General features: G+C 61.3%; 10 protein-coding genes across 13 annotated transcripts in view; 1 reads left to right on the forward strand and 9 right to left on the reverse strand.

Moving 5' to 3' along the window:
• Positions 1-5,604: 5,604 nt before the first annotated feature.
• Positions 5,605-9,793, reverse strand: DHX58 (DExH-box helicase 58). The gene is made up of 12 exons (XM_058858246.1): positions 9,589-9,793; positions 9,311-9,512; positions 9,021-9,211; positions 8,697-8,813; positions 8,348-8,474; positions 8,085-8,267; positions 7,748-8,004; positions 7,483-7,632; positions 7,133-7,294; positions 6,687-6,877; positions 6,398-6,494; positions 5,605-6,159 (listed from the first exon to the last, which is right to left on the reverse strand). Exons 1-12 carry the CDS (start codon positions 9,754-9,756, stop codon positions 5,980-5,982), a joined length of 2,025 nt encoding a protein of 674 aa, XP_058714229.1. The 5' UTR covers positions 9,757-9,793; the 3' UTR covers positions 5,605-5,979.
• A 564-nt stretch (positions 9,794-10,357) lies between these two features.
• Positions 10,358-17,131, reverse strand: KAT2A (lysine acetyltransferase 2A). The gene is made up of 18 exons (XM_058858240.1): positions 16,913-17,131; positions 16,211-16,334; positions 15,657-15,802; positions 15,201-15,290; positions 14,872-15,053; positions 14,432-14,623; positions 14,236-14,342; positions 13,989-14,096; positions 13,766-13,902; positions 13,421-13,629; positions 13,224-13,350; positions 12,866-12,976; positions 12,633-12,776; positions 12,272-12,386; positions 12,144-12,180; positions 11,946-12,009; positions 11,655-11,739; positions 10,358-11,418 (listed from the first exon to the last, which is right to left on the reverse strand). The coding sequence occupies exons 1-18, from the start codon at positions 17,129-17,131 to the stop codon at positions 11,225-11,227; spliced, it is 2,391 nt and encodes a 796-aa protein (XP_058714223.1). The 3' UTR covers positions 10,358-11,224.
• Positions 17,132-18,022: 891 nt separating this feature from the next.
• LOC131589108 (heat shock protein 30C-like) lies at positions 18,023-18,875 on the reverse strand. The gene has a single exon (XM_058858258.1). The coding sequence runs from the start codon at positions 18,782-18,784 to the stop codon at positions 18,176-18,178; it is 609 nt and encodes a 202-aa protein (XP_058714241.1). The 5' UTR covers positions 18,785-18,875; the 3' UTR covers positions 18,023-18,175.
• An 866-nt stretch (positions 18,876-19,741) lies between these two features.
• Positions 19,742-20,565, forward strand: LOC131589109 (heat shock protein beta-11-like). Its single transcript, XM_058858259.1, has one exon. It carries the CDS (start codon positions 19,833-19,835, stop codon positions 20,415-20,417), a length of 585 nt encoding a protein of 194 aa, XP_058714242.1. The 5' UTR covers positions 19,742-19,832; the 3' UTR covers positions 20,418-20,565.
• Positions 20,566-22,479: 1,914 nt separating this feature from the next.
• RAB5C (RAB5C, member RAS oncogene family) lies at positions 22,480-34,927 on the reverse strand. Its single transcript, XM_058858257.1, has 6 exons — positions 34,802-34,927; positions 26,273-26,517; positions 25,083-25,234; positions 24,675-24,797; positions 23,850-23,943; positions 22,480-23,499 (listed from the first exon to the last, which is right to left on the reverse strand). Exons 2-6 carry the CDS (start codon positions 26,436-26,438, stop codon positions 23,384-23,386), a joined length of 651 nt encoding a protein of 216 aa, XP_058714240.1. The 5' UTR covers positions 26,439-26,517; positions 34,802-34,927; the 3' UTR covers positions 22,480-23,383.
• Positions 34,928-35,823: 896 nt separating this feature from the next.
• KCNH4 (potassium voltage-gated channel subfamily H member 4) lies at positions 35,824-44,847 on the reverse strand. The gene is made up of 15 exons (XM_058858239.1): positions 44,675-44,847; positions 41,973-42,206; positions 41,706-41,837; positions 41,422-41,564; positions 40,264-40,507; positions 39,913-40,070; positions 39,395-39,602; positions 39,080-39,274; positions 38,703-38,902; positions 38,112-38,361; positions 37,793-38,007; positions 36,869-36,916; positions 36,420-36,787; positions 36,046-36,312; positions 35,824-35,960 (listed from the first exon to the last, which is right to left on the reverse strand). The coding sequence occupies exons 1-14, from the start codon at positions 44,748-44,750 to the stop codon at positions 36,093-36,095; spliced, it is 2,691 nt and encodes an 896-aa protein (XP_058714222.1). The 5' UTR covers positions 44,751-44,847; the 3' UTR covers positions 35,824-35,960; positions 36,046-36,092.
• A 463-nt stretch (positions 44,848-45,310) lies between these two features.
• HCRT (hypocretin neuropeptide precursor) lies at positions 45,311-45,867 on the reverse strand. The gene has a single exon (XM_058858262.1). The coding sequence runs from the start codon at positions 45,806-45,808 to the stop codon at positions 45,491-45,493; it is 318 nt and encodes a 105-aa protein (XP_058714245.1). The 5' UTR covers positions 45,809-45,867; the 3' UTR covers positions 45,311-45,490.
• A 1,256-nt stretch (positions 45,868-47,123) lies between these two features.
• LOC131589096 (inactive phospholipase C-like protein 2) lies at positions 47,124-57,430 on the reverse strand. 2 transcript variants are annotated; one of them, XM_058858236.1, is made up of 6 exons: positions 57,231-57,430; positions 50,587-53,076; positions 50,192-50,395; positions 49,512-49,587; positions 47,973-48,082; positions 47,124-47,883 (listed from the first exon to the last, which is right to left on the reverse strand). In XM_058858236.1, exons 1-6 carry the CDS (start codon positions 57,408-57,410, stop codon positions 47,698-47,700), a joined length of 3,246 nt encoding a protein of 1,081 aa, XP_058714219.1. In that variant the 5' UTR covers positions 57,411-57,430; the 3' UTR covers positions 47,124-47,697. The 2 variants fall into 2 exon arrangements, with proteins under 2 accessions (XP_058714219.1, XP_058714220.1); XM_058858237.1 differs by lacking the exon at positions 57,231-57,430 and adding an exon at positions 53,821-53,858.
• A 1,751-nt stretch (positions 57,431-59,181) lies between these two features.
• On the reverse strand, positions 59,182-61,985 carry GHDC (GH3 domain containing). The gene is made up of 8 exons (XM_058858251.1): positions 61,392-61,985; positions 61,177-61,310; positions 60,526-61,102; positions 60,092-60,275; positions 59,931-60,002; positions 59,702-59,835; positions 59,484-59,572; positions 59,182-59,382 (listed from the first exon to the last, which is right to left on the reverse strand). Exons 1-8 carry the CDS (start codon positions 61,606-61,608, stop codon positions 59,182-59,184), a joined length of 1,608 nt encoding a protein of 535 aa, XP_058714234.1. The 5' UTR covers positions 61,609-61,985.
• A 151-nt stretch (positions 61,986-62,136) lies between these two features.
• LOC131589099 (signal transducer and activator of transcription 5B) overlaps positions 62,137-64,586 on the reverse strand; it is a 15,382-nt gene continuing 12,932 nt past the window's right edge. For all 3 annotated transcript variants that reach the window (XM_058858241.1, XM_058858242.1, XM_058858243.1), the window contains 5 exons: positions 64,478-64,586; positions 63,649-63,819; positions 63,392-63,443; positions 63,070-63,177; positions 62,137-63,002 (listed from right to left, as the gene is read on the reverse strand). The exon at positions 64,478-64,586 is cut by the window's right edge and continues 22 nt beyond it. In XM_058858241.1, the coding sequence (XP_058714224.1) occupies positions 62,876-63,002; positions 63,070-63,177; positions 63,392-63,443; positions 63,649-63,819; positions 64,478-64,586 (567 nt within the window). In that variant the 3' untranslated portion in view covers positions 62,137-62,875. The remainder of the gene's footprint in view (positions 63,003-63,069; positions 63,178-63,391; positions 63,444-63,648; positions 63,820-64,477) is intronic.

Genomic DNA, 64,586 nt, shown 5'->3' on the forward strand with positions numbered 1-64,586 from the left:
TGGTGCCGGGGTTGGGGTCAGCCTTTAATGCAGCCAGAGTGGAAGAGGAGAAATTTGAAAGCTGTGTGGAAAAACAGCCAGGGAGGACAAATAAAAATGATTGAAATTGTTCAGCCCCAGTCACTTGTGAAGGAGCCCAGATGAGGTTCCAGGCAGGATCCAGCATCCTGAGCAGCCACCACTGAGGTGGGATATCACCCCTGAGGTGTGAGCCTGTGCCCACACTCCTGGCCAGCCCCAGGATCTACTTCATGCCATCAAAATCTGGGATACAGCAGCTTTCCAGGGCCATGAACGCATTTGTCTGATTTCTTTCTGATGCCTGAGACAGAATTCCTGTCAGGAAGGACATCCCTGTCACAGAGAACATCCTGGCCAGGGCAGAGCATCCCAGCCAAGGAGAACATCCCAGCCAAGGAAAATATCCCAGCCAGGGAGAACATCCCAGCCAGGGAGAACATCCTTGCCAGGTGCACACATGACCCACCAGCGAGGGCTGAACAGGCAGAGCTGGGTGCAGTTGGCCCAGGAATTTTAGCAGGGTCACCTTTGGTATCGCAGCGCTGCACAGTCCTCGTTCTGCAACGGGAGCAGTATCTCATTTCTTCCTCAATTAGCTCCTGATTATCAGTGTCCCAGGGCCCCTTTCCAGTCTCTGTTTAATGCACCATTAATAATTCATTTCTCAGATAGCAGGAACGCAGCGCGAGGTTGGGGCTTTGTGACTAATACGTACCAGAGCAACTCTCATCTCCAAGGGACAAATGAAGGCAACAAAAATAAAGTGGAAGAATCAAAGATAATATGTTTTGTGGCCTTTAATCAAACACTGCATAACGAGTTTGATTACTCAGGTGAAGAACACACGCGTATGCTGGGCTCTCATGCCTCGCCAGCATCGTCCCCATCCCACTGCCTTCCCTGGCACAGAGGGAAATTGAGGCACCTCGAGTTAAAACCAGGGCTGTCCTCCTCCCAGGGTTAGAGATTTAGGTATGAACTAGACCTTTCCTCAAGCTGGAAAATCCCAGGACCAGATTTGCCGGTGCCCAGCAGAGGCAGCGCAGTCGCTGAGGAGTTGCACGCATGCTGGCAGCTGCACATTAAGTGTGACGGGTTTCTGACAGATCCAATTATAAAGCCAGGTCTCAGCAGAATTGCAGCCCTAAGATTTAGTGCATGAAATTTTGTTTGGGAGTTTTCAGATATCGCAGCTCGTGCCAGGGGTCCCGGCAGGCCCCAGAGTGTGGCAGCACCTGCCAGCTGTCCCTGCTCTTACCCCACCGTGCTGCATCCCCCCTGCCACATCCTGCCAATGCCCAGCCCAAACACAGTCACCTAAAAATGGCAAGAAAGGAGAGTGGCCACCACCAGCAGCGCTGAGGAAGGCAGGACCTGCAGCCCCTCTGCTCTTCTGCCCCACAGAGACGTGCCCTGGCCCAGGGACTGTCCCTGCCCCTGCACAGTGGCTGGGATCAGGGACAGGGCTGTAAATCACTTGACTCCCAGTAGCTGAGGATTGGCCCAGGCCCTTCCACACAGCCCTAGAATGGTATTTTTAGCCCTTTCCTAGAAAAACAAGGTGGGCATGTGTCATGGTCCTGTTCTCAGCTGACCAGGGACTTGGCTGCCCTGGGGATGCTCCTCAGAGGAAAGCAGCCAAGAGACCTCCAGGGAACAAAATATCTGGGCCAGCGAGGCCATAGGGATGTGAGCCCAGCTGCTCCCACAGTGCACTGGTCTGAAGAGAGGTCAAGTCTCCTTGCCAGGCACAGGGCTGTTGTGCCCCAGCCAGTGCTGCACGAGCTTGTTCCATCAAAACCCCAGGATTAGGGGGTTTGTTTTACTTTTTCTAAGCAGCTGAGAGCACAGGGTTGTGCCCCGGTGCTGACAGGGGACCCTGGGACCCAGGTGGGCACAAAGCTTGGGATGAAAGCTGCACTGCTGCCATCAGATCAGAGCAGCATCACCATTCCCTGTCTCAGGAACCCAGGAGCTGTTGGGAAAAGAGATTTGCCTTTACATCCCTGAGGCTGTTCCATCCTCTGCCATCCACAGCTGAGCCCAGGCTGGCAGGAGCAGCCAGAAGGACGGTGCTGGGGGGCTCGGTGACTGTGGGGGACTGGAGTCTCCCCAGTGCTGGCTTTTGTACCCTCCTGGGGACAGCCAGCGAAGGGTGCAGCCCTTTCCCCAAGCTGGGACAGCTCCTCTGCACTGGCACCTCGTGGTTGGGCTGGTGGGATCCACACGGGGCACAGGCTTCAGCAGGCACCCGAGTGCCACCCGAGTGCCACCCGAGTGCCACCCGAGTGCCACGCAGCAGGGACACCTCCCTGATCCCCCTGGCACAAGCAGCCCTGGTGGTGCCAGCCTCATCCCGGTGCTCCCACCCTGGCCTGGGCAGGTGCCTGGCGGTGCCACCGGCCCGGCTGGAATCTCACACTGCGTGCCGGGGAGCTGTTTGAACCTAAGCAGAATAAACCTGCAGTGATTATATTTCCTGCCTCCTGCTCGGGGCGCCAGGGAAATTGTTTGATGCTAATCCCCTTGTTTAATCCAGCAGCATCCTGACATGCGAACAGTCAGGATTAACTCCCGGCGGGGCCGGGCGGGACAGGGAACCCCCGCACGCTTTGTGGGCTCCCGTGAGCTCCCGGCAGTGGAGCAGAGGGGATGCAGGAACAAAATGGGGAGAGGGCTTCTGGGTTTGGGCATCCAATTCCTCCACTGCAAGCACTTTTCTGAAGGATGGAATTTCCCCTGGTACAGAGAGGGAAAATCCAGCTGTCCCGGGAAAGGTCACCTCGGGGTCTGATGTGCTCCCAGGCTCTGGAAGAGATACTGTGCAATAGCCAGATTTTCAAATGTGCCTGGGAAGCAAAATTCAGTTCCCATCCCCCTCACCCAGGATGCCACCGGACTCCTGCTGCTCATCCTGCTGCTGCCTGAGCCAAAACCATGAAGCAGGATGGAGCCACGCACAGGGCAGGACCCCCAGCACCAGGCATCTCTTTGAGAAAGGTGCCTGGGGTCCTGCTTTGTGCCCTCCTTGCTGCAGACCTGCCCTGGATTTCAAATTTCAATCTGCCTGACTTTATCTTTCAGCCCCAGTTCTCATTATTCCTCTCTCTGCCAAGTTAAAGAGCCCTTTAATACCCAGCAGTTTTCTCCCCAGGAAGATGCTTGCATGCTGTAATCAAATCACATCTCAGGCTCCTTCCCGATAAGTTGAACAGGCTGAGCACTAAGTCCCGCTAAACACCAGCCTGGGGAAAGGGCTGACCTGAGGCACTGCCAGGTGGAGGAGCCGGAGGTTTTCCAGCTGGTGCCTTGGGAGGGGAATCGGTGCTTTCTGACGCACTGATGACAAATGAAATGAGCTGTGAAGAATAAATTGCTGCATTGCCCTGACTCTGTGAGCACACCCGGCTGCCGGGGGCACGGGAGTGCTGGGGCAGGAGGCCACAGGCGTTCCTGGGGCTGCTCCCGTGCTGGCAGCCTGTGGGCCAGGGGCAAACCACGCTGCTTGTGCCAGCAGAACTCGCTGCAGCAGCTGTTTGCTGCGGGGCTAATGCTGCCCATCTCTGCTTACAGACAGCCAGGCGTGATGGCCGGAACGTAAGGGCTCTGGGGAGCTGAGATAAGCAAAGGTGCTTCGAGCCACAGACTTCTTCCAGCCTGGGGATTTGGCCACAGGAGGCTGGCTCTGAAGGATGCCAGTCCTGAAGGATGCTGGCTCAGAAGGATGCAGGCTCTGAGGGATGCCAGCCCTGAAGGACACTGACCAAGGTCGCAGCACTGATCACTGCAGCTCGGCTGCTCCCTGCCGCCAGGCCCAAGGTGACCGAGCCCCTGGGAAGGAGAAATCCGATGTGGCTGATGTTAAACCAGGGACACAGAAGGAAGAACAAGCAGAGGCTGGATACAGACCCACTTGCAAAACCCACAGAGACTCACAGTGCTGTCCTGGCCCCGTATCCCATGGAGTCAGCTGCACCCCCTCAAAAAGGGGGAAGTTTTGTTACAGAAATTCTGGTTTGGGGCACCCAAGCTGATACACAGATCTACCAGGGCTGGTGAGGGGTTGCAGCACCCAGTGCTGTGGGCACCCACTGAACTAACTCACCACCTCAATTCTCCAAGCACAAATCAGGGCAATTTGAGCTGAGCAAAACGGTCTGGGGTCCCTGGGGAGGGATCCTGCCTAGGGAGCGGGAGGAGAGGCCATCCCATCCCACAAGGAGCTACAAATAACTCAAATGGCCTCATTACCCAGTTTCCGATGAACAGGAGCTTGGTTTCCCCAGGGCCATCTCCACCTGAAGGCAGGCTGTGTGTGCCTGACACTGCGGGAGCCTCTGGTACCAAAGTCAGGCAGGAGCAGGACTCTGTTCCCTGCTCGTGTCCTCGCCCTTCTGCAGCTCCTCCCCACCGGGACCTGCCGAGCACCGGCGATGCTTACCGGGGGCCGGGGGGGGTTCCCCGGGCCAGCACCAGAGAGTGTGGCAGGATCCCGGGGGGAAGGGACACGCGTGGAGCGGCAGCTGCAGCCCCCTGTACCCACCGGAGCATCCCCCGGCCCCCGCCCGATCATCTCCCGGTGCCCCAGGCATGCCCCGGTTCCCCGAACACTCCCGGTTCCCCCGGGATCGTTTCTCGGTTCCCCGAACACTCCCGGTTCCCCCGGGATCGTTTCCCGGTTCTCCGAACATCCCCCGGTCCCCCGGGATCGTTTCCCGGTTCTCCGAACATCCCCCGGTCCCCCGGGATCGTTTCCCGGTTCCCCGAACATCCCCTGGTCCCCCGGGATCATTTCCCGTTCCCCCGGGATCTTTTCCCGGTTCCCCGAACACTCCCGGTTCCCCCGGGATCGTTTCCCGTTCCCCCGCGACCTTTTCCCGGTTCCCCGAACATCCCCCGGTTCCCCCGGGATCGTTTCCCGGTTCCCCGAACACTCCCGGTTCCCCCGGGATCGTTTCCCGGTTCCCCGAACATCCCCCGGTTCCCCCGGGATCGTTTCCCGGTTCCCCGAACACTCCCGGTTCCCCCGGGATCGTTTCCCGGTTCCCCGAACACTCCCGGTTCCCCCGGGATCGTTTCCCGGTTCCCCCGGGATCGTTTCCCGGTTCCCCCGGGATCGTTTCCCATTCCCCGCTCTCCCCAGCCCGGCCCGGGGCTCCCTCCAGCGGCCGCGGCCGGGGCAGCGCGGGCGCTCCCGGTACCGAATCCCGAAGCCGGCCCGGTCCTGCGCCCCAGCCCGGTCCCGGTCCCGGTCCCGAGTCCCCCCGCAAGCCCCGCGGCTCCCCCGAAGCTCAGACACAAAACCCAGGGCGCTCCCAGGTGAGCCCGAGGGGACCCCAGGGGCTGCCCCAGAGGGGTTTAGGCTCGTTCTGCACCCCGGGAAGGTTCAGCCGTGGCTGGGTGGGTGGGACGGGTCCCTCAGGCCGCTGTCTGCGGGTGGGACAGAGCCGGGACAGCCTCACAGACCCCACTGTCCCCTGGAGACCCCTGCTCTGCTGGCACAGGGTACAGGGGCTTCTGGCTCTAGGGCCACGTCCCCCCTCGCAGCCTCAGCCCAGCCAGCTCTTGCCACGAGTGATGCGGCCACCCTGCCCCTTCAGTCCAGCATTTGTGTTTTTAATGGAGACCCATCAAATTCTTAAATCAGGGTGGAGAAGCACTGTCCTGGACCCACAGAAACAGATGGTTCTCCTGGCAGGGTTGAGAAGGCAGCAGCATGGGGAGCAAGGAAGGGTTTGGATGATTTTCCATCCCAGCATCTCATCCTTTCTACATGGGTGCAGCAAAGCTCCTTCAGCAGCCATGGGCTACAGCTAGGGACACACTGCTGGGGCTCAGAGCAGCGAGAAGGAGAGGAGCGAGCTGTGGATCTCTGTCCAAGGGTCCAGGAAGCCTCCCCTGTTCATGTAGCACCCTGGAAGTGTCCTGTGAATATTCCTGTTCTGAACAGAGCCTGTACTAGAAGGACAGGCTGCAGGTGTCAGAGCAGTACTCCAGGTAGTCAAACGCCTTGATGGGGAACGTCACAGAGCCCCACTTCTTGTACCTCCTCTTCTCTTCTGGTGTCTCCACCACGAAGTTTTTGATGCAGAGGATAGGCAGCTTCACCTGCCGGTACAGCATCTCCATCCCCCAGTCCTGTGTGGGCAGGGAGGGGACAGTTACACACACACAGCGTCCCCAGGGCCACGCACACAGGGATGGGACAGCTCGTGCTCCCAAGGCATGTCCTTCCTCTGGAGACAGTCCGTGTCCATGTCCCACAGCACACACATGACACATGCATGTGCAGCTGGGAACTGGGGCACAAGGCACAGCCCTTCCTGTCCCTCCTGCTCTGACTGGGCTGCAGACACAGGGGAATTGTGGAGCTCACCTGGCTGCAGGCTTTGCAGGAGATACAGCAGCCGGGCTCCCAGTCCTTGAAAGTCCGCTGGAACTGTATTTTCCCAGAGGAAACTCTGTAATACGACCTGGAAGGAAATGGTCACCAGCCACTAAGGATGATGGTCCAGGGGACACAAACAGGGCAGCACAGGTGCTCCCATAGTCCAACAAAGTTCCTGCAATCTCCCTGTACCAAGGTCCCTGAGAAAGAGCTGGCAGCAGGCTGGCACTACCCTCGCCCATCTGCCTGCTCACCGCTGCCCATGTGAGACTCCTACCCGAATTTGGGGTTGATGTTGACGTGGTGCATGCCCTCCACGGTGCGGATGTCGCTGCCGCGGCACACGGCCGTGTTGCAGTTGACACAGTACAGGCGAACGGCGTCCGGGTCGTGCAGCTGCCGCCGCTTGCTGATCCTGGCCTCCTTCATCAGCCAGCTGGCCACGGCCACCCGCTGCAGCTCCCGGATCTGGGGGGGACAGGGACAGGACTGCAGGCAGGGACAGATGGCAGACAGGGCAAATCCACGGCTACCGAGGGATGTGTCATCCCAGGAGCATAAGCCACAGGGCAGGATGGGCACACGCTGCCCCGTGCCCCTCACACAACCCCATGCCAGGATCTGGTGCTTCCCTGAGACAGAGCAGGCAGCCAAATGCAGGGTGCAGAGGGGAGCAAGAGCTGCCTGGCCCTGCCAGTGCCCACAGCAGCACCCAGTACCCACCTTTTGGCAGTACTCCTGCTCAGGCATGGCTTGCACTGCCCGAATCGCCCTCTTCATGAGCTCCACCAGGTCCTCATTGAGCAGCTCTCGGGTCACTTCTCTGCTGTTGGCTTTGGCAAGGACCGAGTAGACGCTGTTCTCAGCACGGGCACGGCCCCGCGCCTGCAGGGCAAGGTCCAAATGTTGCAGTCAGTAGAAGAGGGACACAGCCAAGCCTTCTGTGCTACCCTGTGAGGATGGAGCCACCTCCACCCTCCCCTGTGCCTTGCCAAGGAGATGTTCTGCTGGGCTCATCCCCAGGGAGCAGCTTTGGGGGATCCTGGCAGGGCCAGAGGGAGCCGGGGCAGCACCTGCATCATGGCGATCTCATTGGTCATCAGCCCATAGCGGACCACAATGTTGCACTCGGGGATGTCCAGGCCCTCCTCGGCCACACTGGTGGAGAAGAGAAGGTTGAGGGCTCCCTCACGGAATTTCTTGATCACATCCTGCTGCTCATTCTGGGTAGACAGAGGGGTGATGCTTCAGCAGCTGTGTAGGGTTCTGAGAGCTGGGCAGCACCCGCAGCACCCCAAAATGTGCCGTGGGGTCAGCCCAGTTCCTTCCTCCACTCACCTGCGTCATGTGCCTGGTCTGGTTGCTGTAGCCGGCACCGGTGAGGACGGCAGCTCTGATGTGTTGCCTGTGGAGCGTGGCCGTGGTCTGCAGCCAGCTGAACAGGCTGTGGGCACTCTGCCTTGTCTGGGTGAAGACGATGCCACGAGAAGTTCCCGGGGGCTGAAAGTGCTCACACAGGATCTCCTCCAGCTTGCCCAGCCTGGGGTTCTCATAGCGGTGGTCCCCGGCAAGTGCCTGCAGGCTCGCCCTGTTCTCTGCACAGGTGAGCAGGGTGTCAGGGACACCCTGTTCCCAAAATGCAGCCAGTATCACCCCCCCCAGGCCCCTCTGTTACCCTCAAACATGGCAGTGAGGAACTGTTCAGTGGGGCCCTTCTTCTCCATCTCAGTGCTGTAGAACTGCTGGAGGCACTGGAAGGCATCCACCATCCGCACGGTGTCATTGATCAGCAAAGCGTCGTTGTACTTGCGCAGGTGCAGGGCGCACACCCGCGTCTTGCGACAAAACATCTCTGCAGCTGGAGGGGCCAGGGGACACCGCAGTCACAGCCTGTCCCCGCGGCTCAGCCCTGCCACACCCACACTGCCACACCCTCACCTCTCTTCTCCAGCTCCACAATGCGCTGCTCGTAAATCTGCGTGCCAAAGTTCTGCGGGAGATCCGGCTTCTCCATGAACTGCTGGATCTGCACCATCACCTTCTTCAGCTGCTCACCAAAGGGGTCCTGGGAGCAGGGAGGGGCTCAGGACCCCGGAATTGTGGCTGCTTGCATGGCAGGACCCAGACAGTTGCAGGATCCCCCAGCACCAAAGCTCTGGGTTAACTGATTTTTCACACTGGCCTGAGTGAAGCGGATGAAGGGACACAGGCCCTCACCCAGCAGGGTTTGGGGTTCTCATCTCCCACCCAGTGAGCAGCCCCATGGCTCTGAGCAGCCGTCCCTCACCTGCTCTCTGTCCTGGCACAGGTCATACTGCTTCCTGGGTTGGGGGACATGGCTCTGCAGGTGCTGCACCTCGTCCTGCACTGATGTGATCTTCTCAGTGTCCAGGTTGGCACAGATCTGAGAGGGAAAGACTCTGCTTCCACCCTGAGCCCAGCTGCCCAGGACAGTGCTGTGCGTGGTGCTCGCTGGCAACCTGGTGAGTTTGGGGACAACACCTTTGGGTTGCCCAGCACCCACACACCCAGGCATTCCCCCCATCCCAAGGGACACCCTGCTGCACCCCAGGGCGAGCTGTGCTGAAGCAGGACGGGGCACAGGACACACCTGCAGGATGTGCTCTACGGCCCCCTCAAAGGATGTTGCCCCCCCAGTGCCAGGGGATGCCGTCAGCCCCAGGACCTGTGGCAGGTCCTGCTCCCCGCTGAGCTTGCGCTGAAGGTATCTCAGCATGATCTTGTTGTAGACGGCGTCCTTGTGCGTGTGGTGGCACTCGTCTATCACCAGCAGTGAGAAATCTGCTCCGGGCCAGGGAGGGGAGCGGGGTGAGATGGTTGCTCAGTCTGGGGGCTCAGCCACAGCCGTGGGGCCAGCAGTACATGTGGTGTGGTGCCTACCTGTCAGCTCCACCTGCATGTCCTCCTCCGTGCTGACCAGGGCGTTCTGCAGAATCTGGGCTGTGCAGATGACAACATCGCTCTTCTTCACCAGCTGGGCAAAGAAGGTTTTGTGGCTGGTGTCCCCACTAATGGACACCACCTTAAAGGTGTCCTGCAGTGCATGGAACTCCTTCTCGCTGTGCTGGTCCACCAGGTGCACCTGCGCCCACAGGAGCACCCTCAGCAGCGGCCGGGATCCCCGCCGAGGCTCCCGCGGTGCTGGGGCAGGGCAGTACCTTGTTGACAAGCACGGCCACCTTTCCGCCCCGCCGGCTCTCCAGGTGCCGCCGGCACACGTGGACGGCCACGCGGGTCTTCCCGGCGCCCGTGGGCAGACAAACGATGCTGTTGCGGCCGAGCAGGGCCGGGGCCGCCGCCTCCCGCTGGTACCCCCGGAGCTCCATTCCCCGCAGCCGGGACCGCTCGGGAATCGAAACTGGAGGCGGCGCATCCGCCCGGTCCCGGCGGGGCGGGGCAGGGGGAGGGCCCGGCAAGGGGGGGGACACGCCGAGCCGAACCGAACCGAGCCGAACCGAGCCGAGCCGAGCCGAGCCGAGCCGAGCCGAGCCGAGCCAAACCGAACCGAGCCGAACCCTGCCGAGCCGAGCCGAACCGAACCCTGCCCAGCCCAGCCGAACCGAACCCAGCCCAGCCGAACCTAACTGAGCAGAGCCAAACTGAACCGAACCGAGCCGCCCGCCCGGCCCGGGGAGCCCCCCTGGAGCCCCGGCTGCAAACTGGAGCCGAAACCAAAACCCAGTGGAGCTCCCGCAGAACCCCCCCGCCCCTGCACCCCGGCCTGTCCGGGACCCCAGCGCAGCACCGTGCACCCCAACCAACCCCTGCACCCCAGTTCTGCCCACGGCACCCCAGCCCATCCACCGTGATCTTCACACTCTCCCCATCCTGAGCTGTTCCTGCTCCCCTCCCCAGCGCCCTCTGGAGCATCCCAGGTTGTCCCCCCGCCTACCATGTTGGGGTGAGCCCCAAGAATGGAGCTGGGGCTGCACAAGGACATTTATTAAAAAAAAAACAACAAAACAAACAAACCAACGAAAACACCAGTCAAGTGGAAATGGGGGAGTAGAGGGCAGGGAAAGGGGTGGGGGGCACAAGGAGGTGGGAGCAAGGGGGGAGACGAGCAGAGGTGGCTGCCAGCCAGAGCAGAGCAGGGAGCAGAGGCCAGCACAGCACCGGGCAGCCACCTTCCCTGGCACTCAGAGGGGCAGGACTGGGGCTGGCAGCCTCCCACACCCCAGCTGGCAGCAGGGGCAGGCAGGGAGGATGTACCGGCAGGGAAGGCAGACCTGCCCCGGGGGGAGGGAAGAGCTGACAGAGGCAGCAGGAGCTGGGTGTGCAGGGCAGAGCCCCCTGCCCAGCAGGACCCTGGCCCAGGAGCAGCACCGCTGCGGGCAGCACAGGGCTGACCCCGCCGTACATTCAGTGTGAGGGGTAGGGGCTGCCTGTACGTGGACGGAGCAGAAACCAAAGCACTTGTGTACCCCTGCCCTGTCACAGGGAGTCAGGGCAGAAGGCACGATCCCAGGTAAAGGGATGCACAGGGGTCAGGGGGCTTCCCCTCCCCAGGCAGAGGCAGGAGCTCAGTGCTGTCCCTGCCCAGGGCAGGTTCTGATGAGGCAGCTCCAGCCTCACCCCTATTCCCTGGGAGAGGCAGCCAGAGCACCTCAGGGATAAAAGCACCGGCCCCCCAGCCCCTGTGGCTCCCCGAGAACGAAAGCCCTGCTCCCAAGGCTGCTCAGCAGCACCAATCCCTCCAGCAGCTCCCACCAACAGAGTGGGGCTAGATCCCACAGGAGCCCTGTCCCTCCCATGGGAGGGCCAGTGGCCACAGCAGGTCTAGGCCAGCCCCCGCTACTTGTCAATGAGCCCCCCCTCCTTGAGCTTGAAGTAGAAGAACTTCTCGAGGGTGTTGGCACACTTGCAGTAGTCGCTGTCGGGCGGGTTGTACTCGCGGCAGTTGGTGATGATGCGCTGCAGGTCGGCGATGAACAGCTTCTTGGTGACGTAGTAGCGGTTCTTCAGGCGCTCCGTCATGGTCTTCAGGTCTGTGGGTGGGGAAGGGTCAGACCCCTCCCTCCCCAGGCCTCTGCAACCCCCAGCCACTGAGCTGGACACCAACCATGTGTCCCAACTCATTGCTCTGTCATTGCTCTGGGGTGGAATAGCCCGAGGCTCCCACCACCCCAAACACGAGTCCCCAGCACAGATCCCACTATTAATGTGGGGTTCTCAGCCCCCTCTTCTGCAATCCTGTCCTGGGAGGCTGGACACAGCAACCTACCAATGGGGAAGCGGATGATTTCATAGTAGTCTGGTGCCTCTGACTTCTTCACCGGCTCCATGAAGGGCCACGCACTGGGGTGGGTCTGGGGAGAAGTGGGGGGCAGTTGGAGCAGTGAACACACAACCCTTGCTTGCCCCAGCACCCAGGGGTCCTGCTCCCCCCACACCTCAGTCCCCCAGCAGTGCCCCAGAACAAAGCCCTGTACAGCCCATCCCAAGGGAGGCAGCTCTGAGCTCTGCCTGTCAGGCAGACAGGCACCCCAGAGTGAGGGTCCTTTCCTGCCCACACCTTGATCTGGGCCAGGAGGTTCTTCAGCATGTTGTAGAGCTGGTCTGGGTCCTTCAGCTCCTTCCTGCATGACAAAGCCAGTGCCCATCAGCCTCTCTCCATTCCAGGGCCAGGAAAATGCCAAGACTGAGGCACAGCCTGAGCTGAGCCCCCAGCCCTGCTGCTGCAGGCCTACCCCCACCCCCATGCAGCACTCACCCCTTCTCCTTCCCCAGTGGTTTCCATCCTGTTTCTCCTGGAAGACAAATGTCAGTGTCAGCATGTCTGCACTGCAGCCATGAGAGGGAGGACAGCACCGTCCTGCCAGACCCCCTGCCAGGACTCACGGATGCCAGGGACGCTCTCGATGGGGATCTGCCTCACGCCCTCCTTGAAGCAGGTCAGGCCTGGGTAGACTTTGCGGATCTGGGCCTGTTTCCTTTCTATCAACTTCTTGATGATCTGCAGGGAATGGGGGTTAGAAAGGAGCAGGTAAATGGGGGGCTGCAGGATGCTCCCGTGATGTGGGACCCCACAAACCCACCATGCAGGGCCAGAAACAACCCTGGACAGTGTCAATGCCACCAGTGCCCCCCTTGCTGCCCTGCAACTCTGCTCTCAGGGCCATCACAGCCCCACACCTCTCCCCTGCCTTCAGGGGGTAGCTGGCAGCACCCACCTATCCTCCTGCCCACCCCTGGGCTGTACCTCCTTCTGCTTCTTGATGATGTGTGAAAGCTCAGTGTAGGGGATGCGGGGGTTCAGCTCACACTCCATCAGGGTCGCCCCCTCGTAGTCCTTGATGTATCCCAGGTAGCGGCTCTTGGGGACCTTGATGTCCTTAGAAAAGCCCTAGGAGAGAGGAGCAGGTGGGAGGGGGTAGGTGGAAGGGGGCAGGTGTGCAGCAGAGCTGGGGGCAGCTCCTAGGGAAAGGAGCCCACCTGCTTTTTGAAGTAGCCAATGGCGTACTCATCTGCATAGGTGAGGAAGTAGAGGATGTTGTGCTTGATGTGGTACTCCTTCAGGTGATTCATCAGGTGCGTCCCATAGCCCTTGGGGAAGTACCGTGAGACAGGGACCCCCCCCAGGCAGCCCCAGTTGGGATAAACAACCCCCTCCCACCCATGGAAATGGCAGCTGGAAGATGTCCTGCAGCAACCACCACTGCTTGGGGTTGGCCAATGCTGAGCAGGTCTGGCTGCCCAAGGGGCTGGGACAGCCCTACCCAAGCTGCAGAGACCATCCTGCCCACACCAAGCTTTGGGGGACACACGTGTGTGCCCATCTCCCTGCTCTCACCTTCACTTGCTCATTGGAGGTGACAGCACAGAACACAATCTCCGTGAAACCTTGGGTAGGGAACATGCGGAAGCAGATGCCCCCGATCACTCGTCCGTCCTTGATCAGTGCCAGGGTCTTGTGCTTCCTGCGGGCAGCACGGCCGAGGATGAGGGGAGCCCCCCACACCGGCCCCCCCGCATCCCCCAGCCACGCACGGGTCAAAGACGAGGCGAGTGATGTACTCCTTGGGCATGCGGGGCAGCTGGTGTGAGAAGACATTCTGCAGCCCCACCAGCCACATCAGGATCTTCTTGTTGGATTTCTGTGAGAGCGAGTTGCCGATGACGTGGAACTCGATGATGCCGCGGCGCTCCTCCAGCCGCGCCGTCTCATCCCGCGCCGCGTTGGCCGACAGCAGGCTGGTCTGGGGGCACAGGAGGGGGGGTCACTGACCTTGCACACCCTCTGTTGTGCAGCCCCACTCCACCCTGGCACACTGGGGAAGCAGCTCTGTGGGCCCTGGAGAGGACCAGAGCCACCCCAGCATCCGCAGCCCATACCTCGGGGCCCAGCATGGCAGCAGGGTCTGTGATGGTCAGCATGACCTCGTTCACCAGCTCCATGGGGATGTCTCCCATGACACGGATCCGCTTGGCATCCTCCAGCGTCAGGCTCTCAGGTAGCTTCCGCTTCTCTCCTGGGATGGGAGCAGAGCGGCACATCCAGCGCTGGGAGGAACCACGGACAGTTCCAGCTCTCTGGCGTGGGCTCATGGGACCTTACCTGGCAGGGGCTCGGGGGTGCTGGAGTCCAGGCTGGCAGCCGAGCTGCTGCTGCTGAGCTTCTTGCTGAAGAGAGGAGTGGTGGGCACGGCAACGGTGCTCACCACAGCTGCAACAGACCCATGGTGCCCATGACTGCTGGAAAATGCCTCATCACGCCATGGCAGCCCAGCCACCGCCACTGCTCAGCCACACCTTGACCCTTTATCCCACAGCCCCCAAACACCGGGAGCTGCTTCCTAAAATACCTGGGCGAGACACCAGCTGGGCACCCTCTGCAGCTGGCACTGTGAAATCAGCCTCCCAGATTGGAGAGTTCTCACCGTAGATCTCCTCCTCCAGCATGGAGAGGAACCTGGAAGGGAGTGACACATCAGCATGCAAGCACCTCAAAAGAGGAGTCCCCTCAGTGTTCCAGCTGCCATCTCCACACTGGGCACCTACTTGGGGAAGTGGGTGAGGATCAGTGTCCGCTTCTCTGGCACAAGCTTGTCCTTCTCCACCCGGAACTTCTCCAGCAGCTGCCGGCGGGTCACCGTGAAGATGGACTTGAGGAGGCTGCGCCCAAAGACGTGGGTGGTCTCATAGCGGGGCAGGCTGTCACAGCTCTGTGGCACATGGCAGTAGCACAGCCACCTGTGGGACAGGAAGGGGCTCTGGTGACAGGGCCAGAACCAGACCCCAGAGCAACCATATCCCTGCTGGGCCAATGCTGCTGGGAGCAGGGGCAAGAAGAGCAGGTGGACAAAGGGCACAGCTGACAATTAGAAGCATTGACCCCACTGGGTGCCTGCTCTCCTACTGGACTGACCATCTGGGAGAGCTGGGGAGAGTCCTGGGAGTTAGACCCCAGGGGGGCTGGCTCAGTGGCCCCCTGCCCTCACCTGGTGTAGTTGACCTTGTAGGTGGCCACGTCGTCGTTCTGGGAGCGCTGACGGAACTGGGACGGTGTCTCCAGCTTCCAGTAGTTGAGGCACAGCAGGAACATCTTGGAGAGCTCATACATGGTCTGGCGCTCCTTGGGTGGCAAGTGGCTGAACTTGTACTGCACAAAATTCAGGACTCCCTGGGGAGAGGATGGGACAGTGGGAGGGTGTCAGGGGCTGCTCTGGGCTCTTCCATGCTGCCTCCCAGACAGGGAGGGAACTGTGCAAGAGCAGCACAATGCAGGACAAGTCACCAGGGCAGGGCACGAGCCTGACAGCAGCCTCACCTGCTCAATGTTCGGTTTCTCAAAGGGGGGGCTCCCCAGGGACCCCTCAACCACAGGCTGGCTCATCTGCAGGATGCACTTCCGCAGCAGCTACAAAGACACCGTCACACATGGTCAAAAGAGTCCCAGGAACTGCATGCTCCAGGAATGGTGGGGGTGGCTGAATGCTGCCATGGGGCTGCTCCAATTTCTGCAGCCAGGAAGGCACCAGTGCTGCCCTTGGAGCACACCCATTCATCCCCTAGAAACTGCCCCCCTAGGGAATTCAAGGCCAGGAGAGCAGTCACTCCGGAAGAGGGTTGGGATTCCACAGCTGGGCTGTGGATGGTTCACAGCCCCACCTTCAGCACCAGCTCCAGCAGAGCACGAATAGTGGGACAGCCCCTGCTCCCCCACAATGACCAGACAAATCCCCCCATGAGTGGGGCAGTGAGACATGCAAAGCCCCAGACACACCTTGAACAGGTAGAAATACACCTGCTTGGTGTCCGTGTCCTCCTCCTTGTGCACTGACATGAACAGGTTCTCCACATCCACCACCATGCCCAGCAGACGGTTGATCTCTTCCTCTGAGACGTTCTCCAGGTGGGACACATGATCCGCTGTGCCAGAGAGAAAAGCACCGTGAGACCGAGGGATCAGCACCCTGAGGCCGAGGGATCAGCACCCTGAGACCGAGGGATCTGCACTGTGAGACTGAGGGATCAGCACTGTGAGACCGAGGGATCAGCACCCTGAGACCGAGGGATCAGCACCCTGAGGCCGAGGGATCAGCACTGTGAGACCGAGGGATCAGCACTGTGAGACCGAGGGATCAGCACCCTGAGGCCGAGGGATCAGCACTGTGAGACCGAGGGATCAGCACTGTGAGACCGAGGGATCAGCACCCTGAGGCCGAGGGATCAGCACCCTGAGGCCGAGGGATCAGCACTGTGAGACCGAGGGATCAGCACTGTGAGACCGAGGGATCAGCACCACTCGCCCTGCCCAGGAGGTCCCCCAGGAGTTACCCAGGGCATGGCCACAGCTCCGGCACGCTTCGCTCAGGTTGGTCACCGGCTGCTGCAGGTCCATTCGAGGGGCTGTGGGGGGGTTTGGGTTCTTCCAGCCATTGCATTTGCAGGCATCGTTGGCCTGGGATGAGGGACAGGAGTGGTGGTTGCAGTGTCCCACACACTGCCACAGGCTGAGGCTGCCGCCTTCTGTGGCCAAAGGATTTCCCTGGCTCCCACCGACCCCTTTTCACCCAGCTCAGCCCTCACCCTGCATCAGCCACCATCCCAACACTCCTCCATGCAGCCCCAGGACTCTGCAGCCCCTGCCCAGTGACATCCCTGCACCTCTCTTGGATAACTCAGCACTCTCTTCCTGCACCCCCTGCCCGCACACAGCACAGCAGCCCCGTCCAGCACCCCATGTACATCCCAGCACCCAACCCCGCATCCTTTGTCCACGTATTCCTTGCACTCACCCTCCTGCACCCCCTAAATTTCCCTCCTACACGCACAAACGTCCTTGCAACTCCCTCCTGCACCCCCCGCTCAGGTCAGCACCCTCGTCCTTCATCCCCCACCCATGCACAGCACTGAACCTCCACTCCTCTATGCCCTGCACCCCGTCCTGCACCGCCCACCCATGCCCGTCCTTGCATGTCCCGTTCCTGCCCAGCCTGGAGCCCCACCCGCTGCCCCCCCGGTGCCGCTGTCCCGCACCTTGCAGGCCGAGAAGACCCCCAGCTTCTCCAGCTTCTTCCCGCGGGGGAACCCCCGCACCTGCGCCTTGCGCTGACTCGCCCGCTGCTGCTGGCTCAGCCCGGGCCGTGCCGGGTCGCTGGATCCCGCTCCTCCGGCCGTTCCCCCGCTCGCCCCCGCCGTTCCCGTCCCCGGGCCCGGCGGGGGCCGCCCGGGCTGCGAGGCCTCCGGCTCCGCCATGCCGGGCCCGGCGTGCGCCCCGCGCTCAGTGCGCCTGCGCGCCGGGAACGCCGGGATCTGTAGTCCGCCGCGGCGGGGGAGGAGGGGCCGGTGCTCCCGGGACGGCGCTCCCGAGCCCGGTTCACATCCCCCGCTGTCCCGAACGGGAGCGGAGCTCGCACTCGGGACTGCGGCTGCCGTGAGCCGTCCGGAGAGGATCGAGGTCCGGTCATGACGACCCACCGCGACAGCCCCTCACGGGGCGAGGCCGAGCCGTCGGTGCCCGGAGGAGCCCTCCCACCTCTCCGGTAACCGGTACCGCGCTCGGTCCCGCGGCGCGCTCCGCACTCCGCGGACTCCCGCAAATATGGAGCGTGGCCACGCCCTGGTCTCCAAATGCGGTGTGCGAGCCTCCCTCCGCCCTCTCGCAGCCGGCACGGGGGGCGGCCGAGCGCCCGGCGGGGAGCGTGGCCGCGCCTCCCGCCCGGTACCAGCGAACCGGCTCCGCCCGCACGGCCATTCAGGAGAAACCGCGCCTCCTTCACCGTGCGGGGCGCGGTTTAGCGCGGGGCTGGTGCGCGGAGCTGCGGGCAGCGCCTGGAAGGTGCCAGCACCCGGCACGGGGGATGCGGGCACCGCACGGGAGTGTTCCAGCACCATCCCGAAGATGGGAGTCAGTTGTCCGAAGGCGACCCAGGGGGATGCTCAGGACTTCCCGGGGATTCTCAGTGCTGCACATGGCCTGGAGCCCCTCGCCCAACTTCCTCTGCCAGGGCAGAGCTGGGGAGAGGTGCCAGGGACGTGCCCGGTGCCAGCACAGCCCCGTTCCCCACCCTCCCATCCCACTGCGTGGGCACAGACAGGAGCGCTGCAAAGCACAGGGCTGGGCAAGAAACACAGAAACCGCACAAATAAAAGTTAGGAATATTTATTACATATCAAAAAATGCCGCATGGTTTGGGCAGACGCCACCCCCCGGGGCACCGCGCAGTCCTAGCGCGGTCCCGCTCTGCGGCCAGCAGCTGCCCCCGTAGCCAGGCTCAGCCTGGCCCCCGTTGCTCCTCTTCACGCCTTGGCTCGCTCGGCTCCCTCCTCAGTGCTGCCAGCTGGCTGTGCCACCGCCGGCCCCATCTGGATGGGCACGTTCCTCTCGGGAGCGGCCGGCAGCGCCAGCTTGGGGGCCTCGATGCGGAGCTGCCCTTCCTTGGACAGGGAGCAGGTCAGCGCTTCGGCATCCACCTCCTCGGGCACGTCCCACTCCCGCTTCAGCACCTCGTACTTGTAGGAGAAGGAGCCCTTCTCGTCTGTGCTCTGAGTCTCCTTCTGCCCCACCAGCACCACTTTCCTGCCCACCACCTTCACCGACAGCTGCTCGGGCGCAAAGTCCTTCACATCCTGGCAGACAGAGAAGCCGTCCCCAGAGCCCTGGGTCAGGGCTGCGCTGGTGCTCGAGGTGCGCTCTGCGGTGATGCCGAGCCGCCCGGGGCTGCTCCCACCGCTCAGGTACTGCTCCACGCTGCTCATGAACTCCCGAGCCCTCTCCATCTCCAGCCGCATCTCCCGCTCCAGCTCGGCGAAGAGGGTCCCTGGATGTGGCCAGAGGGTGCGGACGGGTCCCAGCCACGGGAACAGCGAGCTGGACATGGGTGGCATGAAGTGAAGGCGGCAAAGCATCTCTGCTCCAAACGAGTGCTCCAGGTTGTGCTGCAGCTCTGCTCGGTGCAGTGGCCGGAGCCGTGCTGGGTTGGGGCAGGGGAACAGCGGATTTTATTCTCCCCTGCCCAGGGGTGTGTCCCTTCCAGAACGCTCTCTCCCCACGCACCCTCCTGGAGCCATCGCCTATTTTTGAGAGGCTGATTATCCACCAGCCAAAATAGCAGCGCCTGTTTCTGGGGACGTCACATGCCACAAATAGGGAGCCGCAGTCACTGCTGGGAGCTCAGGTTTCTGCAGAGCCATCGTGATGCAGCAGAGCCCATGGGGCCATGGCCGGGGGGCTACACAGCCCTTCCCTGGCCCCCCACCGGGGGCTTGGTGGAGCCAGGCTCCATTCTGCCAGGAGCTCATCACTTCTGCCAGTACAGGGACTCGTCCCACCCAAAAAGTACATGTCCCATGTCATCTCCTGCCAGGCACTTCCTGCACTTTCTGAGACCCCTCTCTCTGTTGGCCACCCCCATCCTGTCCTGACCCCTCAGCACCCCACTGTGCACCCCACCTGGGCATGGGCCCACGGACCGACTTCTGGTCTCAGCTGAGGGGACCCCCGTGGGCACAGATGGGGGAAATGGACCACGGCTGAGGGTGGGGGGAGGCTGGGAGGAGACCAACCCACACGCACTCCATGCCTGGGAAATGCAAAGGGCACAGATTTTTGGCAAGGGTGGCTCAGGCATCCCGCTCGGAGGCTGAGGTGATGCTGCTAATTATAAGCCAGGAGAGCAGAGCTGTAAGAGTCAGGGCGAAGGTATGCCGGGCACGATGTCAGCGGTGCCTCTCCTCACGGGTGAGTAACAAGAATGAGCTGGAACGGGCTGGAAAGTGCTGAGCTCTTCTCCCGAGGGTGACGTAATGTGCAGGACACGGCCACGCCTCCAGGGAACGGCTTTAAAAACCTGCGGCGGCTGCAGCGGGGCAGAACGCTTCCAACCCACTGGAAAACGGGACAGAAGCAGCAGCAGCAGCCGCAGCAGCAGCAGCAGCAGCAGCAACAGCAGCAGAGATGCTTTGCCGGATGCACCTCGCACCATTCGCCTCCAGCTCCCTGGCCAGCCGGCTGGGCACAGTGAGGACCCTCTGGCCACACGCAGAGACCATCTTCACCGAGCTGCAGCAGGAGATGGAGAAAGCTCGGGAGTTCATGAGCAGCTTCGAGCAACTCCTGAGCAACCACGGAGCCATCGCCGCAGAGCGCACCCCGAGCACCAGCATGACCCTGACCCAGGGCTCTGGGGACGGCTTCTCTGTCTGCCAGGACGTCAAGAACTTCGCTCCCGAGCAGCTGTCGGTGAAGGTGGTGGGCAGGAAAGTGGTGCTGGTGGGGCAGAAGGAGACGCAGAACGTCGATGAGAAGGGCTCCTTCTCCTACAAGTACGAGGTGCTGAAGCGGGAGTGGGATGTGCCCGAGGAGGTGGATGCCGAAGCGCTGACCTGCTCCCTGTCCAAGGAAGGGCAGCTCCGCATCGAGGCCCCCAAGCTGGCACTGCCGGCCGCTCCTGAGAGGAGCGTGCCCATCCAGGTCAGCCCTGCTGCCCCACAGACCGGACCAGCTTCTGAGGATGGAGCCAGCAAGAAAGCCCAGGTGTAACAGGACGGGACCCGATGGCCACGGCAGGACCGGAGCAGACAGGAGCGAGTCTCGGGTTTAAGCCCAGACAAGTTTCATTGGCAATGATGTCATTTTTTTCACTATACTGGAATGTTTTTGTATCCAATAAAAATACTTTTGCATTGAATCTTCTTGTGTTCTCTGGGTGTTGACTGGTAGGGAGGCTGCGCCCTACTCTTGGTGCCAAGGGAATGGGATGCTCAGAGAGGGAAGAACTTCTTTTGCTTCTCAGGGCAGCACAAAATGGGGCCAGAGAGCAGACCCAGAGGGTTCTGTGAGGGAGGGGATCTGGGAGCACTGTGCTGCCAAGGGAGGGAGGCAGGCAGGAAGGACCATCCCACTCACCTGTACAGGAGCAGCAGGGGTACCCTCACCCCTCCCTCCCACTGCTGTCAACATCATCTCCAGCTCCACAGCCTCAGCCAGTACCCATCCCCACAGAACAGAGAAGGAACCACATTAGCTGGGTGTGATGTGGGGCTGTTGTACTCACACTTTCCCCTTCCCAGCTTGGCAAGGGCTTGCTGGGGTCCACCCTGAGCTCCCAGCAGCAGGGAGGGAAAAGCCCAACCCCGGGCATGCTGCGTAACCACCACAAACACCCGCGCTCAGGCCCAGGCAAGCAGCAGGTGTGTGGGCAGGCAGCAGGAATGCGGGCAGGCAGCAGGCAGGAACGCCTGTTTGTGCTAAAGCCGCCCTGAGATCAGACAGCCCATTGCCCACACACACCAGGAACAGCAGCAGGTCCCCAGCCTCGATACTGAGCCCCTGAGCACCTGCTCTGGCAAGCAGCAACACCCTCCTTAGGGTATCACAGATACCTTCACAGAGACCCCCAGTCTAGGAAGGAACCAGGCACTCACGGAGAGGAGCCAGCAGATGGCAACAGCACTGCACACAGTGCCCACTGGAATATTCTGAGTGGGATCAGGGATGCTCTTCTCCAAAACTGGTCCATCTCTGGCTGCCTGGGGAAACCACCAGCATCAGTCCACCCCACACTGTAAGCACTGGGTGGTCCCAGCAGCTCAGCAGTCCAAGCACAAACAGCACCACACAAATGAGGTGTACTGGGGGCCACTGCAGCCCACACCCCACAGGCAGCCCAGGCTCGAGCATGAGTCCAGGCACTCCATCACTAAATCACTCCACAGACCCTTCCTGCTTCCAAGATTTTAAGGAAATCCAACATGAGGAAGAGGCACCGAGACCTTGGGTAGCAGATGAAGGGCACATAAGCCAAGGCTGTTCAAACAACTCTATTCACAGCTCTCCTGTGACTGAGCCTCTTGCAGCTCCTCAGCTGAGGGGACAACAGGTTTCAAACACAGCACATCTCCATCCTCAGCCTCTCCCAAGCATGAATGGTGCTGTCAGAAGCACACATGGTAGGGATAGAGCTGCAAGGGGCTGCTCCTTCTTCCATATTGACTCCAGGTCCCAGGGTGTTGGGGTCTCACAGTCCATGCAGCAGTGACAGGAGAGCAGCATCTTCCAAGGCCATCGTGCTCCAGGGACAGAGGCATTGTGTTCATGAGTTCTGGTGCACCATCCCAGGCTGTCCCACTGCAGAGCAGAGCTCCTCCACACACTGATCCCCCACCTCTTCCCAACTGCATTGTAGTTTCCCCAGAAATATCAAGCAAGGAATAATTCCCACAGTTTCCCTCAAGCTCCCTTGAGCACACTGGAGCCCAGTGAAGACCAGCACCATCACTGTGAGGAGAGCAGATGTGCAGGAGCAGCTGCACAGCCCAAGCTCAGGAGCCCCACTTCTCAGGAAGGAAGGGCCCCATTTCCCTACCACGGTGTGGGACATATCAGGAGCCCAGCACATCTCAGCCTCCACCAGAACTGCTGGGCTCAGGTCCAGTCCCTGCTGCATTAAGAAACATAAACATTGTGGTTATGATAGGTTTATAAAAATTTTGTTTTAATCACACAAAACTGAAGTTTGTGATGAAGACTAAGTCAACAGTTCCTCTTAAATACCAGGATGCATAAGACACTGCATTAGGCACTAGGCAGCAGCCAACATCAGTTAGAGTCTGGCAACAGAAGCCATTTAATACCTCCCTTCATTCTTTGTGGAATTACAGGCTTTTGCAATACACGTCATTCTCACCGACAGGTTACCCAAGGTTTCCCCCACCCCACCTCTGTACATCAGTAAACCTTGTGTATTCCCACCAGAGCAGGGTTAACAATATTAGTGGCATCACAACCATCAAGAAAAGGACAAATTTCTATACAAGATTTTTTGCAAAAGTTGCAACAGGATTAGTGCATTACGACAGAACCGAGAGAAAAGAAGAGTTGGCATGCTGGAGTCCAACACAAAGAAAGACAACAGGCAGCTCGTTGGATGTACTATATTGACAAGATACTGATTGGTTACATGGAGAAACATACAATACAAAATACAGAAGAAACCAGTTTTGCTTCCCTCTGCCCCACCCCAAATACTCATCATTGATTTGGTCAATAAGTGGCCCAAGAGCCGGAGTTTGTCTCTAATGCTACAGTTTAGTGGTTGTTCTGGGCGCATCATACGGGATCAGCCTCAGCTCTTACAGACAGGGAACTTAAAACACGTGTCCCAATATCCCTTTGTTTCCCATAGTGAACTACAGTGCTGTGGGACCTGGCTGCTGCTGGCCTCACCCGCGGGACGGCCACGCTGGCTGGGCAGACACCAGCTCCTGCATCCACCACCACCAGGAAGAGGGAAGAGCAGAAGTTCATATATTAAAAAAGTGACTTAAGACTTAGAATTGAATTAGTATTTGTACAGAAAGGTGCAGGTGGAAGAACTCCCTCCAGCCTATGATCAGAAAGGGATGGAGAATCACGGCGGCGCCGGCAGCAGCCGCCCTACGGTAAGTGCGATCGTTAGCGTGGGTTCCAGTCACGTCCTCCAAGGGCTCGCGGGCCGGAGCAGCTGCTCAGTTGCTGCAGCACTGGCTTCTGCTCGGCTGGCTGCTCTCCTGAAGGTCCACCACCCGATTCCTGCCTGGGCCACCAGGAGCATTCTGGGGTTCATTTTTTGGCAGTTTCTTGGCTGGAAAGAAACAGGATGTTAGCGGGGTCCTCCGGAGAGGCCAACCTCCTCCCAGGGCACACCCCAGGCTGGGTTCAGCCTGCTCCCACCTGAGCCCTCACTGCCAACAGAGGTTGGGACAGGATGGACATGCAGATGCACCCCATCCTCAGCTGTGGCTGGCATCAGACCTGCTCCCATCTCCATCACCCCAGACACAGGGACAGGGAACCAGCTTTGCAATGCTAAGGCTCCACACACTCGGGGAAAGACCAGCCACAGTAAAAGCCACCAGCCCTGGCTGACACAGGACCCTCCTGGACTGCAGTGCTGGTGCTCAGAGCTACCCCAGCCCTACGCACAGGCTGTACCTATTGCCATGAAGATTTCATTCACATTCATCGCTGTCTTCGCTGATGTCTCCATGAACAGCAAGCTGTTGTCATCTGCATATGTTTGTGCATCCTACAAACAATCACATCAGAGTGCTAAAGGCAGCCTGCCAGGAGCCCCAAGCAGACTTCATGCACTTGTCAATGCACTAACTGCTGGAGAAACACTATGTACTACCTTGGGCCAGAAATTGCCTCCCCTGTTCCGGCCCCCACCTGGCCTGGACAAACCAGGGACATGCTCCACCAGCAGCCCTGCACAGCCAGTGTCCCTCAGCTGAGCTGGGGCACAGCCTGACTGAGCCACATGCACACACAGTGCCTGGGTCAGCTGGGAGTGTGTCACACATTGCAAGTGCACCACAAGCACCACTGTGTGAGGGCTGGGTAAGAACCTCTCCTGAGCACTTGCCTCAGATGAGGAAAGAGCTGTGAAGAGCAGAGACCAAGCTAGGAATGATTCCTCATGTGTCTCATACCCAGAAGATGCTGTTTCACACCCTGCAGACATCCCCACGTGAGTAAGGCAGCGAAGGAGGCTGAGGACAGAAGCTTGTGCTCTGTGGACCTCCTCCTCCACATTCACCAGGACTTTCACCAGTCAGGGCCACATGTGCTATGACAGAAGCAAAGGCAGGGCACAGATCCTGCTCAGTGGCATCCTGCAGTCCTCAGCACAAAACCTCACTTTCATTCTCCATCAAAGTGTATTTTACATAGCTGCCATCTCCCTCACTTAGGCAAAAATCAAAAATATGCTTTCCTGACCTGCTGGGGTAACAACTTCTCTGGATTCCCACTCACCTGGAAGTCCACAGCTCTCTTGTTAGCAAGGTCTGCCTTGTTTCCTGCTAGTGCAATTACAATATTGGGACTAGCCTGCCTCTGCAACTCTTTCACCCAGTTCTTGGCTCGTACAAATGTGTCCTGGAAGCAAACAGGAGGCAGCAGTCAGGAAGGGCAGCCGTGTAGGAATCCACAGGGCAGATATGATTAGAACAAGGTTTTCCTGTGAGGAATGTTCTGCCTCTGCAGCACTTGGCAGCAGGATCCTTTATCAGCTCACAGCCTTGGCCAGAGCTGAGGAAAAGGCCATGAGCAGTTTTCAAGAACTTGGCACCCACAGCCAGGTACCTGCAGGGCTCTGACCCACACACGCTCCCAGGGGCACCAGGAGCCTCCTGGCAGCCCCCCAGCCCTGCCCACACTCACTGTGTTTGTGATGTCGTAGACCACGATGGCTGCCTGAGCCCCCCGGTAGTACATGGGGGCCAGGCTGTGGTACCGCTCCTGCCCCGCCGTGTCCCAGATCTCAAACTTCACTGTTGTGTCATCCAGACACACTGTCTGTGTTAGGAAGGCAGCTGCAAGAGAAGGGGGTTTGCCTCAGCTCCAGCAGGACAGGGCCCAGAGGCAGCACAGGAGCTCAGAGCAGCTCTGCTGCCGCAGGGGAGCGAGCTGAGCCCTGGAGAGGCCAGTGCCACTCGCTGTGGCAGCTGCAGCTCTGCTGTGCCACACTCCCTGCTCTCAGCAACCAAGAACCCTCACACAGTGACAGGAAGGTGGTCTGGAGGGCCCAGGCAGCAGCTGGCCCCTGGAACATCCAGACTGCCAGACCCTCTGACAGAGATCATGCAGTGCAGTTGTGGCAGCACCCTGATCAGACCTGGGGAGCACCAGTAACACCACCCAACTCAGCCCACTTACACCACACTCCCCAGTTTAATAACGGGTTGTTTTCTTGTCACAGTGAGTCTAGGACCATGTGTTACACCCAGCACAAAGGCACAGGTCTCAGATACAGACTGAGGCAGAGCACAGCACTCCACAGAGGAGCATTAGGCCCTGCTTGCCAGTTAGCCACGCTTTCAGCTGTGCTTACTTCCTGCACAGGTCACAGAAGGACAACTCAAGCCTTTCCTCAGGACACCCCCCAGTATTGCTGCTCAGAGACCCACGTGCCAACCAGCCTTTGTTTGACTGGTTACACCGTGCTAATGATTTCAAGCTAATAAACTACTAGACCTGAAAGCACTGTGGAAGTAGTTAACAGTGTCAGGCTAGAAACAGCCCCAAAATCCCAGGTCGTGGTCTGAAAAGATAATTAAGGGGTATAAACCAAGCTGAAGGCCTCAGTTCCAATTAGAAGCTGAAACTGAGGCACTGGAAACAAAGCCTCCTCAGAGGCAAAATGCAGGGTTGCCATAGCGTTATTCTCTGCTGTGCTGATCATTACACCAACAAATAAATTGTGAACCAAGAGTTAAAGCATTAACTGTTTGGCTCTATTTATAGCAAAAATCCCAGACCAGACCAAAATAGCCAGTCTTGCTTCTGACACCCCAGACTGCCCCAGCAAGGTCAGCACCTCCTGGCCACTGGCATCTGGAGCTGGCACTCACCTCCAATTGTGCTCTCCTGGTACTCGTGGAACTGCCCCTTCACAAAGCGCAGCACCAGGCTGGACTTCCCCACCGCTGACTCGCCCAAGAGAACAAGTTTAAACTGGCAGATTTTGTTCCCAGCAGCTGGTCCATTCGGTCGGGCAGCTCCACCTCGACCTGCCATTGTGGTCTAAGTGCAGGAGTGCCGAGAGTTAAGGATGCTGCAGGTTCTGCACTGGGATCCACCTGTAGGCAGGTTGCAACTGGAAGAGGAGGTCAGAGTTAGTGACATGCTCAGGGACCAGCTGTACCAGTTCTAGAGGGTGATCTGCAGTCACCATCAGCACAGACTGGTGGTGGCTCTTTCCCACAGTGGAAAGTTATTGGCTGTGAGCACCACAGAGCAGTTCCTGCTAGGCAGCAGCCTCTGCAGCAGGATCTGGGTTTGCAGAGCCTCCCTGGAAAAGAGGTAATGGTAATACAAGCTCTCCTCCCCATCAGTGGGCCCTCCAACACTTCCACTCTGTATGGATGTGACACAGGCCTTGCCAGCACACAGCACACAATGGGTGTTATTAGAGCTTTGTCTATTCAAACAGCAATCACTCAGTTCACAGAGGGAATTGGGGTTGACCTTTAGCTCCCTCCTCCTTTCCTGAGTTCACAAGGAAGCAACTTCAGACTATCAGCACTCTACAGAGCCATCCCAGTGCCACGAGGCAGCTCTGCAGGCTATGAGGCTTTTGGACAAAAGGAGTTTCTAGAGCTGTCTGTTCGTCCTAAGGCACTTAAACCACAGCATTCTGCACCCCTCAGTGGGCCCAAGGATGGCCCTGGAGCCAGGAAGGTTGTCTGCTTCATGGGAGGCACCTGAGGAGGTGCTCACCTCAGAAAGGCACCTGACAGAAGCTCTCTGGGCACAGGATGTCCCCTCCAAAGCTGACAGCAGCTCCCCCTCCCATTCCTGCTGCACACCAGGGATCACCACCCAACCTGATCCAAACAGAGGCAGCACCTAATGCTTCCCACACCCATCCTGCTGCCTCAGCACCCTTACCCCACAGCATTCCAGGTCATCAGGCTACTGGCCACGTTCCTCACATGGACTGTTCAAAGCCAGCATGGACAGACAGCATCCCCTGGGATCAGCACTGCCAACCAGTCCCCAGCACCAATCTCCCGAGTGGTGCAGAAGCACAAAACCATGGCAGGAACAGCAGGAAAAGCTGATTTACATCCAGAGTCACCCACAAGTGAATCCCAGGGCCTCCCTAAGCACTAAGCTCTGCTGCCTGCAGAGAACAGGAATGCTTTCCAAGTACACAGTTACAGATTTAGGCACATTTCCTGTACCCTTCACAACTCCCACTTCCCTGTGGATGATAAATGCTACAGCTGATTGCATCTGCTCTGGATCATCACTTTCCCTTCTACTCTCCTAACGCAGGCTGTTGGTTGAAAGAAAATGCCCCAAAAGCCAATTTCTCTTTGTCCTGAGAGTATCCCCAAAGAAAGTCTGTGTACATCCTGCATTTTCCCAGCAAATATTAGATATCCATGAATAAGAAGTTTAAAACAGGTCAAACTGGAGCAGAGTGTCCTGTGAACAAGGCTCAAGCCTATTCAGCACAGAGGAGAGTTTCAAACAGCTGCTTTCCAGGGCAAGGCCTGTCCAGCTGTGACTGCTTGAGGTTACTTTACATATGCTTCAAGTTTAAACAATCCACACAGACAGGGAACCTCCAGCCAGTTCAGAGCTCCTCTGGAGCCTGTGAGTGCCAGCATCTTACACAACACAAAGCACTTGAGCACACGTTGACCTAGAGACATCTCACCTCAAATTGCTCTGACCAGGAAGCAGTCAGACACAGCTGTTAGGCTGGTACCAGTCACCAGAGCTGGCAGGTAGGACAGAAACTGAGGAGTAAAACTTCTGAGTACTGTGGGATGTTTCAGGAGCCAGAGCTGTGAAGCCATTGCTCTGAGTCCAGTCTTGGGTTAAGCAGGAAAAAATATTGTAATTCAGAGCTGGATCCTTGCAAGTAGCATGGTCAGCACTACCCTCCCTCTTCTGGGGAAGGGCAAACACTGACAGGATGAGAAAGCTTGATATGAAACAAACAAACAACTGGGCTTTGCTGGACGGTGAGGGAGCAGAGTTGCTTTCTCTGGCCAGGAACAGCTTGGTCACCACCAGGTTCAAGAGGCTCAGCAGCAGCTCACCATTTCTACCAGCCTGAAGAGGCTTCCATCTTTTAGAGTTTCCTCTTTAAACAGAGCTTACAAGGGAACAGCTTTGGTTTAACCTTGTATTTATAACTCCCTGGGCAGTCTATCAGCTCCACTGCTGCTCCAGACCAACATTCTGCACAAACACCATGTGAATCACAGTGTGTCTGAGTTATGGCCTCCCGAAATCTGATAGCGGTGATTCCCAGAGCAAAACAAGGAAATGAGCTTGTTGACATCCTCAAGTCTTAGCCTGACCTATATTTCACAGATCTTGATGCATTTTGCCATCTGGTTGTGCTACATGAACTCCAAAGGAATTAGATGAGCACATCTATGTTGAGCTCACTGTGGACAGCCACTGGTCAGTGCAGGCAGGGCAGCAGCCAGAGCCTCGACTGCTCCAATTATGGAGAAGTGGATCATCATCTAAGGGTGGCTTGAGGCTTGGATACAAGTTTATATGGCTTCATGTTCACATGAGAAGTTGCCATACCTTCCAGATGTTTGAGTGGAATTTAGAGACCCTAACTGGTCACTGATGGCCCTGGGCTAAGGACATACCCAAGACCTGGATGACCAGCTGATGGCCACAGGAAGAAGCAAATAACTGAAGGAAGTGGCCACCAGTGCTGCAGACAGCAGCTCTGTGACAGGACAGGTATAGCCTGGGGTGGTGGTGGAGTGCTGAGACCCCTGCACCTCTCAGCTGCTACAGTGAATTCAGCTTTACCCTTTCAAAAGGCTGAGTGAAATTCAGCTCTTCAGCAACACAGAGGAAAGAGAGATGGAGCTTTGTATCTGATCTCTTTGGAGGCTTTAATTCAGCTCTTTGCCCCAAGAAATCTCTGTATGAATGCTACTGGCCTTACAGAAATCTGACCTTTTATCTCCTGCAGGTCAGGGCGTGTTAAAGGGAACAACCAACCAATAAGAAATAGAATTAACATGAACTGAAAAGGATGCTGGCCAGGTGGCTTTTTGCTTCACCACACCTGGAAGGTGGCCAGCTAAGGTTTCTCACTTAAGGAGCATGGCAAACTGTATCCTAAATAGTTTCTTCCCTCCAAGGAAGGACGGTGTATTGCTGGCTGGCTCACTGTCCCCCACAGACAGGCACTCTGCCAATGCCAACATGTTTGAGGATTCCAGTCAGACAGAACTCGGCTCTGCAGAGGGAACAAACAGCTGAACTACACAGCCTGAACCTGTGCTAGATCAGCCTACACCCACTAGTGGACACTGACTTGAGGAACAGGGACTGCTTCCTGCTCTATGAAGTCATTTGTGGTGCTTGGGGAGCTGTTCATGCTCCCATCTCTTCCAGCAGAGAATTGGGCATTCACCCCTCCCTGCTCCCCACGAGAACCCCAGCACTGACACTCGAGCCATGGGTCAGGCAGACCAAAATAACCACAGCAATAGCACACAGACAAGGGAAAGCAGCTGAAGTCCCAGCCAGCCATGCTAATTCAAGCTGTCAAGGCCATGAAAAGGAAGGGCATGGTGGGGTACTCATGTAATCAAGATTAACAAGCATTAATTTTCCTACTAGTTTCTTTTAACTAGTGAAACCCAGAACTTGGGAGATCACAAGACCCATGAGATGGCTCTTGCTGGTTTGTTTACCTGCCCAACCCACCTCCTGCTCACTGAAGCACACACAGGAGCTCTGCATCCCACAGCAAAAGCACTCATTTTTTTATTGTGAACTCTTAACATAGTTTGTTGTTTGCTTTGAGATCAAAGTCAAGTACCAATTCCTGATGCTGTCCCACAAGTGAGAGCTCCAGGTCTATCACCTCTGCATTTGTGCTCTTCCAACCCCTCTGCTTTCCAGGGTTAGCTGGAGGGGGCTGTACACAGCCAGGAATATTAAATTCAAGAATCTGAATGCCCTAAATGAGAAAGCACATGCCATGGCTGCTGCACTCCCTGCCTGCCCAAGTGCAAGACCATTCTCCAGAGCTCTCAGGATGCTGGGGAATAGCACGAGAGCCCATTGGAAACAAACCTACCCAGGATAAGAACACAAATCTCCACAGGGGAATTACTGTCAGACCCCCATGTTAACCCCTGCAGGAGACCCCACCACAGGGAGGCTGCTCATTGAGGGTGTCAGAAGTTAGAGAATCTGATATTTTTGCCATCTTCACCCAGTAGCAAGGACTACTCTGAAAGCTGAGGATATTTAGAAACCCAATCCTGAAGACTCTGGTTACCCAAAGGACTGCTGCTGCTCTCAGCTATGCAAGGAGTTGCTTCACTGGGGATTTGTTGGCTTAGAACCAAAATACTCAAGACAAAAGCCCCAGTGAAGTATTTATCTCGTTAAATAGCTGACAGCGTTACATGAATTCCTTGGCAAAGGAAGCTCTGAAGTTACCCAGAGGTTTTGGTTCACCTCACACTGCACAGGCAGCTGGCCCAGGGCTCCACAGGCAGCTTCAGGACATGGAGTCAGGAGCAACTTCCATGAGCAGGACCAGCAGAAAGTGTGGATCCCACCAGAACCACACACTGACCACACCAGCCCAGGCTAGCACAGCATGGAATGTCAACCTAATATTCCAACTTAACAATATGACTTAATAAGAACAATAACAAGAACCTGAGCCTGACTGCAGGAGGGTCCAGGCTGCTGATAAAGAGGAACAGATCCCCCTGCTACAGAGGAGATGAACCAGGAAACACTCAACCCACAGCCCTCAGTCCCATCAAGTCTTATGAGTTTCAATACTGTACCTCCCTACCTTTTCCCTCCCCAGAGAATGAGCCCTCAGTGCCCTGATCAGCAAGGACACAGCCTGGAGCTCAGAACTGCTCTGAACTGGGCCACTCTCCATTTCAGCTGGCAGGAGCTGCACTACAGCCCTCAAGTGCAGATACACAGACCCAAATCAGCACAGACAGCAGCACTCCTATGGGTGTGACTAACTTATGATAGTGTAACAACTTCTCTGTGCAGTCCCACATCCAAGACTCACAAAGATTTGGACACTTTCATCTCAATTTAGAGGTAAATAGGATTTTCATTCCAAAACTGAACTAGTCATTCAGCTACAGACCTGAACTAGTACCAGCTCCTTCTCATGCACTTGATACACACATCTGTTTCCTGACATTTGCACATCCATGGCCTCTGGAGCAGCCCCAGCAGCCAGCTGTTTTCCAAAGCAGCTTTTCCAAAACAACTCTATCCTCAGAGATTTCAAGGCCACCACCCTGCTGTGACAATCCCTCCAGCACAGACTTCTGTGGAAGAATTTTACATCACCTTCCTCTCCCATTAGCTGCCCATAGCTCCCTGTCCCACAGTAGCTCCCTCTTGGAGCCCTCACCCACTTCCAGTTATCTTTGGCACAGCAAGGCTGGAGAATCAACTCATGGATGCCTGGACTGACTCAAATGGAACAAAAGCATCAAGGCTTTAATTCTCCAGCCAAGGTTGTTTAACTCCTGTTCCTGACACTGACTCCTGTTCAGATGCCCTCAACAGACACAGCTTTGCTTTGACCAGACACTCAGCAACACATGCCTTGGATAGCACCCACTAGTCAGTCAGCAAGAAGGCAACATCAGCAATGCAAAGCAGCAAACTGCCACCTGCACCGCAAAGAATCCGTGACCTTCAGAATATCTTTCCCAGACTGCACAAAGATCTCCTGCCTCAAGCAGCTCCTTATTTGGAGCGCTACCAAACCAAAGCAAACATGAAAACCGGTGTTTTCTTATCTGTTTATGCAGAGTTGCTCCAGCAGCTCATTCCTGTGCTCCAGGGGAGGACAGCATTCCCCCCAGAACGCAGATGAATTTTATACCTCCCCAATACTGTCACATCCAGGAAGGTTCCCTGTTTCTGGACAGCATCTACAACGTGTTCAATTTTATTCCGACAACTTCTCAGGACTTGCATAAGAGGCTGCAAACTTCATACCCCAAGGGAAGAAAACAGCTGACTCCAACATTTCTACATTCTATCTTCTTTTAAGTCTGCTGACAGGAATACTCTGGGCTACACCCACTTCATTAGAAGCGTTCCCATTTCATTTCCTGTGTGTGAAAGCACTTGGCATTCCTTCCCCCTCCCTCTTCAGGGAGATGCCATGACCACCATCCACTAACTGTGCAGCAGCTGAAGAAGTTTGGATCCAGAGCTGATGACTGGCAGGGCCTAGAGCAGCCCTCCAGCTGATCCCTGCTGAGATGCAGAAGAGCTTTGCATATAATCCCACGTCTCAGCACAACAATTAGGTTTGGCCAAGCACACACACAGCAGCAGACAGTTCCTTTACACACTGCCCAGCGCATCACTGGCTTCACAGGAAAGCAAAGTGTACTCTACTAATGCAAAATTAGATAAATGTTTTATCTTACTATACTCATATCCACATGCCAAGCCAGCCTTTCCCTCATGCTCTCCAGTAACTCAAACTCTCTCCAGGAGGGTTTCCATCTTGCCTTGCCTTGTGTTGTTTCATTACCTGAAGAGGCATCAGCCCCTACTTACAGAGCCTACAGGGCCCCCCCCTCACTGCCTGCACAATCTTTAACCAAATGTCAGCTAAATCAGCCAGAGCATCTTAGGAGAGAAGGTCACCCCAGAAGCAGACTTTTGGTCTGAGGGTATTGACTGATCCAGCAAATTATTGTGACTCGTGAGGGGTCTGAGGTGATTTCAACACTGAGATCCAGGTATGACCCCAAACATTCCTGTCCTTGACCTCCCAGATCCAGCCAGGCACGTGCTTTACCTGCTTGCCTCACTCCAAGAATGCATCAAGATCAACATTGTCTTGCAGCTGCCTACAGGTACTATCCTGAATTCTTACCCCTTTTCAGACATAGTTCTTTCACCTCATTATCCAGGTAAGCTAAAAAGAAATGTAAAAGACTTTCAGAGTCAAGGCAGTAGTGAAAATTAGTGGACATTTCCAGGAAAATCACTCAGACTGCAGGGCATGTCAAGACAACTGGACTGAGTTTGCTTTTTTGGCGCCAGCCAAGGCTCAGAGGCGGCTCAGGAGCCCCAGCAGAGCACAGGCCCCATGTCAGGCTGTAAACAGGGCAGCTCAAGTGTGCTGACCCTCCACACAAAAAGCTAAGAATAGCAGATGCAAGTTGTTCCACACCAGACTTAAAATAGTCCCTCGACATATTCTCCTCTCCAGCTTCCTTACAGGACTGAAAACAGCCAAGGTCAGAACTCCAACAGCCACATCCGAGGGCAGCAACTAAAGGTCAGCTGGGCTGGGGTCAGAGCTGGGCCAGGGTCCTTGCAGGTCACAGCACCACTCACAGCTCCTGCCCAGCCCCAGGAGCTCTGTCAGTACCTCGAGCATCACCAGGAATAAGGTCTGAGCAGGATTTAGCAGGGCAAACCTGTTGCTGACACTCACACCTGCACTCCCACATCGATCACACTCCCAGCTCACACAGCAGGCTCTCTCCCGCTGTGACAGAGATCCAAGGACAGCCTTGCTCGAGATTCTCTTACAGACAAGCCACAAAATGTCCTTGCAGCCCGTGGGCCTCGCTCAGGGCCCTACAGCACCGTGGGTGTCCCATCACAAGGGCCCTGGAGGAGCACAGGGCTGTGTTCGGCACCAATACTGACCCAGGACAGTCTCCCCTGGAGCAGAGTTGCAGTAAATCAAGTCATGTCCCTCATTTCAGCAGCTCCCGGGAACCCAGCTGGGCTTCCCAGCTCCTGGAGCTCCTATTCCCACCTCAGAGGCTCAGCAACTACTACAAAACACGAAATACGACCCCACCATAAAAACCCCACAGCTTCCCCAATCCCACTGAAGCGCGGGTCAGTCCCGGCTGAGCTCCGGGACAATCGCACGGTGCCGGCGGCACGGGCCCGTTCCTGCTCATAGCCAGCCCGGAGGAGCCCCCCCGAGAACCCACAGCGCCGGGAGTCTGCCCTGAGCCGGGCACCCGGCGTGGCTCCTGTCCCGTTAGCGCTCACCGCACAGCGGTAGCGGCAGGCCGGAGCCGCCGGTGCCCGCGGCAGCGCCGCTCCCCCGCCCCGCAATTCCCGCAGGGCCCCGCTAGGCCCGCGCACGGCGAGAAGGGAGGGTACCCGGCCGCCCAGAGCCCCCGCCCTGCCGGCGGCGGCGCCCGTCCGGTCCAGCCCCAGCATCGCCCCGCCCGGCACAGCGGCGCCACCGAGCCCCCGCTGCACTCCCGTCACCGGGCCCCTGAAGCGGCGGGGCCCGGCTGCCGACCTCGGCCGGGCGGGATCCCGGGGAACTGTGTCAGTTCTGGGTCCGGCCACCTCAGGGCGAAACGAGGGGCCGCGGCCCCACTCACCGCCCGCAGCGCCGCTCCCGCCGGTGCGTCTCGCAGGCCCCGGCCCTCACTTCCGCCTTTACCCGTTCCGCTTCCGGACCCGACCACCCCTTCCGCCCCCGTTCGCCGGCCATAGGTGAACACAGCTGTCAATCATCTGGCCCCGCCCCACTAACTCCCCGCCCCTCTCAGCGGCCCGCCCCAATGAGCGCTGCATGACGTCATGGCGCGCCGCGGGGACTGCTGGGAGTTGTGGTCCGGGGGCGTTCCGGTGCGACCGGCCCCGTGCGGTCTCCAGAGGGGCCCCGGACCGGGCGGGGAGGCCGCGGGCAGAGACTCGGCGGAGCCGGGGATGGAAAAATAGAGGCTTTATTTCTCGGTGTGGCGGGGAGCGTGGGAGAGGCGGGGCGGAACAACACGAACTACAGCCGCGGAAGGGCGGCAGCGGCCGTGACCCCCGGGCAAGCCGGAGATCCTACCGGAGATCCCTGCGGTTCCCCCCGGCCCCCTCCGCCAGATCCCCGCCGCTCCCGGCCCCGCGGGACCCCGGGGCTGCCGGGCCCGGCCGGGCTGTAGAAAAGGCCCCGTGGGCGAAAAGTATAAAACCGTATCAAAATCCCTGCGAGTGTTCGGAGTGCGGCGTCCCGGGAGACTCCGGGCAGGGCCCGCCGGGCAGGGCCCGCCCGGAGCGGAGTCCCCCGGGGAGGCTCCCCCGGGGTCAGTGCGAGCTGGTGGAGCCGGACCGCGGCTGCGGGCGGGCCCGAGACCAAGCCCCGGCCGAGCAGCCGGGGAAGGAACGGGCGGAGCGGGGCGGCAGCGGCGGCGGCTGCGAGTCCGAGCCCCGGCGGGGGTCGGGGCCGGGGGTGTCCCCCCGCGGCGGGCGCGGCCCCTCGGGGCCCAGCCAGGGGTGCAGCGCGGCGGCCTGGGCAGAACGGCTGCGGACGGGACAGCGCTGGGCCCGGGGGCTGGCGGTGGGGGAGCTGAGGGAGCTGGGGGGCACCGGGGGCGAGGGGGGCACCGGGGCAGCGGGCGGCGAGGGCCGGGGAGGCGGCGAGACGGTGGCAGGAAGGCGGCAGGGCCAGGCCGGGGGCTGCGGGGTGCCCAGGTGACCCTTGAGCAGCTCCATCATGCTCTGCAGCTCCCGGCTGAGGTGCGAAACCTCCTGGTTGAGGTGGTTGATCTGGAAAAGGACAGACAGCAGTGAGCACCGGCCGCTGTCCCCAGGGTTTTTGGGGACATGCAGCCACCTCTGGTCCCCACCGCACCTCCTGGTTGAGCCGGCTGATGTTCTGCTTTATCTCCTCTGTCTCCATCACCAGGGCTGGGCCGCCTGTGTCAGTCCCTGCTGGGGAGGACACAGAGAGCGGTCGGATGCCCTGGCGAGCCCCCCGGGCCCGGGGCCAGCACTCTGGCAGCTGCTGGCAGTACCTGAGGTGGGGGAATCCCTCGCCGCACTCTGCGGCGGGTCCATGTTGAAGCAGAAAGTTTGTGACTCTGAAGTCCCTCCGTTGTCTTCAATCCCATCCACGACTCTAGAGCAGGAGGGGGTGAGGATTGCCCCGCGTTACCCCCTCCCCTCTCTGCCACCATCTGAGCAGCCGCCAGCAGCAGGACAAGGCACCGGCACATCCAGCCGTACCTGGGACTGAGGTCGGGCGGGCCGTAAGTGTGCAGCGAGGGGATGAGGAGCTTGGCCGGCCTCCTGCCCACGCCACCATCCCGCTCCAGGAGCCGGGGGTCCCTCCGGCACTGCGGGGAGGGGCTGCGGCCGCGGCCGCCACGGGCTGGGGAGTGGCAGCTGTGCCGCAGGGCTGAGACCTGGCACAGCTCATCGCCCAGGAGGCTGCTCAGGGAGCCACGGCGCACGGAGCTGCTCAGCGCGGGCAGCAGCAGCTTGCGGCGGGAGCTGCTGGCAGGGGACTGCTGGAAAACCTCGTCGGGCTCCTCCTCAGCCTCCACGATGGAGGGAAGGGGCTTCTCCGGGGCAGCACCGCTCTCCGGACGAGGCTGCAGGCGGGCAGGAGGTCAGGACTGGTCCCAGCCCCAGCCATCCCCCGTCCTCCCCCATCGCCTCGGCAAGGGACGAACCTGTGGCGCCTGCGACAGCCTCGGGGACCGGGAGTAGCGGCAGAGCCCCTGCGGGGAGAGCAGACGGTACCGGCTCAGCAGCGGGAGGGAGCCCCCGCACAGCTCCACAGAGACCAGTCACGGGCTCACAGCCCCCCCAGCCTCTCAGTGCCCCCCTGGAAAACCGAGCCTTCCCCAGCCCCACACATCAGCCTCAGCACCAGCCTCCACAACCCCTCACTCACTCTCCTTCCTCTGCTGCTGCCATGTCAGTGGTGAGCTGCCCAGCCTCGGTCTGGGTGTTCTGAGCCAGAGCCAAGGCTGCGCCCCAAATCCCAGCCCCGGCTCAGCCATCAGAGCACCAGCTCTGTCTGGAGCATGCAGCCAGCTGGGGAGGGTGACACAGGTGCAGAACCTGCTGCACACTCCTGGAATTCTCCACTCTTGGTTTGTTTATATCCCTCCTGTGTTATGGACACGGTGGGTCTTGGTAGGGCTGTTTGGTGCCTAGAGACTGACCTCCCACACCACATCCACCAGGCTCAGGGGGGAATTGGGTACCACGGAGATGCTCCAGAGGAGATCCAAACTTCTCTCAGCAGAGCCAGAGGAGGAAAAGTGCAGCAGAGCCATTTCTGCAGCAGAACATCCCCCCGGATGCTGGAGCCATCAGCATGACTAAACCCACAGCCCCCAGCTGTGTGCTGCACTCCAGGGGGGACTTCAGCTTCCTGCATTGTAAATGCTCTTTCTGCCAATTCCCCGGGTTGGCAGAAGCAGGACAGGACATACCTGCATGCCGGGGTGGCAGAGCTGCAGCCCCCACCCCAGCCTTGGAGCCTGGGGACTGCAAGCAGGGAGCACTCAGACTCCCCTTCCATGGCCACGCTCAGCCCCAGGGCCATGAGGACAGGAAGGGGCCTGAGAAGGAGGACACGCACCCACCTCCATCTCGCTGCCCTCCCGCAGGTTGAAGGTCAGGTCCTGGTGGATGTCAGCTGTGAACTTGCTGGCGTACTCAGGATAGAGCTGTAGCACTTCACAGAGCCCCCGCAGCCCGATGTGCTGAAGGTCACAGTAGGTCAGCGCCTTCACATCCGCATTGGTCTTGATCACCTGGTCCGTGCTGCACAGGTCGGCTCCAATCAAATCCCCTTTGCCTGCAGGAGGGGACCAGGGGTGGGCTAGTGACACGAGCCCTGAGCCCCTCACTCTGCCGGCCAGCAGGAAGGGCTGGGGCAGAGCCCACGCCACCTGCCCTCACCCAGGATGGCCAGAACCACGTTGTCCTTCAGCACCTCGAGGGAGCCGGAGCAGACAAAGTAGTTGGCCTGCAACGCGTCGCCCTGGCGTAGCAGATACTCCCCCGGGGCACAGAATGAGGTCTTGATGTGGAGCGAGAGGGAGCGGAGGCAGCCCCGGCTGGCGGTCTCAAAGATGGGCAGCTGCAGGATGTCCTTGTTGAGGTGCATGGCCACGTCCGCACGCAGCTCGTCGGGGAAGTCGTGTAGGAGCTGGGGAGAGAGGAGCCGAGGCTCTGAGCACGAGGCACGGGGAGCAGGGAGCAGCTTTCCTGCAGGCCCAGGGGACAGATCCCCCTCCAGAGCAGGGAATCTCGCTGCTGAGCTGCCCGTGTGTCTCAGCAGTGCTCAGCAGTCCCGACTGGCAGAGGCGAGCTCTGTGGTAATCAGCTGCTTCTGCTCCATGTGCCTGTCCCGCTCCCTGTGCTGGCAGGAATTGGCCCCAGACCTGGTCCCTCCAGCACCACTGAGCCGGCCCTGCCAGCCCCATTGCTCCCTGCTGGGTGCAGGTCACGGCTGGAGGGGGCTGGCCGAGCCCCACCAACACCTCCTACCTCGTTAGCATCAATGCCGTTGTTCACCGACCAGGTGGTCTGGAAGTACTCCAGCATCCTCTGCTTGAGCTGCTGGGGCAGGTGATGGACGCGGATGAAGTCCTTGAGGTCCTTCATGCGCGTGTGGTAGAGCGAGCGGCGGGAGTACATGCGCTGGATGATGGCCGTGACATTGCCAAACACAACGGCGTGCATCAGCGCTGGGGGCAGGAGGGCAGCGTCAGGCCCAGCGTGGGGCACAGCTCGGGGGCACCTCCCCAAACCCCAGCCCGGGGCTGTCTCACAGGGCACACGTGCCCATCATCTCCCCCTGGATTGCCCATCGGTGCCCCGGCAGCCCGAGGTGAGGCCCTGCCCGGCCCCACTGCTCGCCTCACCCCCAATGAGCATGGTGCAGATGGAGAAGATCTTCTCGGTGTCGGTGTTGGCGCAGACGTTGCCGAAGCCCACGCTGGTCAGGCTGCTGAGGGTGAAGTAGAGGGAGGCGATGTAGGCGCTGCGGATGGAGGGGCCCCCCACCGAATTGTTGATGTAGGGAGCCTCCAGCCTCTTGCCCAGCTCGTGCAGCCAGCCTGCCAAGCACAGCCCGGGGTTAGCAGGATCCAGCTGTGAGGGCTGCACCCCTGGCACTGCTGCCCCACGGCACGGGGGGGGATCCCAGCGCTCCGAGCACGCCTCCACCCCACGCTCACCGATGTCCCAGGTGCGGGGGTCGTTGCTCTCCAGCTCCTTGCGGCCGATGACGTACCAGATGCAGGCCATCCAGTGCGCCAGCAGCGCAAACATGGACATGAGCAGCGTGAGCACCATGGCGCTGTACTGAGAGTACCGGTCCAGCTTCTGCAGCAGCCGCAGCAGCCGCAGCAGCCGCACCGTCTTCAGCAGGTGAACCAGCGAGGTCTGGGGGGCAGGCAGGAAGGTGAACCCGGTGTAGCTGCAGGCAGGGGCAAAAAGGGACCCCAGAACCACCCCCGGGGCAGGAACCCTTTGCCACCCCCACAGCTGCCAGGAGGGTCATGGGTTATAGGGCAAGGCACAGGCAGCTTATCCCCAATCAGCCTTACACCCCTGTGCCTAACACCCAGCAGTCAGCCAGGGTCATGGCTTGTCAGGGCACCAAATATCCCCAGGAGACGTGGGTGTTGGAGAGGGGCAGGGAGGTGGGCAGCAGCTTTGCTGTCGAAGGTGTGTTTGTGCCAGCAGCACGCACCACAGTCACATTGAAGATGTAGAGCAGATCGAAGGGCAGAGCAGCAATCAGATCCACAAAGAACCAGGTGGCCACGTAATGGATGCAGATGGAGCGAGGGTCGTACACAACCTGGCCCGACTGGCTCACGTATGTTGTCCGGAAGTTCAGGATGATATCTACCCCAGGAGAGCAGAACCAGCCCTCACCACCCCTTCTGTGGCTGCCAGAGCTGAGCCAGGACCACAGCCAACATTGATCTCACTTCTGGTGTGCCCAGGAGCAACAGCAGGGGCACAGCAATCCCAACTCCCCTCTCCATCACCTCTCATCCCTGCCCCACCTCTATCCTGGATCAGGATCCAGACTTACCGAGGATGAAGAGCATCTCTACGGCGATGTCGCTGACAATGGTGCTGCGGGCAGCTGAGAGACTGTCCTCTGTGCCCGTGAAGCAGACGTTGTAGGGGACGGTGATAGCCACATAGAAGGTGGCCAGCAGGATCAACCAGTCCCAGAGTGCCTTGAAGATGCTGTAGTGGAGCAGGATGAAGCGGGACTTCTGTACCGAGGCCACCTTGTACTCGGGGATGGACGGCTTGTTCTCAAACACGTTCTGCAGGAGCAAATGTGGGGTGCTACGGGGATGGTGCAGGGGCCATCCCACACCAGGGGTGAAGACCACCACAGCCACCCCATCTCCTGAGTCCTGCCAACCAGCTGGCAGCCCCTGATGCCAGGGTGATGACACCCTTCTCCTTGCACTGTGGTCACCCTCAGAGATGGGCACAGAATGGCCAATTACAGCACATCAATTAACACAATGTCATTGCTACTAACAGTAATCCCCTGGCAGTGCCAACTGCTGCCTGGAACCATCTCAGGTGCCAATTCCCATGCTGGGGCAGAGGAGAGGTGAGGGCACAGCCAGGGCCATCCCACCCAAATCCCCAAAATTCAAGCCTGGTGCACTGATATCCTTTGCCTAATGTCCTGGGGTGACTTTATGACGCTCATCAGCTCTGGGACCCCGCAGCTCTTGGACCCTCTCTCTGGCCCCACAGCTGCAGGTGGTGCCCTGTACTGGGCACAGCAGCCTGGCACAGGATTGACTCTGGTCCCTGCCCCGTCTGGCAGCTCCAGAGCTCTGGCACCCTGGTAACAGCACTCCCCAGAGCCAGGATGGCTGTGCTCAGAGCCAGCACTGGGCTTTCCTGACAGTGTGTGTGTGAGGAGAGGCACAGCTCTGCCACAGCTGCCAGGTCTGCTGTCTCAACAGCAAGATCTGGGCACCCTCTGGGTTCTCCTGCTGCCAACCAAACACAAGTGCAGCATGGCTACGGCGTGGCTGCCAGAGCTGGGGGGCATTTCAGTACTTGGCAGACCAGGGAGGGATGTGCATGGGAACAGCATCCCAGCGAGGCTGGGTGAGGCTGGAGGCTGCTGTCAGGAGAGCTGCTGCACTGCCAGTTCACCACAGCCCCGGAATGGGAGGCACTGGGAAAAACTGAGGGTCTCCCAGATCCTTACACGGTTGATTTTCATCTCGCCACGGTCTCTCCGGACAAACTGGCTGCTGAGCTGGTGCAGCATGGTCCTGCCCTGCCTCCGTGCAGCCCTCAGGTGTGAGTTCCCAGGCTTCTTGCTCCTCTGTTTCTCACTCCTTTGCTTCTCTGCAGTGGACAAGGCAAGCTGAGTTAATGACAGTGTCGGGACGTGGGTGTACGTGTTCCTCACCAGGGAACCCCTTTGTCACGTGCCCACTGCACACGCTGCTCCCTGAATCCCATCCCCATTCTACAGCCATGGCTCACCCTCCTTCTTGTCCCCAGGGTAGCTCCTGCCTCGGCTCTCTGTGATGTCCTTGAAGGAGAAGAGGAAGAGCACCACCTCCCCCTTTTCGTTCTTGATGGGCATGATGTCCAGCAGGCACCAGAAGGCAGCTCCTGGGTGAAGGAGAGAGTTGGTGAAGGCAGGGCAGCTCCCCCACCCAGCAGCATCCCCCCAGGACCATGAGACCACGATGGGGCCAAATCCCAGCTGGAGCTGTGGCCAGGGACCCGGCCCCATGTGCCACTCACCACCCTTCTTGTAGAAGCAGACCTCAGTCTGGTACTCCTGCCTGCTGTCCAGCGCCTTCTCGATGCTCTGCAGGATGGGCTCGCTGGTCTCAGCCCCACAGAGGAAGCGGCAGCTGCAGTTCTTCTGCATGACCTCGGTGCGGGCAAAGCCAGTGAGGTCGCAGAAGCCATCGGAGCAGTAGACAATGGGGAAGCCACAGCGGCCCTGTGCGTTCGCCAGGATGAAGTTGCTGTCTGAAAGGAGACACAGCTGCCCTCGAGGCCCTGGGGCAACCTCAGAGGGCATGGACAGCAGCCCAGCCCTCCCGGCCCCCCATGTGTCCCTCTGGGAAGTGGATCCAGATCTCCACGTGGCTGCTGGCTGCCCCTAGCTGCTCCCAGAGCTTGCTCATCCCCTCTCCTGCTGCCCCCAAGGTCCCAGCTCGGGCAGGACCCCAGCCCCATGTTTTGGAAGGGGAAGGAGCCCGGATCCATCTCCTGGCCCCCATCACCCACGCGAGGCAGCTCACGCCTCCCCCTCGCCATCTGCCACTCCAGCTCCGCCGGGGCTCAGGGAGCTTAGCGGGAGCAGCAGCTCCCGGCTGGGCATATCCAGCCCAGAGGTGCCCAGCTGTGGTGCTGACACCCCCAGAGGTGTGGGGTGCTGGGACACCAGCTGAGAGGGTGGGAAAAAAGCCACGAGCCCACGGGAAGTCAAGGGCCAGTGCCCAGCTGCCATGAGCTGGAGAGGAACCACAGCATCCTCGGCCTCTCAGCAACACCCAGCCTCAGAGCCTCCCCAGCATCACCCAGCCCTGGCAGTGGGAGGTGGCACCAGCCACAGGAAAGTCCTCGCCAGCCCTGTGCCCTGCCCAACCACAGAATAGCTGTTCTGCCCCCCAGCCACAGGCCCTGCCCCACAGCACCAGTGGGACAGGCAGGCTCACGTTAGCAGGGTGCCAAGGAAGCGGGTGTGCAGCTGGCATGGACTGTGGTGGGACCCAGTGTGGGCAGACCAGGGTGTTCCCAGCCCCAAAATGGCCTAAAGTGGTGGGTGCCCAGCACAGGACCCCGGCACCACACAGCCAGGATCAGGAAGATGTGCTGTGCCCCCTCTCACAGAAGAAAGGAGCCCACGGTGATGCCAGGACCTGCACACCACGGGCAGAGCGGTGCCAGAGCAAGGCAAACGCAGCGAGAGGCTGCGGGAGGGAAGGGATGCAGCCCCGGCCGATGGGGGTGCCCTGGGGCCACCACAGCACAGCTCAGCCCAGGATTAGCTCGGAGAAGCAAAAATAGCCTGAAGCTGTGACTAAGGCCAGATTTTGGCTCTGGGAAGCCGGGATTATGGTGATATCCAGGATGTGTTATTAGAACAGAAAACAAGGGTTTGCATTTGGGAGTGGCTCAGTGAGCTGGAGGATGTGGCCCTGGCAGGCTTGGCAGACCCCAGCCATGGTGGCCAGTGGGCCTGGCCAGGTGCCCCGGGGCCCAGAGCAGCAGCTGTCCGGGAGAGGCAGGGTTAACTCCCCTCGGGGTATCACTGCGCTAAACCCCTCTCCATAGCAGATAAAGCCGATAAGAGGCACATCAAACCCGCAAAGCCCCACACCGTTTAAAAGTGCTCGGAGGCGGTTGGGCAGCTTTGGACGGGGGACTGCCAGGGCACTGGAGGCAAAGCCAGGCTCTCCGGGGCAAATTCCCAAGGCTTTGGTGGTGGTGTTGCAGTCAGCTTCCCCCAGAACCTCCCAGGAAAGCCTGATCCCGGAGCTCTGCCCCTGCGGAGGGACAGCGGGATCACAAACATGGGGCACAAGTGGCTCTGCCCTGTCACCTCCAGGAGCAGCTCAGTCAGAGTCGGAGAAGAGACATTTCTCACACGTTGCAGCCCCAAGGATAACATTCCAAATTTCAGCTTCCCTGAGCAAATGACCCCCTGCGCCACCAGGGCTGCCTCGTGTCCCTCCAGGCCAGGAGACAGCTCGGCAAAGCAGCAAACACATGCTCCAGAGTGCTCCGATTGCCTCGACAGTGCCCTGGGAGGTGGCTGCGGGCTCCCAGGAAGGGAGGAGATGATTAGCCATGCAGGCAGCTGGCCCGGGAGACACCTGCTGCAGGTGTTTTTGAGGTGAAGCTGAGGTCAGTCGTGAGCACCGCCCGTCCCCGGGTGGCTTCATGGTGCCGGCAGTGCTGGAGCTGGCGTGTGGCGCCCGGACATCACCCACCCCGGCTTCAATCCGTCCCGGGCCCGGCACACGGGGGGGAACTCGGGGGTCGGGGACACGGGCACGGGCCGGGGCAGCGGGGGGGCCCGGGGATCCCGGGTCATCCCGGGTGTACTGAGCCGGACCGTGCCCTCTCCGGGTGTCCCCCGCCCTTCCCGGGGCCCCGCGCGTCCCTCCGGCAGACACCGGGATCTGTCCCTGGTGCTGAGCGCGGCTGCGGCGACACCGAGCGGCACCGGCAGCGGGAGCGGGGAGAGCCCCGCGGGGGCGACCCGGGCCACGGGCACGGCGAGTCCCGGAGCACCGAGCCCAGACACGGGACGGTCCCCGTACGGAGCGCGGGTGGCCGCACCCGGCCGAGGCTCCGGCTCAGCGGGGCCGGTCCCAGCCCTGTCCCCATGTCCCGTTCGCCGTGTCCTGCGGGGCACCGCCTTTCCCCACCCGGTGTCCCCCCTCCGCCACCGCCACGGCCCCTCCCCGGTCCCGTCCCAGCCCTACGTGTGCCATCGAAGCGGGTGGCGATGGTGTCCAGGAAGGTGTTCTGCGGCGCCAGCAGCCCCTTCATCACCGGCATCGTCCCGCCCGACCGGCCGGCCGCCGCGGGGCTGCGGCGGCGGGGCTGCCTCCGCCGCCCCCGGCCCCTCCGCGGCGCCGCAGGCTGATCCCGGCCCGCCCGGGGCTCCCGCCACGCCCCCGCTCCGCCCCGGCACCGGGAGGGGCCTCGGCACCGTCGAGCACCGTTCCCCGCCCGCGGGTGGGGCGGTCTGGCCCGGGGGGGCTCTGGGTTGGAGGCGGCAGGACCCGCTCGGCATTGGAGCCGCCGTACCGGGAGCACCGGGAGCCGCTCGGCGCTGGAGCCGCCGTACCCAGAGCACCGGGACCCGCTCGGTACTGGTGCCGCCGTACCGGGAGCACCGGGAGCCGCTCGGCACTGGAGCCGCTCGCCCCCGGCCCTCCCAGCCCCGCGGGGGCTGCAGGAGGAGCGGGACCCTCGGTCAGCCTCTGTCCTGGTACCGCTCCCAGGCAGCTGCACGCCCCGGTGCAGGCGGATGAGCCCGGTCCAAGCGCGGCTCCGGCAGCTGCCCCGGCGCTGCGCCCGCCCAAGCCCTCCCCAGAGAGACAACAGAGCCGGGTGACATCAGGCTACCATTTATTGTAAAAGGCCGCGGTGCCCGCGGTGCCCTGAGCAGGCCGGGCCAGGGCCAGGGCTGGGAGGAGGTATCTAAAAGTGCTATTTACACTGAGCTCCGGCTGTGTGTCGCCGGAGTCCACCCCGCCAGGGATCCCCTCTCTGTCCCGCTGCCCCCGTCCCATTTAGTAAAAGCTCCTCGCAGCTCCCTGGGCCTGGCTCGTGCTCAGATCCTTCCCTGAGTGTCCCTGGCACTCCCTGGGGCCGTCAGGGCTGCTGTCAGCGCCTCTCGGCACCGCTGTCGGCTGGGCGACCGTGCCCGCAGGGCAGCCCAGCGTGTCGTGGCAGGTGGTGCCAGGGTGCTGCCCGCGCTTGCCCATGGTGAGGATGCCCGCAGCGTGGTTGCCGGAGCCATGGAGCAGGCGGTACAGCCGGCTCTGGAAGGCCAGGGGGACGCTCTTCCTCTTGCCCAGTGTGAGGATTCCAGCGGCGTGGTTGCCCATGCCGTGCAGGAGGTCGTAGACACGGCAGGAGCAGGTCTTCTGCCGGCAGCAGTGGGGCAGGTTCTGCCGGGCAGCAGCCAGGGAGCAGAAGAGGAGCAGGAGCAGGAGGCAGGCAGCTCGCCGGGGCTGCCGGAGCAACGCGCCGCGTTAGAGCAGGGCAGCGACAGGGCAGAGAGGGGGGGAACTGCAGAGCCCCAGGACCCTTCCCCCTGCTGTGCTCACTGGTGTTTCAACTCCTCCCTGCCCTGGTTGTTGCCACAGCGGCCCAGCCCCACACCCGAGGTGCACCTGGACTGTCGCCCTTTGCAGCACCCTCACCTGTGTTCCAGCCAGATGTGGGTGTCCTCACCGCAGCCCTGCTCCGGCACACAGCAGCTGTGGCAGACACCCTCCTCTCTGCCCAGTGCCATGGGACAAGCAGTGAATGCTGCAGGCATTGCACGCCCAGCTCCCTCCCAAGCAGTCCCCTCATCAGCTGCTGGTACAGTCGGGGAGTCCCGGGGATTTGCTGCACACTCGGAGATTCCCAAGAAACCGGCCAGGCCCTCCCACACCCCCAGCCCTACACTCTGATCTCCCACCCACCGCTGTTCTCTTGTCCCCAGGGGCTGCAGCACCCCAGCCCCACCTTGGTGTTGGGCACCTCCATCCTTGCTGGGGTCTTCAGGTGGCCGAGCGGCTCTGGGGCATGTCCCATCGGGCAGCCGACAGCACGGCACCCTGCACTGACACTGCCACTTTATAGAGCCCGGCACAATAGTGCTGCCAAAAATACCGCTGGGCCAGCGGCAGCGACTGGTCTCTGGGAGACGTGGGAGCGCTGTGGCCGGTAGCCCGGAGACCGTCCAGGCCTTTCCCCTCATTTTTCCCCTCATTTGCACGTCCCCATTGTGAGGGTACTCACTGGACGGGATGCCTGGCACTAATGAGGCCATAATTGCCCCCGGGCCGCGCTGCTGGGCTGGCACAAATGGGCTGAAGGTCAGCGCTGGCCGGCTCCGACAGCAGCGCAATGCGCGGGGCCGCTGCTCAGAGCCCCATTAGGCTAATTAAACCCCCGAACAAAGGGCTGCCAGCAGCTCCACGGCTCCCTGACTGACGTGGGGAGCCGTCACCCTGCGCTTGGCTGCTGCCAGGGAGGGATGGTGCCACCAGGGTCCTGTACCTGCTGCCACCTTCCATCCCCTTTGGTGACACCATCCCATCCTGCTCCAGCGCCTGGAACAGAGGGAGCCACAGGGCACCAGGGAGGGTCTTGCACTCTTTATAACACTGCACACCCCCGCCTGACCCCAGAACACCTCCAGCCTTTGCTTGTGCTGGGGGATGAACCCAAATATTTCCCTGATGCCAGAAGCCACGGGTGCTGTTCAGGGACACCCTGGCCCCACATCTGCTGCACCAGAGAGCCTCCCAGCTCCTCTGTATAGTGGGGACCCTAGGGATGCTATGGAGGTGACAGGACCAGTCAGGATTCTTCCTGCCCCAGCCAGATTTTCCCCAGGGCTGGTGAAGGCCAAACCTGCAGCCCTGGAGAGGGAGGGCAGAACTCCAGACCTGGGGCTGCTTTTCCACGTGGCATCTGGCACAGCAGGCTGGGGGTACATGCACATGGGCACTGGGGTACCAGCATCCCCACCGGCCCCTCGGCAGAGTACTGGCTCCAGAAGCAGATGGAGGGGATAGATGAGTCCTCTGGGAGCTTGGTGGGGCAAAAGGGAGCAGGGACATCTCTCCCAACATCTCCACTGAATTCTGGTGCAAGCCCCTCAACACGGCAGAGCACAGGCACCCAGCCTCACACACATTCCCCGGGCAGGCTGGGGCTCCCTGCTCCCGGCCCCTGCGGCCAGGGGTGCTCAGTCCGGGCCCCGAGCCCCAGACCGGGGTCAGCAGGACGCTGTGTCGCCACCTCCGTCTGTCTCAGGGATGGGCTCCAGCGGAGCTTGCAGCCGAGAGGGCTCCGGCGAGGCTGATCCGTTCCTGCCGATGCCGCAGGACTGCCCCGCATTGTGGATCTGCCACAGGTTGTCCAGTGCCTCCGCCTTGGCATGCTTGAGGAGGTCAGCCTGGCCCTGCGGGGAGGAGACGGGGGGTGTGTTAGGGTGGAGGCAGGAGGGTGACGGGGCAGGGCAGAGTTATCCCTGCAGCCTTTGCCCCTCACCTTGAGGACGGTGATGTTCCAGGCGAAGCTCTCCAGCGCCTTCTGCAGCTTGCGGCCCCGCAGCCCTTCCTTGGTCTCGATGCGGTGCAGCTCCTTGTGGAAATCCATCCCTGCATTGGTGGGAGAGGCGCTCAGTGGGTGCAGGGACATTGGCACAGGGACAGCCACCACCCACGACCAACAGGGACCAAGCCAGAGGGATGCCCTTTGCCCACCATGGGGTTGCAGTCAGGGTGGGCTCCCCCCTGCCCCGGGAGCCTCAAGAATCCTCCATGCCCCAAACGATGGGCCAATGGAGCCCCAAACATCCCAGCACCATGTTCAGCTGTGGCCTGTGGCCACTCTGGACCCCAGAGGTCTGGAAGGGCAGCGAAGACCCTGGGCAGAGGCACAGCTCTTGAATTCCATGGCTCATCTGGGGGGGGAGTGTGAGCAGGGCCCCCAGACCCCCCCATCGGAGCGCAGGCCCCGTCACTGTGCCCCATGTGACATCCCCTGAGTGGGTGCTATATTTACCCCTCCTGACGCAGCAGCGGCTCTGGGCCCACGCGAGGGTTCCCACGCAGCTCGCTCGCCCTCGCGCTGCCAATCAGCGCTCCCACGGCCCCGCGCCCCCGCCGCAGCTCCCCGGACCCCCAGCTCCTGCCAGCCGGGTTCCGCCTGTGCTGCCACCACAGGGGCTTGTCCACAGCACGGCCAGGGTGAAAGCAGGGACAGGCAGCACCAGAGCACGGGGGTGGGGGCTGCAGCTGCCAAATTGCTGCCTACCGGCACCCCTGGAACCCCTGAATCCCTCTGCACACCCCAGAATCGCTCTGCCCTGCAGCACCCCAGCGCAGCAGCTGGAGCAGCACAGAGGGCACAGCACCAATCTGTGCCCTGCAGCTTGTGCCCCACTGCTCCACTCCCCCAGCGCTCGCAGCAGTGGCAGAGCTGAGCCAAGAGCTTGGGGAGATTTCCGTCTGCCGCGTAGGCAGGGAACAAACACGGCTGCTGGCAGCAAGGCTGGCATGGCGGGGACAGCAGAGCAGGGCCCCCTCCTTCTTCCCCAGCCCCTCCAGCTCCTGACACTCTCCCAGCCCCAAGGGGAGCCCGCAGAAGCCTCTGGAGCTGGTGGGGCTATGCCTCTGGGGTCCCAGCCAACAGAGGGGCCACGGAGCCATCAGGGCCTGGAGTGGGGCCAGAGGTCCCAGGCAGCTGCCAGAGTGGGGGCACCTGCAGGGAGGACCAGGGCAGGCGGCAGCAGCACCTGCCTGTGTGGGTTCTGCCATGTGTTTGGGAAGTCTTAACACTCAGTTGCCATTTCTGCCGTCAGCCCTAGCCTGTTATTTCTGGCACTAATTATGTTCTGGTTTTTGACAGCTAATGACTCTTCCCCGCTTCCTCATCAGCCTCCCCCACTCTGCTTGCTCCCTACCACACAGCTCTGCAGCCCACCCACCCACACCCTGCCCCAGTGCAGGAAGCCCTGAGCCCCAGGACGTGCTTGGGTCCACAGCCAGAGCCAGAGCAGAGCTGGGGCTGCCCTCCAGGACCCACCTGCCTGCTGTGCCTGGATGAGCTTCCCGTACACGGCGTCGGCAGACTCGATCAGCGTCCGGCTAGTCTGGATCATCTAGGGAGAGGGGCAGCGTGAGGAGCTGGCCAGCCCTGGCCCTGTGCCCCCAGCCAAGTGGATGAGGAGATGGGGCTCATCAGGGGCTGCCCCTACACCAAGCCCAGGGCCTGGCCCTTCCCACCTCACCACACATGGCTGGGTATGGTGTGACCTGCACCTGGCCAATGGCCAGGTTCCCTTCAACACAAAAGAAGGAAGCAGCTCTGGCTGTGGCTATTAATGGGATTTCTCCCACCTGGTGGGACCAGGACAAGGGACAGGCAGTGCAGACATAGGGGAGGGGCTGCAGTGTCCAAGGCTCAGATGATCTGGGCAAGCCTGTGCCTTGGCAAGACTCCTTCCTGGGCAGCCCTCATGCAGCCCCCTGGCCACTCACCTTCCCCTGCCCCAGGATGGGGACAGTGAGCTCACGATTCCCCATCCTTGGACCTTCTGATCCATCCCACAAAACCTGCCTGGGTTCATCCCACAAACCTGCCTGGGTTCATCCCATAGAAACTGCCTGGGTTCATCCCACAAAACCTGCACCACCACTGGCTGCTGGTCCCTCTGATCCCAGGGAGCCTCCCCAAGGAGCTGAGCCCAGCAGGACGGCACTTACCGTCTCGTAGGCAGTGAGGACCTTGCGCAGCAGGTCAGGGATGGGGCCCTGGGCCTCCATGGGGGGGTACTGCTCTGCCAGGTTGAGGGTGACACTGGGTGCGCTGTCACTGTGCAGCAGCCACGTGGACACCGTCAGGATGCACTGCTTCATATTGGCAGCGGGTGTCAGCCCACACAGCTCCTTGAAGGAGACCAACGCATTCTGCAGAGACCAGTGTCCAGTGTCAGTTCAGCTGGGCAGACCCCCAGGAGCACCCCCATTTCCCACAGCTCTCTGCTTCTCGCTCACATCCCCCGGGAAAAGGGGGACAGCCTGGCTCCCCACCACTCTCAGTCCAGCCCCATCCTCCCCCGCACAAACCAGGTCCCCGGGTGCCTCTGCAGGGTCCATACCTGTACATTCTCCCGCAGGTCAGTGGCCTCCCGCAGCGGCTGGGTGGCCGTCCGGAAGACTTCATCGATGGCTTTGATGCCAGTGGCCTTGGTGGAAGTGTACTCCCGCACTCGGCGGCCCCGGCGCCCCGCCAGCCCCCGGCGGTGCCCCTTGCCCCCACCACGGCGGTCAGTGATGGCCACATGCACAAAGAGGGTGGCGTGGGGCAGGGGCTCCCCGGCCAGCGACTGGAGGGGGACATGGCGGTAGCCAGGCTGCAGGCACTCGAAGGGGATGGTGTACTGGGCAATGAACTCGTCCCCAATGTAGTCATCGTCCAGCACAACGAAGCGCAGGACGGCCAGCTCCGGCAGGTTGATCTGGAACTCCAGGCTCTCGTCGAAGATGGGGTTGTCCCCGCTCTGCAGGGCTGTCTTGGTGCGGTGCTCAGCGCAGTCGGCCGGGATGCCATGGATTTCAGCACAGACATAGGGCTCCACAACCTCCCCCTTGGCCCCCGAGCCCTTGGGCTTGGGCAGGTTCTGCCCACTGATGACCTTGAGGTGCAGGAGCTGGGCAGGCACCCCAGGCAGGGAGTCCTTGGCGTTGGCACTGAAGTAGGAGACCTCCTCCCGCATGATGGCCGGGCGGAGGACGTAGCCACAGGCCCCGTTCTGCCGGAACCAGCCCGCATTCAGGTCCATCATGAGCCCTGGTGTCTGGTAGTTCATAGCCACCATCTGGCAGCCGCACTTCCAGAAATCCTGGGGGTTCATGTTGCTGGCATCGATGCGCATGGGGCTGGGGTAGATGCGGGAGAGGAACCGCTTGTTGTAGCTGACCAGCTCAGCCGGGCACTCGTTGGCGAAGCGTCCCGCCTCCACCTCGCTGAAGGAGCACATCTCCCAGTAGCGTTGCCCACGTCTCGAGCTCTCAAAGTCCTGGAAGGGGACAGCCTGGCAGAGGCTCACCAGCTCCGAGAGCTCACGGCTGAGGCGCACCCGCCGCAGGCCACCTCCCTCCGGTGCCTCCCGGTCCTCCTGGCCCAGTCGCCGCGCCAGCTCCCAGCCTTCCTCCTCATCCGACACCTCCCCCTCGCTGTCCTCGCAGGTGGGCGGCAGCTTCTTGCCCTTGATGAGGATGCGGCCCTTGAGCTCCTCCGGGGACGGCAGGTAGGACGCCACGGGGTTGGGGGGCTCCAGGTACAGCTTCTCCCCCAGCGTCTTGCGCAGGCACTGAGCAGCGAGTCGCTGCTGGGGGGCCGAGCAGCGCACCACCAGGCAGAGGATCAGGGGGTAGGCGGAGGCAGTGAAGGCGTGCTGGTCAATCAGCCCCACCACGGCACGGAAGGGCACACAGGAGGCAGCTGAGGGGCTGGTGTAGACCACGGGCTCACCCTCGGGGCCGTCCCACAGCACCAGCTCGATGCTGCGGCAGCCCAGGCCCAGGGCACTGATGTAGCCAGTGATGTCTGAGCGGCCCCAGAAGTTGTCCTCCAGCAGGCAGGCGCTGTGGGCAGAGCTGATGTAGTAGTGGGAGAGGGGCTGCGCCATGTCCTGGCAGACCTTGCGGTGCTGCGGGTCAAAGATGGAGCAGTCAGCAGAGAGCAGGTAACGTGTGAAGCCGTCGATGGCCAGGTAGCCCTTCTCCCGGCCCTCCTTGGAGGGCTCATACTTGCTGACGATCTCCAAGCACTTCTCCTCTGTCACCCCCTCCATGCCCTGCTCCACCTCCAGGAACATCAGCAGGTCCTTCACACCCAGGTATTCCTTGTTGCTGGAGAACTGGACCAGCAGGAAGAAGATCTCAGGGCGAGTGCAGAGCTCACAGTATGCCTCCACAAAGAGGTCACAGGCCACCTCCATGCCAGGACGCTCGCTGGCCTTCTGCAGTTCCTTGAACTTCAGCTCGATGGTGGAGGTCTTCATGCCAGGGTTGAGTGCTTTGATCAGCTGCACAGCCCGGGACACAGGGATGCGGCCAGACTTCTCCAGGTCAGCAAGGTCAAAGACGGAGGAGATCCAGGATGTCCGGAGGCTGGGGTGGCCAGTCCCAGGCGCCTCAGGGCTGTGCTTTCCATAGGACACCAGGTAGCGCAGCCCCATCACCCAGGCACTCACCACATCTGCTGAGCTGGCCACCAGGTCCAGGGACTCGTAGTTGTCTCCATAGATGATGGAGAAGGCGCACTCGTCCGGGAACTGGTCGGAGAGGCCATTGCTGCGCAGGACAGGTGTCTTCTTGCCCACACGCACCTCTTTGACCGATTTGATCTCAATCTTGGCCTTCTCTGAGTCCTTCTTGGAGGGCTCCCAGCGCACGGAGCGCATGTCAGCATCCAGCACGAAGAAGCGGCTGTACATGCGGGAGTTGGAGCGCACCTTCTTCAGCTCACAGCCCTCCAGCATGAGGGAGATGCAGGCAGCTGTGCTGTTGATCTTGCGGTCATTGGGCATGGAGCTGAAGGACACTGTCTTCTTCTTCTGTGCTGGCCGCTGCCGAGAGCCATCCTGCCAAGGTGGGAAAGGGGCAGAGCCATCAGGGACAGCCAGGCAGCACAGGCCTCACCAGTTCCTGGTATCCTCCTTCCCCACGGTCCCCCCACCCCGTCCCATCCCAAAGTAGTGCTTAGCACTGCCCCAGGGTGCCCCAGCACACTGCTAAGCCCAGTCCACACCGGTCCACCCCTCTCCTGGGGGCTGGGAGCCAGCTCCAGCCCTGGCTTTCCTCGCAGCTCACTGCCTGGCTTATTTTAACTCTGCTTTCCTTCCTTCCTTCCTGCTCCTGGCCCTGAGCTGGATCCTTCCCCACTGCTCGCTCACCCTCACAGGCACAGCCATGCGCCAGCAGCCCAGCACAGCCCCTGGCTGCTTGGCCTGGGGACACCAGAGGAAAACAGACACCCGGCATGTGATGCATGAGCAGAGCTGCTCCTAGGGAGCCCAAGGCAGACCCTCTGCTCTCCTGCAAGGAGCGGGGCAGGACAGTCCCTGCCGGTGCCACATGCTGGGGACCACCATGGCCATGGCTCTGTCCCACAGAGCGCAGGGTCACGAGGGCACGGGCTGTTTGCTGCCAGCACCTCATACCCACACTCTGTCCTGCCTCACTACGGGGAGAGGGACCCAGCTGCCACGGCGCTGGCAGGGGATAAGGGGGAACAGCAGGGCCAGGAGTGTATTATGGGATGGATTTCATTAAGCAGCACAGTAGGAGGAGATTTAATCCACTTCTTCAAGATTATGGTGAGTCACCTCTAATCTGGTGGTGTCTCTGTCAGAGGCAGGTCCTGCTCAGCTGTTCAGGTTGGAGGTGAGGGGTTGCTCCCCTTCAGTGCCCCGACAGCTTCCACAGCTCCTGCATGGGGCTGCGCCTGGGCAGGCACATCCCGTGCCTGATCCTGGAGGGTTGGGATCTGCCCCACGGGGTCAGGCAGCCATAGCCAAGGGCATTCGGGATAGGTCGCACAAATAGATGTGTGGCTTCCCCAGGGAATGGGGAATCCTCCAGGGATGCCCAGGGAAGGAGGAACCAGCACCAGCCCTGAGCCCCTTGTTAGAGCCAGGCATATCCTACTACCCCGGAGCTCGGATGTGGTGGCTGTTTGCATCCTCTCGCTGCCAGATTGCTCCAGGGAGCTGGCCGAGCTCCAAGACCCTGCCTCGGTGCCAGCCATCCCGGGTCGGCAGGCGCTCAGCGGCAGGTCACGCCATCGGCCAGCCCTGCGGGGAAGGACTCGACGCCGGATGCTTCCTGCGTGCTGCAATCTGAGCGCCCCACTGACAGGCAGCCGCAGCCCCCAGCTGGCCGAGGGGCGATGGGCACCGAGGGCAGCACCTCCTGCCCCCCGGCAGGACCCCCGCCCCTCTGCGGACCCGCTCCCCGCCCGGCGCACCCACCCCGCGCCGCTCCGCACCGGGCCCCACAGCTGAAAACAGGAAATCCATCCGGAAAGGAAACACGGGCGGGGGGCCTGTGTGCACCCAGAGCCAGGGACCTGCTCCAGCTGTGCCCGCTGCACGCAGCCACACACACCCCACCGGCACCAGCCCCGCCGGTCCCCCGGCACCCCGGCTCAGGGCCAAAGCCCGAACGCCCTCCCTGCAGACCCCCACCCTCTCAGGGGTAGATAGGGGAGGGGGTGCCCGCTGCAGCACTTTGGGGTGCAGATGGGTAGAGCGCACACAGACTCCTCTTCTCCCTCTGAACGGGCAAACAGCGAACAGGGGATGCGAGGAGCCTCCCGTCTGCAGCTGCCCTACGCTCCTCAGTGCGGCCTGGGGACCGGCAGGGAAGAGCCTCTGCTCCCTGGCAGCCTTTCCCAGGCTGTTCCCGGTGGTCTTCAACCCGGGGGACAGCCCACGGAGTGCTGGGCGACGGGCGGCAGGAGCAGCGCAGGCAGGTGACGAGTAAGGCAGCAGTGGAGCCGGGAGGACACGGTGCCCATGGCCATGACAGCATGGAACACCCCCAGACAGAGGGCAGAGCTCCGGCCGGAGCAGGGATCCTGCTCGCTGTGCCACCAAGCTGGCAGGGAGCAGGCAGAGCTCCACAGAGCGAAGCACAGATCGCGATGCCGATCGCGGTGCCAGTGGTGAGCGTGGGCTCACAAGGAGGGCACATTCCAGCCCAGCTGCCTGTCCTGCTCAGCCCTGCAGCATGTGTTAAGCACCTCTTCAGCCAATTATCTCCTTCATTAATGCCCTGGTGAGTGCTGATGCCCTAATCTCAGCCTCCACGTGACGGCCACCGTTACCGACCACGTAACCCACTCTCAAAGCAGGGGATGGAGAAGCGCCCATCAGTTGTCCCTCCTTTCCCTTTATCCCGCAGCCTGGCCGTGACGTGACTCATCTGCAGCTGAATTCCCCAGGTCCCGGGTCTCCCCACTACCCCTAATCCAGCGTGGGCAGGGGTGCGGGCAGGCAGCAGCCCCGGAGCTGAGGCAGTGGGAGGCCAGGCACAGTCAGGGCTTTTCTACCGTCGCTTGTTCCCTGCCAAGAAGAGAGCGACTGACACATCCACTCCCCGCGGCACCAGCTGCCACTCCCCGGCGAGGGGCCGTGGAGTCAGATCCCAGCAGAGGCACCACACAGCTCCTGGGACTGGCATGCGATGGGAAGTGGGCTCGGGGGACAGAGCAGCAAAATGCTATGGAAGCGACACCTCCTGCAGAATATCCAATACCCCCAAGTCCCTCTCAGCCCACGGGACCACCAGCCCACTCCGCTTTCAGCCTGGGAGGAAAGAAGGGAGCAGGTCCTCTAGCCAGGGCACAGGGACACTGCAGGGGACAGCTCTGAACCCCGATGCCCCAGGCCCCCCTGTCTCCACACAGCCAGTGAGTCGCACTTTCAGATTCACTCCTCCAGCCTTTTCTGGAAATCCCAAAAAATAACAGAGCTGGCAGCTCTTTCCACATGTGCCTCCGCTGCCGCTCAGGCCCCGGATGGACTCGGAGATGCACAACGGATCGGCACAAGCTGGGGACACTGTCCGGGTCTGACCTCCCCCGGGCCAGCGCCCTCCCTCGCCAGTGCTGGCCCTGGGCCACCCGACCTTCACGTGAGGCCAAATCCCGCGGTGACGCAGGTGGTGACAGGGATGTGCCCAGCCCGGTGCAAGCGAGATGTTCACCACCCCCAGCCCGCCATGCCCACGGATGGTCCCTGGGCAAGGAAGGATGCTGGTCCGTCCCGGGAGGAGCAGGAGACCTCGGCAAGGTCCCCAAGGAAACCGGGCACAGACGGTGCACTGGCAGCAGCCTCTGGTAGCACGGGAGCACTCGCAGGTCTCGGTGCCGTCACCGCGTGGGCACAGCCCGGCCGCCCCCGCAACAGTTTGCAGCGAGAGCCCAGGCGGGCGCGGGCAGAGACTCAGGGTCCTGACTCCGCTGTCCAGAAAACTGGGCTGGGGCACCACGGAAACAGCCCCCTCACCGGGTATTAATAGCACCGGAGCAATCCCAGCTTAAAATAGGCTGCCGGGAGCGGGGAGGCAAGTCCCGGGCGGACGTGACCTATTGTGTCAGCGAGTACCGCTGGCATCAGCACAATCAAGGGGGTTCATTTAGGAAAGCACACGTGGGATCCGCTGCCCACCCAGGTGGGAGACCCCCTAGACCCCGGCCCCACCACGGCCCGGCAACACCAACACCAGGTGTTGGGAGCAGACTGCAAGCTGCTCAGGCCAGGCCCGAGGCTCAGCGCTTGTCAGGAGAGAGCACGGGAGAGCAGAGGCTGCTCCAGGGGCAGGAGCGGGCATCTTCTCACGGGAACCCAGGGGTGTCCTGAGCAGGACCGGGTGATGCTGCAGCGTGGCCACGGCACTTGACAGGGCGATCCATGGACACTCCACAGAGCCGGGCCGGGCCGGGCCAGATTGTGCCCTTGGGGACCCTGGGTCCGGGCAGGGCGCGGGGACGCCGTGTCAGTCCCGGCGTGACCAGCACCGCGGGCAGGCGGCGACCCTCGGTCGCCCGGGGGATGCGGCTGCTCTGCAGCTCCTCGGAGCGGTTCCACGGGCACAGGGGGAGCGAGGAGCGGCGGACAGAGCCGGTGCGGGGGGACGCGGGGCTCGGCGGGGGGACACGGCTCGGCACCCCAGCGCTGCGCAGGTGCCGGGCCCGGGGCGCGGGGGGGCCGGGCCGGTGCGGGGCTCTCACCTTCATGATGCTGGCCCGGGGCGCGGCGGGCGCGGGGCTCCGCTCCGCCGAGTCCTCGCGGCTGCTGCTGCCTGAGCCCGAGCCGGGGCTGCCGCCGCCGCCGCCGCGGGGCCCGTTAGGCAGCGGCGCGGCGGGGCGGGGCGAGCCCGGCGGCGGGGCGCCCCGGGACCCCTCCGCCATCCCCCGCGGCCTCAGGGCAGCGGCCGCCGCGGGGCCCCGGGGCGCCCGGAGCCTGCGCCCGCCGCCGCCGCCGCTGCGGGCTCAGTGGCGGAGCGGGCGGGAGGCGGCGCGGCCGGGAGGAGGAGACGGGCCGGGCCGGGGGCGGGGACGCGGCGGGGATGGGGATGGGGACGGGGACTGCGCGGCCCCCGAGCCCCGAGCTGCAGCGGCGGGGCGCGGACGGGCACCGGGCACCGGCACCTTCCACCGCCGGGGCATCCCCGGCCTCCGCCCAACACCGCAGCGTCCGGGCCCGGCAGCCGCCCCATCCCGGTGGGACCCCGGCCGAGCCCGCACCCTGCAGCCGGGCACGCAAACCCCGCCTGGCACCCTTCAGCAGGGCACCCGCACCCTCTAGCCTTGGTACCAGCAGCACAAATGAGCCTGCACCCAAAACAAGCTGCACCCTGCAGTCGGGCACGCCAATCGACCTTGCGCCCTGCAGCCTGGCATCCAAACCCAGGCGGGCACGCAGCAGCCTGGCCCTGCCCAGCGGGTTCCACCCCAGCGACCTCCCCTCCCTCCGGGGTGGTACCCAGGCACGGCAGCGCCAGCAGAGCCGCCCAGCGCAGCCCTGGCCCCGCACGGCTCTGCCAGGCAGCTGCCTCAAGGCTTTTGTTGCGGGGTGCTCCCAGCCCAAGGCAAAGCTTCACCGCGACCTGGAGCAGAAATTTTGCTCCAGTTTTTTTCCAGCAGGGATGGGAGAGCAGGCCTCAGCCAGGTTCGTGCCTGGCGGGGGTCTCGGCTGTGCTGGAGGATGCTTTGCTTTGTGTGAGCCTTGTTCAAGAGATCATCTCCTGCCCACGGCCCGGCTGCCCCCCAGCAGCAGCTGCGGCACAGCAGGTGCCCCCCACGCCCTCACCAGCCCTTGAAATAACCCTTAATGAGCATTGGGGGAAATGACCAGTCCCTCCCGATAGTACACATGTGCCTCAAAGGCACAAAGAGCCTCAGCCCCCAGAGCACAGCAGCCACTCTGCTGGTTAAATATTCATGGCTGTCCCTTCCCCAGGACCCCCAAGAACAGCAGCAACTCCTCAGCCCCCAGAGCAGTCAGATTGCTTGAGCAATCTCTTTAATGAGGATTAAAAATAATAGTCTAAAAAAATCAATCCCAGAGTTCAGTCCTTTATTTATTTTTAAGAGATAATCCTCCTTTATTTTGCATTTGGTTTTTAAAACATTAAAAGCAGCCCTCACTGGAGCTTATTTTTAAATCAGTGGACACGCACTGAAGCCTGACTGGGGCTGCTCTGTGGCACCTGCCACCACCAGCCCTGCCCGCAGTGTCCCTGCCAGGGGACAAAATGCCACAGGGCCCCAGTGCTCAGTGATGAGCCACAGCTCTTCTGCTCTGCCTGCTCCTGCAGAGTTTTCCATTGAGCCCTCTGCCTCAGCCATGGGCTGTGGTGCACAATATGTCCCTTGGGAAAGGCACAGGCACCCACTCCACTGTGGCTGCAGGTGCTGCCAAGGCACTGAGTGAGCCTGCAGCTGCAGGATTCCCCTGCCCCGTGATGCTCCCAAGCTCTCACTCCATCCCTACGGCAGCACCGAGTGGTGCCCATCGGTGCCACCACAGATCACGGTCAAGTTCACTGTCTCCATTTGCTCCAAACCCTTGGGGCTGGGCACCCTTGCCCCCATGCCCTCCTGCCCCTGGGACATGGCCCCTCCTCAGAGGGTGCATGCCAAGGGAACCCCGGGGTGGAAGGGGGATCCCTGGGCTGCCCTACGAGATGACTGATCCCTGGATGAGCCGCAGCAGCTTCTCTTGGCGCAGGACCCTGGGCATGGGCATGGGGGAGCCCAGAGCTTCCCGCAGCCGGGTGAAGCTCCCGGGCCTCACCAGGTGCAGGCGCAGGGGCCCAATGCTGCCCTTGAAGCGGAAGGATTTGTAGATGGGGAAATCCTCCTGGAGACACTGGTCCAGCTGCAAAGAGAGGGCAGCTGCCTGTGCTGGTCCCACACTGCCATAGCAGTGTCCTTCAGCCACCCCACACAGCCCCAGAGCAGAGCCCATGTCCTGCTCACCCTGTAGCGCTGCCCCTCCGACAGGTCCCGCAGGCCCTGCAGCTCCATGAACACCTCGTAGTGGGGGGCACAGGGTCCCGAAGAATCACCTGGGCCAGCACCATGGGAATGTTAAAGCTGCCCTCAGCCCCCAGTCCTCTGTGCACAGGAGGGCTGCAGAGCTCCATGCAGTGCCAGCTACACTTTTGGGGCGACTTGGAGAGCTCAGGAGGACTCACCCAGCAGGCTGCTCTCCACACAGACATAGTCAATCAGGCGAGCCCCTGGCCACATCCTCAGGGTGCGGCCCAGGCTCTGGCAGAACTGCTCCTCAGGGATGCTCTCACCTCGCACGCTCAGTGTCTGGCTCTCCCTGCAGTGCAGGGACATGGGGTGGGTCACTGGCACCCTCCTGCTAAGACAGGCCCAGCTCCCAAAGGTGAGGGACAGGGGGTGGGGTGTCCTCACCTGCGCACAGGTTCCACCACGGGACACTGCTTGTGGAAGCCGGTCACCTTCAGCACCTCCCCAGTACGGCACCTGCGTGGGCAGGGAGAGTGTGAGGGGGAGAAAGGTGCATGGGGCTGGGGGAGGCAGCCCCCCAGGGCTACACAGCAGGGAGGAGGCACCTGTACTCTCCTGGCTGAGCTGTCACAACCAGCCCATACTCGCGTCCCTCCCAGAGCTCGTCCAGCAGCACCGTCCGTGGCTCCTTGGTGGCCAGGCAGGGCAGGAACTCGCAGAAAGCCCAGTCAGGGCACAGCAGGAACTGGGGTGCTGGCTCCACTGGCCACAGGTTTATACCAAGCAGGGCTGGGCAGAGGCAGCATGTGCCAATGTGAGCTCCCTAGACCGTCCCTTGCCCGCAGAAGCCTCACCCCTCTCCAAGGGGCAGAATTTTGCTGGCGCCGGGACTGAGCTGTTCTCAGGTTGCAGGAAGCGAATGCAGCAGAGATGCACCAGCATCTGCTGGGGCAAGGAGACCTGTGCTGCCATATGGCAGCAGCTCCCTGTGGGCACCCAGGGCAGGCCATGGGGCCACACCGGCGTGGGGGACACTCACCTCCTGCTGCCTGGTAGAAGGGGCAGTAGAAGGGCAGTCCCTGGCAGTCGGTCTGGCAGAGGGAGTCGCGGTAGAGCCGCTCCGCACCATGCGCCGTCCTCACCACCACCACCTCCAGCTGCGGCCACAGACGCAACACGATGCCCTCGAAGCCACGGGCGCACTCAGCACGGAGCTCGGCTGCCCGGGCAGCATCAGGGGTCAGCAGCGCCTGCAGCTGGCCCCGCACCCCCTCGGGCAGCCCGGGCTGGGGGCTCAGCCTGCCCAGCGCCAGCTCCTGGGCCAGCTGGGGCCATTCAGTGCGCAGGGCCAGCAGCGCATCGTGCAGCTCGGCCGCCAGCCCGGCCTCCAGCACATGCAGCGCTCGCTGCCGCAGGGCAAAGAGCAGCTGCAGCCGCAGAGCAGCGGCCCGAGAGCGCAGGGTGCCCGCAGCGGCCGGGGTGCAGTACAGGGTGGGCAGCGGCCACCCCGCCGGGGCACGGGGACAGCCAGGGGTCCAGTGCAGCACGGCCGTGCCCCGGCGGGACAGGGCCCGTGGAAAGGCGGCACCGAGGGCGTCCAGGTAGAGCAGGGACCCCTGCGGGGAACGGGAGGGTCAGGAGGGCAGACCCTGCGGGGATCCGCGCCCACGGCGCCCGCCGCTCCCCGCACCTGCAGCCGGGGGTCGGGGTCCCAGCAGCCGGGGAGCAGAGCCCACAGACGCGGCGGGGGAACCGCATCCCCCGGCGCTTCTTCTTCCCCACAGGGCTGCCCCAGGGGATGCCGCTCCTGGAACTGCTCCGAGCCTGCCGGGGGAGGCACAAACTGAGAAGGGCAGCCATGGGACCGACCCCTTCCCGGCCCCCGCGCCGCAGCCCCGCGCTCACCGCCGGCGGTCCCGGTGCCCAGCAGGCGCCGCAGCCGCCGCTCCTGGCTCAGCCGCACGTCCCTGCCCAGAGCCTCCAGCCGCCGCCGGTACCGGCCCCCGGCGCGGCGCAGAGCGGAACGGAACAGGCGGTGCCGCAGCGCGGGGACGGCCACGGCCACCACGGTCACGGTCACGGCCACGGCCACCACCGCCGCGACCGCCACCGCCGGCAGCATCGCGGAATGCGGACACCGCCCCAGGGCAGGGACTTGGCCCCGGACCCCCCTCGCCCACCCGGCTATTCCGCCTCCGGCAGAAATGACGGAGAATTATCGCGCCCGGCGCCGCCCCCCCCTCCCCGCTTTACTTTTATTTTCATTTTCGCCTTTACACAGCACACCCGGAGCCCCCCGCTCGGCGGGGAATTCAACAGCAATTGAGCCCCGAGTACCAGCGCCCTCTACCCCTCCATGAAGAGCAAGATCCTTCTTCGAAAAACAGGGCAATTGATCCGGTTTACATTGCTTTTTGCCCGGGAAAACGGCCCCAGCCCCAACCCAGCCTCTGCTCCCCAGGGCAGCCCTCCCACCCGGATAGAGCCCCCCAGATCCGCCCAGCTTGTGCCAATGGAGGCTCGACGACTGCCCTCGGCGACAGGAACCCCGACCACCAGGCCCAGCCCCAGCATTCATCTGGAGCCCCCGAGACGAGGAGCTCCCCAGAGGGACCCGCCTCTCTCCCAAGACACACGTGGCACCCAGAGCTTTTGTGTTACAAAAATATTCCGTGCTTTATTTACTCTGTGATAGAAAAATAACATGGCCAGGACCCCAGAGTTTCCCGCCCAGGCGAGGGGAGAGGCAGGGGGCAGAGGGCTCCGCTTCCCCAAACCCCCTGCCCACCCGACTGCCCTCGCTAGGTGCCCTCGCACCCTGCCACCCTCACGCTGCACTGGCTCCAGAGCGGACACCGAGGCCGGGAGCCGGAGGAGCTCCTGCATCCTTGGGGGCAGAGGAGAAGATGAGGTCCAGGGACCCTGCCACTGTGGAGCAGAGCACCAGCACGGGCTAGGGGAGCCCTGGCAGAACCCCTCCTCTGCCCTCTGCCCTCACGCACCCCTGGGAACGGAGCCGCGGGGGAGAACAAGAAGGCGACATGTACATTCTTAGTGACGACTGCGAAAGCGAACCTGAGGCCGGGCTGGCGGCCCCCGCCCCAGCAGCCTCACGGGGGGACGGGGGGGCTGCAGGGCCAGTGCTGGCAGAAGCGGAAAGCCGAAGCTGGGCCTCTTAAAAGGAACATACAGGAAAACCATGCGACAAATCCGCTGCCGTTTATACAAGGGCATAAACACCAAAGAGCTGGACGCCAGCCTGTGTTTCGGGGCAGCACAGAGCAAATCCTGGGGGCAGGGCCCACCCGCTGTCCCCTGGCACAGAGACACGAACACAGCACAGTCCCCGCAGCGCCGGGGCCAGGGGCAAGGGAGCAGGCGCCTGCCTGTCACGACTGGGCGTGGGGGATCCACTGACTGTCCACGGGGCGCCGCAGCAGCTCTTCCACGTGCCTCGCCACATCCATCGTGTCTTCCAGGTCAAAATCACCCTCGGGGTCCAGCACAGGATCGGGGCTGTGGGAGGCAGGCGGTGAGGGGAGGACCAGCTGCAGCAGTAGGGGGATAGGGGTGTGATACTTACTTCTGGGTGTACATGTTGTAATGAGGCTGGGAGCAGACGGCAGGTGAGGGTGCCTGGTCCATGTAGGTGGCCCCTCCAGGGGCAGAATCTCCTGATGCATTGACAAACCTGTGGGAATGGGTTTCATGAGCACTGGCACAGGACAGGATGGGTGCCCCGCGGGTGAGGTCGCCAAGATATCTCACAAGGCTCAGCACCAGTGTGATCACTGGTGGCAGACCTGAGCTCCTCAGCACCTTGGGTTGCCACCCAACCCAGCCAATTCAGTGCTGCAAACCCATGGCAACCACTGCCCAGCATCTGCCTTTGGGGTCACACTTACTCTGGCACCACTTGCTTGATCTGTGGCTTCACGTATCCATCCACAGCTTTAGCTAGAGAGAAGGAGGCAGCACTGAGGCCCCAAGCTCGAGCACACGCCACGACCCCAGGCAGTGCTGGGGGCTCACACGTGGCCAGATGCAGAACCCCCGTGGGGCCGGTGTGGCCCCAGGGCAGGGGGGATGCTGAGAACACCAGCTCCATCCTGGCTGGATGCACAAAGGAGGGGACACACGTGGGGTGAAGGGACAGCGCTACCTGGCGTGGACTCACAGAGAACCGGCGTGTAGTACTTGGAGAACACCTCGTCCTTGGGCCGGTCGGGGAACACGTAGATGAGGTAACTGAGATCCCCGAGGCGGTCAGCCAAGGAGCGGATGGAGAAATCCCTGGTGGTGAAAGGCATCAGGTTCCAGAACATCCTCTCAGCTGCAAGACAAATGTGAGGATCATGGTGACTCCCAGAGTCTGCAGCAATTCCTGGCCGTGCTCTGGACATGGGCTGCAGGTCACATCAAGCAGCAAACAGCATGTCCCACACTGCATCCCTCCCTCAGCAACAGCAGAGGAGAAAGCACAGATCACCAGAACATGGGATAAGGTAGGAGGCACAGCAGAGCCAAGGCAGGTCTGGCCTCATCCTGACACGTGGGAGGCTGGTTCCCCAACCATGGGCTCCGTGGGGCTCTGTGGTGCTTCTCAGCCATTTGACCCTCCAAAGGATGCTCTTGTGAACAGCAACAGACTCCTGCACAGGGTCAGGCCACCCCTGACAACCCCTGCACTGAGGAGCACCACTGAGTAACTGGATTTTGTACAGTCCACATCAGTCCCTAGGGCTGGGTTGGAGGGTTCAGCCTGGTCCCTCCTCCTGACTGCTGCCAGCGTTTGGGCCTGACACAGCCACAGCTGCAGTGAGCGAGGGCAGCATCGCTCCCCATGGGACAGCCAAAGCGCTCTGGGAGCTCTGGCGCTCGCCTCTTTCCTGAGGATGGCTCCAGCGTGCCTGCCATGGCAGTGCCAGTACCCCATGGGCATGAGATGGGGCCAGGGATACTCAATCCAGGGATGCCAGGCACACACTCACAGGAGTCAAACTTCCAGGCAATGGTGATGCCACCGATCTCCGAGTCGCTGAAGCGCAGAAGGAAGGTCCCGTCGGGTTTGTTGATGAGGAGGTCGTGCGCCTGCTGCTT

The sequence above is a fragment of the Poecile atricapillus genome, chromosome 27 (genome assembly GCF_030490865.1).
Source record: "Poecile atricapillus isolate bPoeAtr1 chromosome 27, bPoeAtr1.hap1, whole genome shotgun sequence".
Taxonomy (NCBI): Eukaryota; Metazoa; Chordata; class Aves; order Passeriformes; family Paridae; genus Poecile; species Poecile atricapillus.

Excerpts from the sequence above, each read along its gene's own strand:
- RAB5C (XM_058858257.1), bottom strand. The coding sequence starts at position 26,438 with ATGGCAGGTCGAGGTGGAGCTGCCCGACCGAATGGACCAGCTGCTGGG. Across the intron at positions 25,235-26,272 it reads CCAGGAGAGCACAATTGGAG|CTGCCTTCCTAACACAGACA; the intron begins GTGAGTGCCAGC and ends CTTCTCTTGCAG. Across the intron at positions 23,500-23,849 it reads TGAAATCTTCATGGCAATAG|CCAAGAAACTGCCAAAAAAT; the intron begins GTACAGCCTGTG and ends GTTTCTTTCCAG.
- GHDC (XM_058858251.1), bottom strand. The coding sequence starts at position 61,608 with ATGCTGCCGGCGGTGGCGGTCGCGGCGGTGGTGGCCGTGGCCGTGACC. Across the intron at positions 61,103-61,176 it reads ACCCCGACCCCCGGCTGCAG|GGGTCCCTGCTCTACCTGGA; the intron begins GTGCGGGGAGCG and ends CGTTCCCCGCAG. Across the intron at positions 59,573-59,701 it reads TGTGGAGAGCAGCCTGCTGG|GTGATTCTTCGGGACCCTGT; the intron begins GTGAGTCCTCCT and ends GTGCTGGCCCAG.
- LOC131589096 (XM_058858236.1), bottom strand. The coding sequence starts at position 57,410 with ATGGCGGAGGGGTCCCGGGGCGCCCCGCCGCCGGGCTCGCCCCGCCCC. Across the intron at positions 49,588-50,191 it reads TCCTCACTGCCTACGAGACG|ATGATCCAGACTAGCCGGAC; the intron begins GTAAGTGCCGTC and ends CCCTCTCCCTAG. Across the intron at positions 48,083-49,511 it reads CATCCAGGCACAGCAGGCAG|GGATGGATTTCCACAAGGAG; the intron begins GTGGGTCCTGGA and ends CCACCAATGCAG.
- LOC131589108 (XM_058858258.1), bottom strand. The coding sequence starts at position 18,784 with ATGCTTTGCCGCCTTCACTTCATGCCACCCATGTCCAGCTCGCTGTTC.
- KCNH4 (XM_058858239.1), bottom strand. The coding sequence starts at position 44,750 with ATGCCGGTGATGAAGGGGCTGCTGGCGCCGCAGAACACCTTCCTGGAC. Across the intron at positions 41,565-41,705 it reads CCCTGGGGACAAGAAGGAGG|AGAAGCAAAGGAGTGAGAAA; the intron begins GTGAGCCATGGC and ends TGTCCACTGCAG. Across the intron at positions 38,008-38,111 it reads CGTGGTTCTGGCCATCCTGG|GCAAAGGGGATTTGATTGGA; the intron begins GTGAGGGCAGGT and ends CCCCTCCTGCAG.
- LOC131589109 (XM_058858259.1), top strand. The coding sequence starts at position 19,833 with ATGCTTTGCCGGATGCACCTCGCACCATTCGCCTCCAGCTCCCTGGCC.
- KAT2A (XM_058858240.1), bottom strand. The coding sequence starts at position 17,131 with ATGGCGGAGCCGGAGGCCTCGCAGCCCGGGCGGCCCCCGCCGGGCCCG. Across the intron at positions 14,624-14,871 it reads TACAAGGTCAACTACACCAG|GTGGCTGTGCTACTGCCATG; the intron begins GTGAGGGCAGGG and ends CCTGTCCCACAG. Across the intron at positions 14,097-14,235 it reads CCAGCTGGTGTCTCGCCCAG|CTGTGGTGAGCACCGTTGCC; the intron begins GTATTTTAGGAA and ends GGTCTGTTGCAG.
- DHX58 (XM_058858246.1), bottom strand. The coding sequence starts at position 9,756 with ATGGAGCTCCGGGGGTACCAGCGGGAGGCGGCGGCCCCGGCCCTGCTC. Across the intron at positions 8,005-8,084 it reads CCTCACTGCCATGTTTGAGG|AGAACAGGGCGAGCCTGCAG; the intron begins GTAACAGAGGGG and ends TCACCTGTGCAG. Across the intron at positions 6,495-6,686 it reads AACATCAACCCCAAATTCGG|GTCGTATTACAGAGTTTCCT; the intron begins GTAGGAGTCTCA and ends ATTTCCTTCCAG.
- HCRT (XM_058858262.1), bottom strand. The coding sequence starts at position 45,808 with ATGGGCAACCACGCCGCTGGAATCCTCACACTGGGCAAGAGGAAGAGC.